We start from the raw sequence: 61,361 nt of genomic DNA on the forward strand, positions 1-61,361 counted from the left end.
ATCGAATCTTTAAAGCTGAAATTCTAAATTTGAATACCAAATTATTTTCTCAATTGAAGAAAATACTAATCAAATTCATATATAATTGTTCAACTACCGATTAACCTTAGTGATATTTTACTTTTTGCTGTCACTAGCTCTTCATACTTTTGTATCTTTTACATTATATAATTAATTTTTCTTACATTGACAGTGTATAGTGTATATATACACTATCAGTTAAGTTTTGAATTAATAATAACTATGTAAGATTTAAATTTGAAATTTAGTTTTTGCACATGTATCGTGAATCCAATAGTGATAATATATACACCGTTAGATTTAATCACATATATATACACACACATATACATACAATATACACTGCGTAAAACTATCCTCCTTGAAATGGAAAGTTGGAAACTGCAGAGTATTAAATTGTGGTCAAAATTCGAGTAGATCCGATCTTTAAAGATTCAATGATCCAGATTGTATTATATCACTTGACGAGATAGCGTGGCACGATCTAAACCGTTGGATTTTTAAAACCAGCTCTAGTGTGAGTCTTAAACTGTAGCTACGGATTTTTTTATACTCAAAGCAACAACATAGTAAAATTGCTGTATGCGAACAATAAAAGGACAAAGAAAACTTGTTTCATGTGTTCCACTTTAGACCGCAGAGGAAATCCCATGGTTCTCGTCTTCCTCAAGTAACAGCAAATCTAGAGAAAGTGAAGAAAGACAAAAAAAAAAAAGTTTCAAGAGAACTATACTTTGTTCTTTATCTCTTCTTTCTTTCTTTCTCAATGTCAAACATTTCAGGAGATGATGAACCTTTCAAGAATTACAGTGCTTCAACACCAACAAATAGTGATGGATCTTCAATTCAACAGCAGCAAGCTCCAAAAGACAAGAAGAAGAGAAACCCACCTGGAAACCCTGGTAAACTTCTTTTACTTTGATAAGTTTCTTGCTTTATTGCATAAAACAAGAGCCATGTTAGACACATTAGCCCTGACTTTCTCTGGTCATAATATCACCCAAATTCATTCTTTTAGCTAACTGAGGAAGAATTTGCAAATTAATAAAACTCGATAGATGAATTTTCCATCTTCAGGGAAAAACTCGTTTTGGATCTCCTACCAGAAAAATTCCCGATTCTCCTTTTGGTGCCTTGAACCAGCTGAGTTACTTGAACCACTTTTCTAAAGTCTGTTTTTTTTTTTTTTTTTTGTCATCGAATAGCATCTTACCTTACCACTTGACTAGTAAAAAAAAAAAAATCTAAAAAATAGAAAATAGAATAAATTTTGTAACCTTCTTTGGTTTTCTTGATAATCGTCAATTAAATAAAAGGAGATATTTTCTTTATTTTTGTTTTAGCTATTTCAGCCGCTTCATGCCATAATTTTCGATGTCTTTTATGTATATCTAGAGACTGGATTCAGCATGACTTTGGAGAATTCTGTGAGAAAGTGAGGGGACTTACTTCCTAAAAACTCAGATGTGCTAAATAAAGTTTCTATATGTATTTCAAAGATTTTAATCTGCAGTAAGTAGCTAGTAACTCTTATGGATTATCTTAGAGAATCTAGAGGCAATTTCTTGTGCTTTTCTGAAGCAGATTAGAAAATAGTGATCCTTGAAAAAGTTGTTTTAAAAAATATTTGTACTCCTCTAATCAACTTTTCTTTTTTAATTTTCTTTCTCCTCCTAATCAACTTTTCTCGGCCTATAATAAAAATAAGCACTTAAAATGACATGACTCTCACAAATCTAAAGCTTTATTCTGCCAATTCTCAACAGACCAATTCATTCTTATAGTAACATATAACATACTCCCTTTTTTTGGCCTTAATATTGTCAGCCTCCTTGTGATGAATGTTCTTTTCTGTGCAATCTCAAATGTGAAGCTAGTGTCTGTAAAGCTGTATACTTGAAATTCAAAAGGAATGAACCCATAAGTAATGAATGAGCAAGCAGAAACTAGTGTAATATTCAACTGATACATGCAGCAAATGATGTAACAAGTTGGAGAATGAGATTTTGATTCCCATCAATAATTTAGTAATTTATTTTACTTTTGGTGAAATTTTCGACATATTTAAATCGCTTGTTGAAGAAAATTTAGGTAGGTTCAATTATTGATTTTGCTACACAATAATTGAGGTGACTACACCATTCCTAGCTACCTTTAAATTGCCTCTTCTGTATTCGCCTTTGTTTTTTATGACTGTTTAGGTGAAATGACTCAGAAGTCTGCTTCCATGCATGTACTAATTAATACCTTTAATGGCTGCCTCCTCCCATCCTTCCTCAACTTGGTTTTCCACTGGCCTCACTTTTCTCTTGAGAAAATGAAAGATCGAGGGAATTGTAACTTGCCCACTTCTGTTTTTTTTCCATTGACAATTGAGTCCTATAAAAGAAAAATTTTCTATCCACTTTTCTCATGGTCTTACTCCAAATTTCGATCTGTGGAAAGTTTGGAATACTAATAATACCATACCTTACTTGTCACCAGCATCAAATATAAGACAAAAGATGGAGGGCCGGCTAACATGTTTTGGTCACAATCGCCGGCCAACACATTAATTTGAGGCCAATAAACAAGCAGTTGATATATTTGTCAAATGATTATCATATTCAAGATACTAACTTAATTCTTCAGGTTTTAAGTTCATGAAGAAAAAAGTTTTAGGTCCTCTTTAGATTGCGATTTTTTTTTGAAATTTTATTTTAAAATATCCTCTTGACATAGTTTTCAATTACCTTTTTACGTCATATATATCACACTATTGTAACTTTTTTTTAATCAAAACTCCCAAAAAACTTTAATCCAAATGGGCTCTTAAATTCACCTTTATTGAAAGATATTGTAAGAAACCAGCGAAAAATGGTCAAAAGTGATCAGAGATTATTCATGGAATGAAATCCCATTTTCCCTTATGCAGATTCATGTATGAATAAATTGAAACTCACCAAGAAAAAAAAAAGAATGAACTTGTACAAAACCATGGCAAGGCTCAGACAAGATCAAACAATCCAAAAATGGATACTGCAGGCACCAAGATTAAAATTTCACATATTACCAGCTTCATTTTCTCCTCTTTGTAGTTTTTTTTTTAATATACAATATATATGCCCCAAGCCGTTTTTATGCTTTTATTAAAAGGACGGAGAAAATAACAAAATAGATTTCTGAGATTGGTGCTCCAATTAACGTGCAGATCCAGATGCTGAAGTGATAGCTTTATCACCTAAAACCCTCATGGCTACAAAAAGATTCATATGTGAAATTTGCCAGAAAGGGTTTCAAAGGGACCAAAACCTTCAATTACATCGACGGGGCCATAATCTTCCCTGGAAGCTGAGGCAAAGAACCAGTACAGAAACAAGGAAACGAGTCTACGTTTGTCCAGAAACTTGCTGTGTTCACCACAATCCATCTCGAGCTTTAGGTGATCTTACAGGAATTAAGAAACATTATTCCCGTAAGCATGGTGAAAAGAAATGGAAATGTGATAAGTGCTCAAAAAAGTATGCAGTGCAATCTGACTGGAAAGCTCATTCAAGAACTTGTGGTACAAGGGAATATAAATGCGAATGTGGTACCATCTTCTCCAGGTTCATAACAATGATACTTACTATATATATACATCTATTACATAGCTTGATGGTCAGCTTTTCAGCTGACTTATGATCATTTATTCTTAGCATAAATATCTATGACATGAGTGCAGCAAACAGTTTTCGCTAGATTAATTATTGGAGCTTCAAGGCTGGGATAGCAAAAATTCTGAGAAAGTTCATATGTAGTCGATATCTGATCATATTACACTAATAACTACTATGAAACAAGTATTTGATTGTATAGAGTTAGAGCAGAAGGTTCCAACTTTTATACTAGCATTGCTTTGTAAAGCTTCTTCAACTTGATCAATGCAATGAAATCTGAGTTATTTTGTGATTAAAACCAAAAACATGTGTAATATAAGCATTATAGAAAGGTGTACAAGAAATAAAATATTTAATTTTAAATGCTCGTTTAATTAGCAATGTATGATTTGCAATTAAGCAACTGTTATAGGAGCCTAATTAATAAAGCTCTAAACCACATATCTCTTCCTTCCAGTTTTATTTTCTGGGTAGGTAACATTCCGGCTTTCTTTTTTTCTTCCTTCCAAATTAATTATTCACTGTCTGTGTTTCTATTGTTAACTGAAATTCAATTTGTTTAATATCTATTCCACTCTCCAGGAGAGATAGTTTCATCACGCATAGAGCTTTCTGTGACGCCCTAGCTGAAGAAAACAGCAAAATTAGCCAGGTGTTAGCAGCCAACAAGGGAGGTACTAATATAGAAAGCCCGGAAGATCTTGAAACCATGTCAACGAGGACATTCGAGAACAAGCTTAGCACATCCATGGCAGCACCTGATTTAAGCCACCTAGATGGGACAATCTCAATGATGAAGACACCACCTAATGAACTTATGCAGATGTCTATGGAACCATCAAACATTGCTGGATTAACCATGTTCTCTTCAACACTTTTAGGCAGCCCAAGAAACCTATCCTTTCCAACTTCACGTCCTCAGCTGAGCACAAATTCACCAACAGTCTTGAATGGTTATAATGACAGCAATAGCAAAGGCCACCAAGAAGCCAGTATAGCCCAGTTTTCAGCAACAGCCTTGATGCAGAAAGCAGCTCAAATTGGTTCAATCATGAGGAGCAATATAAGTTCTCCAATGGTGCAAAAGGGTTTTACTCCAAATATGGCACCGTTGTTCTACAATGGAACATTAAAGTATTTGAGCGATACGAACATATTTCATCAAAGGGGAACAGAAAAGGTTTCAGCATCAGATCAGCTTCATGACCCCCTTAGTAATGCAGATGAGAGCTCCAGAATGCAGAATTTGGGAACCAACAACGGCCTATTATTTAACGAAAACCTGGATTTCTTGCATAATAATGAGGGCGCTTGTGATGCAGATGATGGTGATACAACTATAAATGGAAGGAACCAAGCAGGGATTTATGCAAGAAGTCTCAAGAACTCGAATTTCATGACTCTGGATTTATTGGGGATCGGTGGATTCGGACATACAGCTTTTCATGGAATGCAGCAGCAAGAGATGGATGTTGAAGCAGCCACAACAGTACTAGAGGATGCAAGCTGCATCGGATACGTTTCAGCAACGGATCATTCAACTCACAATTGAGAAATTCACCGGGGATTCTTGATATCAAAATTATGTATTCTGGATAAGCACTTCTTATCTGTCAAGAATCGTTTATCTATATATATATATATATATATATATGGAACCAGGAAATTTATCTTGAGGGGCTGAGCTTTAATTTAAAAAAAAAAACGTATAATTTTAATTTTTTTTTAAGTTTCTGCGGAGGCAAATTTTGCATTTATAATTTATAAAAAAAATGTTTTTGAAAATCATTTAATTTCTTGCACTTTATCTCTATCTCTTCTTTACATAAAGCATGGAAGGGCGATGAACAGTGCATCCCAATTGATTGTGTCGATTATATTGTGATTTCATTGCTCATTTTGTCCTTCATGGTCTTTTGGGAGCTGCCGAGTTGCATGAGGACAATTCTTCCGCTGTTCATTTTCATTTGCTAACATTCTTTTGGACTATCTTGTCCTATTGTCTTGGTTATCTTGTTATTTGCGGTTCATTTTTGGACATGTTCGTCTTTTTATAGCTTTGAAAGTCATAAGATCCCATGTAGGGCTGCAAACGAATCGAGCCGCTCGCGAGCGGCTCGAGTCAAGCTCGAGTCGAGCTCGATGTTAATCGAACTCGAGTCGAGCTCGAGCTCAGATTATTAAACTCGTTAGCTCGCGAGCCGGCTCGCGAGCTTGGGTATATATATATTTTTTTTATTTTTATTTTTATTTAATAATAAAATTACGTATATTATATATATTTTTTTATTTTTTATTTTCATAGTAAAATTACGTATATGTCCTTAATATTTTATTATTTATTAAGAAAAAAATATTATTTTATTTATTTATTTTTTAATAAAATATTTATTGTTTATTTTTTTTTCGAGCTCGAGCTCGGCTCGACTTGATTCGAGTCGAGCTCGAGCTCGAAATTTGCCGGCTCGTCGAGCTCGAGCTTGGTAAAATTTAGTCGAGACTCGGCTCAATTAGCTCAAATCTCGACTCGGCTCGACTCGTTTGCAGCCCTAATCCCATGTTTGTCTCATCATTTTGCTCCCCACAGTTTTGTCAGTGGCCTTAAACCAAGTGTTTTTTTTTGTTCTGATCATTTTGGTTCCCGCAATTCTGCCGGTGGCTTTAAACCCAGTGTTTTCTTTGTGCTTATTTGCCTGCCGTCGGTTTTACTCCATTTTTTAACCATCTCCGCATTTGTTCATGTGGGTATTTCACTGTTTCTTTTAGCAACTAAGCGGCTTCTTATATTATAGTGTGGTTGACTGGATACAAAGCATGCATGGCGCGTCTGTTTTGCATGCACGTCCACCCGTCAATGTTTTTAAAATCGGACCGTTAATTGAACCGGTGAAGTGAAAGGGTCGAGATTCGATCGATCGGACCGGTTCAACCTCGGTTCAATGAATTTTTTAAAAAATAATTTATATAAATATATATATGCACAAAATAAGACATGTAATGGATAATTTAATACTTTATATGATGAAAAGTTTACTATTTTCGAATAACTTGGATTTTTAAAAATAATTTTTCTAAATTATAAGTTAAAAACAAATAAATTTTATCTCAATTTCAATTATATCTACCAAAAAAATTTTAAATCCAATCCAATAATATCACAATATTTGAAATTATACAAAATTCACGTCTATGAGAATTTAGACATTGTGAACTTAAATTTTAATTTACGTTTTGAAATTTAGATATTGCAATTTAAAAAAAAAGTTTGGAGTTCGAAGGAAATCAAGAGAATCGAAAATAGAAATGCAAATTTGATGAGAAACAAAAAATGAGATAAAAGTGAGTGGTTGTGGAATTAAATAAATTGGGTTAAAGAAAAATAATTCTTTTTTAACTTTTTTTAATTTAATGGACAAAAATAAAATTAAAAGATGAAAGAAAACATCAATAAATTAAAAATAAAGAGGTTTGATTAAAAAATGAGTGGCAAAAGAAAAGATGAGAGAGAGAAAGAGTTGAAGATTAAAAAAAAAAGAGTCATCAGAGGATGAGATTTTATAAGGAAAATGAAACAAAAAAAATATGAGTGTTTGTTTTATATAAATAAGTTATAAAAAAAACTAATAAGATGTGATAGTGCAACGGTTACTACATTGGTCTTCTATTACAAAGGTCTTGAGTTCAAATCTTGATAATTGCATTTTGCAAAAAAAAAAAAAAAAAAAACTTGAAAATCGGAAATGACCGGTTCAAATCCGGTTTGACGGTTTTGCGGTCCGACCGATTTTTGACCGGTTTCTTGGTAAAGTCAAACCTAGCATTGAACCGGGCCGATGTCATGGCCGGTTCGCGATCGAACTGACCAGTCCGGTCCGATTTTCAAAACACTGCCACCCGTCTTGAGCTCTTTGTTTAGCTAATACTGCAATTGGGATTTCAGCTATGTCATGTGCATTAAATGTTCATGTGAAGTCTGCTCACCATCTATCTTGTTGTTGGCCATTGATCATTTTTAATGTATTTGTTGAGTTTTTCTATCGTTTCGATTTGTATATCTGACGAGGTTTCCATCCCATTGTCTTCGTGATGCTAACTAGCGGTGTTCTGTGATCTTTCTTCTATTCTTTGCTCCATCTTCCTCCTATGAAAACCATAAATTTCATGTTCTTTGTGGGCATTGTACTTTCAAATATTTAATTTATGATAAATACATCAATATTTGTAAGTAAAAATTAAAAAGTGTTACTGTAATATTCTTGCAAAAAGTAACTGGTAGGTTATCTATTTAATATAAATTAAATATTTTTTAAAAAGAAATGGTCCATAAAGTATTAACTCTTCATGACTTTCTTCTATTGCATGAAAAAAGTATTGGCTCTTTTAGGATATTTTACTATGAATCATTTAATTTTTGTTAAATATATAAATGTTTGTAACTAAAATTGAAAAAGTGTTACACTAATATTTTACGAAAAGGAAACTGGTAGATTTTGTATTTAACATAAATTAAATATGTGAAAGTAAAAAAATATATTGCCCATAATATACTAGCTCTTTATGGATTTTTTGCATTCCATGAACAAAATACTAGCTATTTATGAGCATTTTACTGTGAATCATTTAATTTATGTAAAATACATAAATGTTTGTACCTAAAATTGAAAAAGTGTTACACTAATATTTGTACGAAAGGAAAACTGGTAGATTTTGTATTTAACATAAATTAAATATGTGAAAGTAAAACAAAGAAATTGCCGATAGCATACCGGCTCTTTATCGATTTCCTCCATTACATAAACAAAGTACTAGCTATTTATAGGCATTTTACTTTGAATCACTTAATTTATATTAAATACGTAATTATTTGTAAGTAAAATTCAAGAAATGTTACACTAATATTTTTACAAAAGAGAAACTGGTAGATTTTGTATTTAACATAAATTAAATATAAAGCAACACTTACAGGTGGTTTAATTATGGGCTACATTTACTGACAAACATTTTCTAGGAGAAGGAAACTAAATATTATTTACACTTCTAGACGACAATAGCTACTATATACAAATCTTCACTCCCAATCTCATTGAAAATTTAGAACTTGCTCATGAAAAACCTGTTCATATACTTAGATTGTAACACCCCGAATATTAGGAGATTGTTTGTAAAGAAAATATTAAAGAGTATTTCTTCGGGTTTGATTTAAAACCTTATTTTATTTTAAAAGACTAGAAACCCTAAATGTTTAATCAAAAACCCTAGTTTACTTGTGACTAACCGGTTTTATTAAATGTCTCACATTTTAATAGAAACCCTAATTTTAATTTCTGAAATTGTAAAACCCTCACGTTTTCTTAAAAATGCTCTTTTATTTGGAAATTATTATTTATTAAAGCTCTACTATCTAATTATTCCATAATAAGTGCAAATGAATCTAGAAAGTAGCGTTTTACTCTTTGTTTTCAAGATTTGAGCAAATTAGGGTTTTAGCGATTTTTCCGCCGGATGAATTTTCGGTACTGGCCAAGGATCAATTTGATGATTAAAAGTGACTTTTAAGTGAGAAATAATATGTGAATAGAAGCAATTATATAAGGTTAGTGAATGGGAAGTAAAAACCCTAGTACGGGTGTTTTTAAGAAAAACGGCGCGAACCGGCGGGTCCCGCGCACTACCGATTGAACGCACCACTGGACCACCACTTTCTTACCACATGAGCTCATTGGTATTTGAGCAAAATATCTTCTTAATTTCCAGCTAAGTCTGACCAAAATTAGAGGCTAAAATAACAAGGATAGGAAAGAGAAAAATGAAAGGTGGTGGTGGCGACAAGTGTCGCCACCCTAGAGTTTCTTGGCCAAGTGATTAACTAACCTTATTAAACCAATTTTCTGGACTTTCCCCTTCATTTCTCCTGCTGCTGGTCGACCAAAAGAGAGAGAGAAAGGGAGAGCAAAAGAAAAAAATTCTTTCTTCTTGAATCTTAGCCAAACCAAGTGAGAAAATCCAATTTTAAACCGATTAAAGTGGAGGTTGTGAGTTGGGAAGCTTGAGGAACTAAGAAATTTCTAAGGGGGTGAAGAATCACTCTTCCAAGACTTGCTTTTGAGGTATAAACATCTGATCATGATCCTTGTTGCTTTAATCTTGCTTTAAGATGTTTTTTTTTAGCTTAAGTTTTGGCTTGATTTCATGATTATCCAAGTGGTTGTGATGAATTTTGGGATGAATAAGCAAGCTAGGGTTTCAGAGTTTCTGCCTAAACTTGTTGTGTAGTTGTAAATGTTGTAAATAAGGTTATATAAGGTTGTTTGGTAGTGATTAGAACAAGAAATTTGAGAAAATTCCATTAAATACCAAAAATTCCAGAATCTGGAAAATTTTCCCCAACTTTCTGTCTGGTTTTGTAACCCTATGTTAGAGGCCGAATTGGCCTTAGGTCAAAACATGAAAGTTGTAGAGAATGGTATTTTATAGGTTCCTGTAAAATTTCAGCTAAATCGGAGCAACGTAGCATATGAAAAGACGAAAATACCCTTGCTATTTTAGGTTACCTTCCAGAATGCTGCGTGGACAGTTCAGTCTATTTGATGGTATTTATTCGCTGTAATCCGTTCAGTTTTAGTCTTGGCCCAAAACATGAAAGTTTTAGTTCCCTGTCTTAGCTTTCTAACGCCTCAAAGAACACCTTAATCGGACCTTGGTAACCTGAGATATGACCATTCCAGTGCAGTGTAGTTAAATAGCCGACTAGTTGGGTTTTGGTTCTGTAAATTGAGGATTTGACTAGGTTTCATTGGAAACTGGACTAAGTGATCTTCATGAACATTGTATCCCTGAGTCTTAGCTTCGAAACGGCATAAGTTTCGCCTCAATCCAATAAGCGTAGCCTCGGATGTGTTATTTCCGCAACCATACGTCAAATCTGTCTTTTGCTAGGTTACATTTCCACCCTTATTATCACTTTGATTTTTGTTCTTATGTTGTGTTGAGCCTATGGAATGGCTAATGAACTGAAATTATATTGTGGATGATGTTGGGTTGGATTGTGTAAGGATTGAAGCCAAAATGGCTGGAAAATTTGGTAAACACAAAGGGCATGCTGCCCGAATTTACACTCGAGGACTAGGAAACTATACTTGTAACGTGAGTAAGGGTTAAGTGATTATCACTCGAGCTAGCGAGGACCTTGCTGCTTTGTTATCAAGGGTTATATGTTAGGACTTGGCCGAACTTGTACCCTTGAGAAATGAAATCATGATTGCTCGGAGTATATTTTCCTTGTACTTTCGACTCGCATGGCATTTTCAAGTAAAAATGTTACAAAGTTTTACTGTTTAAAAAGCGAGCAAGTGTTTCACGACTACTCTCCAAGTGAATTTCAATTTCTTGATCTTTATTGACGAAACGTCTAAGTTTCGAATTCTAGACATGTTTCAAAGTTCTCAAACTGAGTTTATCGCAGATTTGGACTCCGAACCCAGAGTATAACCTGAAAGTGACCAGTAAAGGCACTATATCTTGTGGTGAGTGCTTTCAAATACTGAATTGCACTAGATACTTGAACTTGATACGTGACCAATATGAGTACATGTTATATACGTGAATTGACAGGGCAAGAGTGTACTTTATCGCACTTGCTCTTACGTGATATACTTGTTTATTGATTGCAATTGACTTGATATACTTGATGTGCGCACTTCCTGGAATTCCAGAAACTCTGTGGCGAGTTACTCTAGTCGAGCCGGCAAGGGCTTGGTCGATTGGGTAACGAACCCTGGGTCTCTTGTTTTGTCGAGTGGAGTGATACCTCCTCGGCTAATCGGTATACTCGAGTATTACCACCCATGTTTATTGAGGATTTTGGGCCCAGTAGGGGGTGTGAATGGTGGACGGATAGTCGTGTAAGTGGTGCTCTACTGGATTGGTTCCTTTACTTGAAAGTTGACGGAGTGTCAACTACTACGTGATCAAGCTCCTGATGATGAATGGAAGTTGGCTCCTGAGGGCCATCCGTATCCTTATGCTTTGGATTGATTATTGCTTATTGGATTATTGTTGATTTTGAAAAACTTTTACACTCGCTCATTTTGAGATTTCTACTTGACGTGTTATTGCTCACATTTATGAACTCTTCATGCTCCTTACTTTGCTATATCGAAAACTTGTACTTATAAATAATGGTCAATTTGCTATTTGGAACCTCACTGGGCTTTTAGCTCATACCACGTTATTTGTTTTCCTTACAGGGGTACGAGCGAGGCGTGAGATATGTAAAGACTAGCGTAGTCTAGTTGTTTGACTTTTGACTTGTACTCGCGCTATTCCTCGAATGGAACATTTTGTATTTGGATTGTATTCGTTTTGAACTAGTTTAAGTATATCGAGACTTTGTACCCTGATCTCTATCAATGTAAATTATAAGTTTGAATTGTGGATGTTATTTATGGTCCATGGATGTGTGCACGTGATTTGAGTGAGTGAGTCCTGGCGAGAGTTGGGCAGGCGGTTTGCCAAACCCTTTGGTACGCCTCAGGGGGAGGTGGGGTCGTCACATAGATCACATTATGTTAATTGTAAATCACAAATTTCAATAATCTTATTATCTTCATAATATAGTATATATCAATCACAAAAGCCATTAAATATATAATACAAACATTCAATAAAATGTACAAACAAAACCATTAAAATTACAAATCAAAACCAAAACAAACAAGTAACCAATAATTCCATTGATCAATCATTTGATACTGCAACTTCGGATACCAACCCACACAAACTTAGAGCTCAAAAACAAACACCACCAAGTCCATCCAAAAAACAAACCACGACATTGTTTATCATAAGTTAAACAGCGACATTTTCGAAGCAACCAAAATCCTATTTACATATAACCAAGACAAAAAAAATATTATATACATTACAATTACCACTACATTTAACAAAAAAAATAACAAACGAATTCTAACAAAATATTTTACAAACTTTAAGCTGAATACACAATACAAAAAAAAATTAATTTCCAACAAATATACACTACTTAATTAAATGCACACCAAACCAACAAACCCAACCATAAAAATAACCACCCAAACTAATAAAAATTCAGCAGAAAATAACGCAAAAACCAACACTGCTTCTATTAAATTATATAAAATTTATAATGAACGACCACAATAAACAAAAATAATTCATAGACATATACAAAAAAAAGATACAACCAATAACCCCTAATAGGGGCACCCCGCGTCAAACGCGGGGTCTCACCACCTAGTAATACTGAAAGCATGGGAAAAGAAATAGGGTGACTGATTATTCCCTCATATGCTTCGAGTTGGAGTTCTACAGCGTGTTCTTGTTTGATTATTTAATTTGATTTTAAATTTTGATTTTGCGAAAAAAAAAAAAAAAATTTTGGCATTCTTGTTTGATTTTATGTCTAGATTTTTGAAACCGATGGTATAGCTAAGAGTAGTGTTTGTGCAGTCCAATTAATTTTTATTTTTTTTTTTTTTTTGCAAAATTTAGAGCAACTCCTACGTCAGGCCATCTTTCTTTTGGCAGTGAGTCTGCAACTGGTCAATTTTAGGACCAGATTATAAAAAAAGGCCAGGTCCAAATCTTGAAGACCAAAAATACTGTAAAAAGATTACTAGCACTTTAACAAATAGTGTAATTAAGGCTCACATTCGAACTTGCCATAATATTCTCTAATTTAGAAAGCAAAAACAGCAAGGAGATTGGTTAACTTTCCCACATTCCACGATTAAAGAACCCTTTTGATTATTAAAGTCCATTTAGGAAAAAACCAAAAAGGCAAAAAAAAAAAAAACTCCGGAGAAATTTCCGTAATTTGGTAGAAGCATAGGACTCAGATATAGGATTTGGGATAGACAGGATTGGAGGTTGGTATAATTGTCCAATTGTTATACTTTCTATATTATATGATATACACTTGTATAATTTTATTACACTCGTAGGGTTTATTCGTGTATATCATGTCAATGCATAAAATAAGTGTGCCGGCACATTATACATACAGTATACTAATAGCACCTAATTAGATCTAAACCAATCGTTTGGATTGGCCATTTTTTCAAAAAAACATCTCATTTATAAAATATGTCAAATATTTTTAAAATTATTTATAATTAAAAATTTTTCATATACACTGCTACAGTAAAATTTTTTAAAAACACTCCAAAAAATGACTAATCTAATCCGTGCCAAGAATGAGAACCACTAGATGTCACATCTTTACCGAAGAACGAGAACCACTAGAAAAGGATAACATTATCACCTACTGACCTACAGAAAATATGCAAATCTTTACGCTCATCCAGGCATAAAAAAAAAAAAAACCACACTATCCTGGCAATTGAAGCAACGCTTAATCACAAAACGATGACCAATAATCAACATTGATGGCCATTCAGATGCAACACTATAGTTGCCTGAATGCATGCAAAATCAAGACCAAATTTCCCTATCCAATTTGCATGACTCAATCTTCTAATAATGACCAGAAAGAGAGTCTTCAGCAGCAAGCGGCAGTCCCTCCTCCAGCTGATTCTGCAAACCAATTTGCACCTTTAGCATCAACTTTCAGGAGGCGACTTCTCACAGGTGTTGCCTCGGCTTCTGTGGTTGCTGTTGGCGCTAATTTTGCCGGCATTACTAGCTTTCTTCTTGGGTTGTCGCCTGAAAATGCTAGGAGCTTGAAGCTAGATGTTCTTTATCCGATTGAAGGGTATAGCAGATGCATTGAAGCTAACCAGGCCTTTGCAGATCAAGGATTTGGTTAGTAAGTGAATTCCCCTCTGTCTAATTAACGAAGCTAATTCTTGAAATGTTTGAAAATACAGTATTCAACATCCCAAGTGCATAAAAGCTTTGAAGAGAAATCACTAACTACATAGATAATCAAGTCTTGATTTTACAGCTACATAGAAATTGGTTTTATGACAGACAATATTAATTTATATGTATGGAAACAATTCTCAAGTTTTGGGTAAACTAGAAAACTAGAAGGCTAACAATTACTTTTTTATTAGACTTTCAAGTTTTGCTATGATACTGTGGAAAATGCAGAGTTCATATATCCTGCAAATTGGGTTGGAGATCAAACTCTGTTGTCTAGAGCAGCTGGGAAGGCAGAAAGATCACTGGATCCACCAGGGCTTAAAAATGGCCGGAAATATGTAAATGAGCCAATTGTTGCATTTGGTCCACCGGGTTCGACCGGAGAGCTCAATGTCAGTGTAATTGTCTCAACAGTCCCCAGTAATTTCTCGTAAGTCCACTAAACCTTGTTTATATCTTTCGAGAATTATTGGCTCTGGTTGAAGAAGCTAATTTTCTTCTTTTTACCTTTTCGAAAAAAAAAAAAATCTTTTCCAACAAAGAGGTGTTAGGTTTGGGGTTTATCCCACCAACCGTGTCGAGAGGAATAAGACTTAAAAAGCGGGGAGGCGGCTAGGAGAATTTGAAGCTAATTATATACACTAGATTGAATTTCACATTTTCTGTTCAGCTGCCTCGGTTGATTGTTCTTTAAAAGGGGTAAATTTCAATGATATTATCCATAAGTTTACCCTTAGAACAAATGCTTTGCTGGTGATAATTGAAACTGCAACTTATCTTTTTTCTTTATTTAGGGGAGTGCTATTATAATTTTTTTTAAATTAAAAAGAGAGAGAGAATTCGTAAAATGAAAATCTTTTACTAAGTGACAATGCGACTTAGCGACGGATATATTAGTGTATAGTAAATTACACAAATATATTTCTTGAATTACACACTCTTTAGCATTAGAAGTTTAATGCCATGTTTAGATTGCTATTTTCTAAAGAAAAATGTTTATAATTTTCATGAACAAATTTTTCAATCATCTTTTTGTCTCATCTTTAATACGGAAACGATATATAGCTGGCGGCTCTCAAGAATAATCACTCAGCAATCTGCATAATTGTTTTCTTCTAGGAATTTGATACATGTCTGTGGAAATTATGAGTGTGCTAGTGGCAATGGTACTTTGCTGCATAATCAATCTTCTACATTAACATACCATTCCTTGGCCCCTTCACAGTATTGAGCCATTTGGGAGTCCAAAAGAAGTTGGAGAAGAATTGATCAAGACGATCACTGGAAAACGTCCAGATGTAAAGGGAACCTTAATCCAATCATATTCAAGAGAGGATTCCTCCAAGAATGTTAGATATTACTCGTTGGAATTCCAAGTTGAAAGCCCAACGTTTCAAAGACACAATGTTGCAGTATTTTGTACCAAGGGAGGAAGGCTGTTTACTCTGAATGCTCAGGCCCCAGAGTCACTCTGGCCACAAATTAAATCGGACTTGTATACAATTGCTGATTCTTTTAGTCTAACCTCATAAATAAATCCCAGTTGAGAATTTTTCTGTCATCAACATGGTTGGCCCAAAAAAAAACATGGTTGGTTCAAAATTTCATATTCTTCTTTGCTCCAATTACAACAAAAAGCTTTTGGGCAAATTATACTTTACCCCATGTGGTTTAGTGTTTATTTACATAACCCTTTATAATTTTAAAAACTATGCATAACCCCCTCATTGTTTGAATTAAAGTATCAAAGTGACGGAATTTGTAATCCATAACGGGGTCAACTAAAATGTCAAAAATATCGCTATATAAAGTTGAAAATTATTTATTAACCATAGAGGGCTATGTATATATATTGAAAATCATAAGGGAGTTATATGATAAAGTACTAAATCATAAGGGGATTGTATGATAAAATATAAAATCATACGGGGTTAGAGTGTTATGTGTTTATATAATTTGGTCATTTCAGCTATTTTAGTTTTTAAACAAGGGTAATTTCGACATTTTCATAGGTTCTATTATGGATGATCATTTTCGTTACTTTGACACTTTAATCCAAATTATAAAAGGTTACATATATTTTTTAAAACTATAGGGGACTATGTGAAAATTAACTATACTATAGAAGTATAGGGGGTAAAGTGTAATTTGCCCAATGCTTTTTCCTTTGGAGGAAGAAAAAAAAAGAAGATAAGAGTGGAATGAAAAGATTTAGTCAACATTAGGAAATATTGTGCTAGAAGTAATTTTTTTTAGGGGGAAAGGGTTTTAAGCCATTCTTACTCTCGACCCATATCAACTTTTCAGGTGATTTTTTTCTCAAGAACTTATGTGTTTTATTGGTTAAACTCCACCATTTTTTTCTTTGGGGTAAGAAAAAAAAAGCATCACACTTTTCTCTGATGTAAAAAACACAGTTTTGAAAATGAGGAAAGGTAATTTAGGAGAAAATCATGATTTAAGATTGGGAAAAATTTTTAAAATATGTGAGTAGTGTGGCGTATTCTTCTAAGCTGATTTATTAGAGTCTAAATTAAGTACTTGCCCGCTAATATTGTATTTGAATCAGGAAAATGAGGGATGATTGTAGCAAAAGTAGTTGTCTTTTAAAGCCAAAGTAAATATCTTTTAATTATTTCCCCATATTTATGTTTGGTTAACCAAAATTTTTAAGGGATGGTTAACAAAATAGTTAAGGGTTGAATTTTCCTAAAAGAATTATGTAATTGTGTCCCATGCAATTGTTATGTAATCACTCTCACCTTGTGGTGTTACTTTTACCCTAGATCAAGAATTGAATGAGGCATCTTCTGTAAATGAAGGCATTCATTTTTGCCTTCACAATGGAACTAGAAGACATGCGATGCACTTATTTATCATACTCATTCTATTGAATTTCAATTTTTTGTAACCTAAGCCTTGTTTGATAACTCAATTCATTACTTAAACTTACAGTAAATTTTATATACACGGTCAGTGTATACACTATCACAGTTGGATGGATGACATATGCGCAAATTTTAAATTTCAAAATTTGTACATATGTCATATATTTAATGGTGATAGAGTATACACTGACGGTATATAAATTTGATGTGTTCAAATCTTAATATGTTCAGTTGCGTTGAAACATAAAAAATAGAACATCTAAATTAATTAAGTGGCACTAAATTTTCTAGGCAAAACTTATCCCAAAAATAAATGATAAACTATTCAACTTATTACTAATATAATATACACTCAAATGTATCAAATTTAGTATTTTACTATTCAATAATTTAATGGATTCAGATTTATTTTTATCAAACGCACCCTTAGATTCAAATTGGTGTCCAATCAGAACAGCAAAAGTTTATTCAGGTTAAACTAGTGTGGTAGCCAATGCACGCACGAATTAGGTGGAATGAGCCTTGTTTTGTTTGCTTAAAATTTGCAAAATCTAATTATGCAAAATGATTATAAAAATAATCAGAATCAGCAAAATTTATTCTTTATTTGATTATTAATTTTAATTTTTTTATCTATTTAAAAAACAATAATTTGAATACAAAAAAAAAAAAAAACAAGTAAGAACGTCATATAAATTAATTATCCAAAATTAGAATTTATGATCAGCTAAAATAAGCAGGTCGAAAACAAACCTATTATATAGCAATATAACATCCAGGACTTTCAGAAGATAAGTCTATCTCGTGAATCATTAAAATAACCATATGTGACTAAATACATAAAAAGGTGAATATGGCTATGTTGTGATTTTCATATAAGATTAATCTTTCATACATTATTAGGATTAGTCATTTTTAAGCTCTTAGATAAAAATAATATAGTCTTTTACACACAAACACAAATGTCGATTTATTACACATAAATTTATTCAAATTCTAAATTATATATTTTTTATAGAATTAATCCTTTAAATTCTAAAATATTTCACATAGAATTAATCCTTCTTATTTTATTAGATAAGATTAGCTTTTTCCTAACATTATTTGTGTAAATGTATAATCCACATCCTCCATCCAAATTCTAAACTATTCTATTTTATGTTTTCCTATGACATTCATCAAATTTGTGTAAAAATATTAATCCATACTATCTTTTTTTTTTTCTAAACACTAGCGTAAATGTAAATATACACATCTTCTGTCCAAATCTTAAATATTATATTTTTCACATGACATGCATCGAACCATGTAAAAATATTAATCCATACTAGATTAATTAATGGGTTAATTATATTTACCTCCCCTAAGGTTTGACCATATTACCAATCAATTCCTGTAATTTGTCCAAATAACGGTCTCACCCTTTGAATGATCAAACATTTAACAAAAACCCCCTTAATGCCGAAAATACCCTTTTTGAGGCCATATTGCATTAAAAAAAGAACATATTTTTATTTATTAACCTTCAAGTAATCCAAAAAAATCATCAAAAAGTTTTTGCTTATTATTTTATAAAAATCATATCTTTGCTTCCATAAATAGTTTTGAATCAATAATTATTGTAAATCTTAAAAATGAATATTAAAAATTAGATAAATTGAAAGAAAAATAAAAAAAAGCAATTATTTTAAATCCTCAAGTATGATTCGAATTTGTGGTTCAAGGCATGTTGCGGAGAGCACAAGGCATGTTTTCCTCAATTTGAACCATACTTCAGGAATTAAAATAATTTCTTCTTTTTTTATTTTTCTTTCAATTTATCTAATTTTTAATATTGATTTTTAAGATTTAAAATAATTATTGATTCAAAACTATTTATGGAAGCAAAGATATGGTTTTTAAAATAATAAGCAAAAACTTTTTTCTATTTTTTTGGATTGCTTCATGATTAATAAAATAAAAATATGTTCTTTTTTTAATGCAACATGGCCTCAATAAGGGCATTTTCGGCATTAAGGGGGTTTTTGTTAAGTGTTTGATCATTCAAAGGGTGAGACCGTTATTTGGACAAATTACAGGGATTGATTGGTAATATGGTCAAACCTCAGGGGAGGTAAATGTAATTAACCCTTAATTAATTACATACTGGATTAATCCAGTATGGATTAACAATTAATTACAGAGCATATAGAAAATCGCTCTCTTCACTTTCACCAGGACCGGATTAACAACAAATTACAGAGCATATATAAGTCCCCGGCACCGATTCAAAATTCACCAAATTCTAATACTATAAATAAATAACAAGGAGTGATAGTAAGTCCAGTCCTCTTCCTTCGCCTCCAGAACATTTCCGGAATCGATCTCAGATTTTCTGAATTTCGATTCCATCTGAATCCCAAATTGCAAGAGAACCAGAGAAAAAGGAAGCAAGGGGCTGGAAATAGCAATGGCGAGGTCTCTTTCTAGCCTCGCATATCCGGAAAGATTTTACGCCGCGGCAGCCTACGCTGGCTTTGATGGATCTCCCGCTTCTTCTGTGAGCTCAAAGTTCTCTAACGACGTCGCTCTCCTTCTCTACGCCCTCTATCAACAGGTCCCCCCAAAAAATTCTCTCTTCCCCAATTTTGATTAAATTTGGTCGATCTGGATGTGTGTTATCTGAATTATCTGCATTTCAGGTGTATTTGATTGAATTGGTACTGATTTGTGATGTATTTGGGGAATGCTTTGTCCGAGGGTTTTGATGTTGTTTTTTATCTTGTTAGATCTGGTGATATTTTTTCTGTCTTTTTCGGTTTAAGGATTGAGTTGAGAGTTTGATGATTATCTTATCGAATGTAAGGTCTAACAGGAAATATGGGTTTTCGTTTAAGAAAGAAATGAAATTTACCTACTCTCACTGCTGGATTTAACTTATGCATTTTTCTGTTTGATTGATGAGCGGATGCTAGCTGGTATGTTCCAAATGCCTTGTAGCAAGCACCAAAGATAACTGTTGGGACTAGCACAGGAGTCTAAGCTTTATTCACTTTAGAAGGTTGATGGGAAAATGCCTTTGATCCCTAGTGAATTTTATTTGGCTTTAGAATTTAATCTTTAGATCAGGGCCATAGATTTGAGATCAATCTAGTAGGTTTCAATCAATCGAGACCATTATTTGAGATCAATTGGACATGAACCCCAATAAAATAAAACAGTCAATTATATGGCAATTACAAAGTTTAGTAATTTATATTCCCGCTGTTGTATTTTGCATTCCATCCTAAATCATCAGCCAATAAAGAATTTGTGATTATAACTGCTTTAAGGAAAAAAGAAAAAGAAAAAGAAAAAAATGTTGGCTTACAAAGGTGTTCTGTCACCTCGAGTGAATGTTGCCTTGTATGTTAGATGCTGCATTAATAAGTTTCAGCCTGTTGGTTGGAAAGTAATCATCTTTTTCTGTTTTCTCTTGTCCTTGTGGTGGTGTCTCTTTGTTTATAGGCGACAGTAGGACCCTGCAATATTCCCAAGCCCAAAGCATGGAGTGCTGTTGAGCTAAGCAAATGGAGGAGGTTTGTCTTCTTGAGCTTTATGATTTGCTTATTAACAGACTGGTATAATACCGTTAGTCTCCACATTTTCATGAAGAATTCTTGGTTATCTTGGTGTGGAGTATAGCTTGAACTAGCTTTAATAGATTACCACATCAGTTGAACTTCAATGATGTAAAGAAAATGATTGAAGGAACAAAGAAGACGGCAAAGAGTTCATCATAGAAATTGGAGAATGTAAGAATTAATGCCATCTTAGATGTACTCATGCTACAATGGAAATGCATGCTTATGTCCAACGCATACCAGCCATAAAAACTGTTTTTGTTTGGAGACTCTTGGATATATGTCTCTACACTTTGGGACTAATCCACAATCTTATGGATTATTGTTGGATGTCAAGGTTACAGGGATCCATTGTAATGAGATTTGAATATTTGAATATCTCTAATGATGCTAGGGCTATTTTTCAAAGTGTGTTTATATCAAATGATTGAAAATCTACATAGAGGGGCATTTAGAGGGAAATGTTAAACTTTTGTTATGTTGTGTGTTCAAGAAATGTGACCTACCTTTTAGTTGAATAAAGCTATTTTTAGATGATTAAGCACAGGCAATTAGAGATGATGAAGTATATTTTATTGCATATTGGCTTAGTGACTGAGGGAAAAGAAATTGAGATTAGAAATGCATTTGGCTAAGTTATATGTTAAATTTTGCGGAAAAAATTTTAAGCCATGGAAATCTGTAGCTTCCCGTCATTGCCTGTCACTTCCTTGTTTTCTTTCCGTGTTTCTGTGGAGTTTTGTCATGGTGGAGTGCATGGAATGCCATGCTTTGTTAGGGGGCAATTATTTATTTTACTTTTTTTTCCTGGTTCTAGATAAGATATCACATGGTTTGAAACAGGTGTGACGGTACATGGGACACAGTTTGAACTCGGAATGTTAATATGCATTTGATATTAGTTAATAGATTAATCAAATCAAGCATGAACAAGCTTGGTTTTGTTTAACTTATCAAGCTCTGTTAATTAGCATAAAAGTATGGTAATGGTATGCAAAACAATCAAATTTGCTTGAGCTTGAGTTTATCAAAGTTTATTTAAGCTCAGATCAATGGTAAAAAACCAAATTGAAGACAATTATCAATCTTGTTGAGCACTAAATTAAACTTGAATACATACTTCTTGGGTTGGGTTAACTTGTTTACACCTACGGAGATAGCTTTTTGTGCCCATTCTTGCTCCCCTCGCTTTGTTTTCATGCACAGAAACCAATATATCCATTTTAGGAAACGCTCACTGTTTCACCTTTTTGATGGCTCCTGGCATTCCTGCAGATAAACTGTTACATTTCCTTTATTAACGGGGATAACCAGGGTATACTGACTTCCTAAGGTTTTGAGTCACCTAAAAGATTTTTTATTTTGTTGCAGCTGGAATGAGCTAGGAAACATGGTATCTACTGAGGCAATGCGACTCTTTGTCAAAATATTGGAGGTTTGAAATACTATCAGTTGTTTTTGAGATCATGCCTCCCGCAATAATCGTGTGCATTTACACAATTGCTTTTGGTTGGCAGGAAGAACATCCAGGATGGTATTCAAGAGCCTCGAACTTCATAATGGAGCCTGCTGTGGATGTTGAAATGAATGTGAGTCTGCTTACAGTGGTTAGTTGTGTATTTATGTATTACCGGTCAATAGTAGTGAGGCGAAGATCTCTACTTCATAGGTATGGGAGGCCCATGAACATAAACTTGTTTATTTCTGACACAAGGTGCATATAATAATTGTATATGCTAAGTTTTCATAAGCCAATAATTCACAATAATGAACTTTGGTAAGAAAAAAGTGCAAAAGAAAAACGATAGAAGTCAATACAATTTGCCCTCATGTTAGGATATTCCAACAAGCATGCACAAAGCTCAGTACTTAGTTACCTAGAATATGATTGGCCCTCAAGTTGGGATATGCCTATAAATAATATGAAGATTATGATCCTAGCTTGAATACTCCATGAAGGTTATGGAGCCTAAAAATAGAATACGATGTAATGTTGATTGTTTTATTGTTTATGCCCTTGATTTTCCTATCCTCTTTTTTGACAAAGCATTCGTCCTTTGGCTCAGCAAAATGCAAAAGTTGACTTAGTCACTGAGAATGGAAACAATATTCCAGAGGTGAAGACAATTCCAGCTGAAAATGGAAACCTATCAGAAACTCAGGATTTGGAAGTTGTATCTGAAGGCTTTGGTGCGGTTGGTGTCTATGATCAATGGGTTGCACCTCCAATATCTGGTACACGCCCAAGAGCGCGATACGAGGTCATATTTTTTCTACTGGTTTCTGTTACTTTTTAAGTTCATTCATGTTATCTATTCTCAATAAACTTTTGCTTCATTTACAGCATGGAGCTGCTGTTATTGATGACAAAATCTATATATTTGGTGGAAACCATAATGGTCGTTACCTTAGTGATCTCCAGGTTTGTAAAATATGTCTAATGCATGCTTCTTCTTGTCATCTCTAGTCTTCTGAATCTGCAAATTGAAAATTTGCAAAATCTTATCCTAGTTTGTTGGAGGATCAATATATAGTAGCTCAAGGTTTATTGATTTCTTGAACAAAATTAAATTTCATGGTTTAGGAGCTCTTTTAAGTTTAGTTTTCCTATGTTTTATTTATTTTCACATTTAATTTTCCTGCTAGATGATTTAGTGGTCTGGATTTGGTTTTTCTATTTTTATCTTTTTTTTTTCCTCCTTTTGAATAGCTTCAGAAATGGTCTTCCAAGTCAAAATGAGCTCTAAAGTACCCTTCCATCCCGTTATCAAATATTTTAGGTGTTGGATTTAAAGAGCTGGACGTGGACGAAGGTTGAAGTTAAAGCAGGGATTGAGGCTTCTCCTGCAACTGCGACTCCCTGCGCAGGCCATTCCTTGGTTAGTATTTGTGGTGTTTTCTTGTCTTGTGTGAGAGGCACAGCAAAGGTTGCCTACTTGGCCAGTTATAGCATTTGATGACTTATCCTAGATATGTTTCTGACCTCTTGCCCCCGGGTTTTGCTGGTTTGTAGATAGCGTGGGAAGGAAATAAGCTTCTTTCAGTAGGAGGACACACCAAGGATCCTTTGGAAACTATGCAAGGTTTGGATCATTTAACTAGAACAATGGCTATGAGCTCATGCTTTTTGGAATGAGAATTATTGAAAGATATCTTAATAAAATCCTTATCTTTTAGATAAAAAATCTTCTATTAGAAATTTGTTACCAGTGACAAAGCTCTTCCATATGAACGGTACCTGATATGCATTTAGTATTTGAGATGGAACTGATCTTGGGAGGAGCTTATTCATTCTATCTGTGTATCTTAACCTTTACCTTTTATGTCGTGCTTTTTGTTCTTTGTTATCCTGGTGGAGGTGCGCTTAGGCCTCACTATAGGACATTCAGAAATCTTGATTGAAGCAATGTTTCTGGTTATTAATTTTTTTTATGAACTTCAACCAAGCTTGATTAATTTTTTCCTGAACTTCAAGAAAACTATTTGTTATCCTCAGCATTTTCCTAATGGCTTCTGTTCCTAGGAAGCTGATTCTAGTCACCTACTTGCTGCTGGTACAGGATTGTTCTTGATGGCTTGTTCATTTACTAGAAAAGAGTAGATGTAATTTGATTTGTGCAAAAAGAGATATTTTGATTCAGAGGGTTTCTTCACGAAGTTAATCAGAGTCCTTCCTCCTGTCTGTCACTGAGAAAAGAAATGTTTGGCCTTCTCTGACATCTCCTGCATTGTTACGACCCTTTGTGAATAAGGATTTGCTTTTCTTGTAGGCTCTTCTCTGTAGTTTTGCAATTTTATTGTACTTTTTTGTTTTTTGGGTCTTTGGCATTGAATGTCTTTTCAGCTTTTCCTTCCTGCTTATGGTAATTGAGGAACTTAATAAAACTACACTTTCTTTGTTTGGATCAGACTGGATTCACCTCTTCTGTTTTTTGGCTCTCTTAACATCTTAATAATTGGTATTTACAGTGAAGGTGTTTGATCTGCAAAATGGTAGCTGGTCAACCTTGAAGACTTATGGAAAGCCACCAGTATATACTCGTTTTTTCTTAATTATCTATTGGTGTTTCCCCCTTTGGAATGAAAAGAAACTTTGTCATTTGCGGGTGATCTGACAGGTTTCTCGTGGTGGACAATCAGTAACCCTTGTGGGGACAAGCTTGGTGATATTTGGTGGACAAGATGCAAAGCGATCTCTTTTGAATGACCTGCACATTTTGGACTTGGAGACAATGACCTGGGATGAAGTAGATACCTTGTAAGATTTTGCTGCAATTTGAATAACTTGTTTCACAATAGCATTATCTTTTGGTTGCCTGGATATGAATGAGGGATGTTTTCAGGCATACGTCCAGTTAATGTAAGAGCTATAAATGTGCTCACGTTGGATTGGTTCTTGATAAATTTTCTTTTTCTGTCCTGTAGCCCATGAAATTAAAAAAAGATATTATGTTTATTTTTTAGCAAAACTGATGGGGTTTTCGCATCCCTTGTATGATAGTGCTCCTAATTTCCAACAGTCCTGATAAACCAGTGTCTACTGTATTTGGTACTGATGACAATTTGTCTTCCAATTCATGGCTCTTTCCAAGTATGTGGCATTAGAATACAAGAGCTAATGCCTGTTTTTGCAGGGGAGTGCCACCTTCTCCAAGATCTGATCACACTGCTGCAGTGCATGCGGAGCGCTACCTTCTTATCTTTGGAGGAGGTTCACATGCTACCTGTTTCAATGATTTGCATGTTCTGGATTTGCAAACTGTGAGAAAATGTACATCTTTTGATATCCGGGTTATGCATAATTTCTACCATTATTCATATTTATGTTTTTATCTGATAGATGGAATGGTCAAGACCTACACAACAAGGCGAAATTCCGAGTGCCCGAGCTGGACATGCAGGTGTGACAGTTGGAGAGAACTGGTTTATTGTTGGTGGTGGTGACAATAAGAGTGGTATGGTTTTACTATTAAGATCACATTAAATGCTTTATGTGTTAAGGTTTCTATTTTGAATATGAGTATAAAAAGCACAAAAGAGGTAACCATTCTTCATTGGCACAAATAACCTTGGAATTAATCTGGTCATTGTCAGCACGTTTTTCTGCATCTATATTGCAGTCTTTTTCTTTCTTGATTTTTTTCCCTATATAGATGTTTTGCAGTTAGCATGTTTTGTACATCTTGTTGGTATTTAGGAATATGTGCAAATTTTGAGAGGGCCTTTGATGATTCTAGTACTTTATTAAATTTATTCTCTTAGTTAAATATCTTTGAGGGGAAAACCCATTTTGTTGCATTTGGTCAATAATGCCTTGCAAAAGGAACAGCATGCTTGGATATTACAAATAACTACTTTGAACTGGAAGCTCCTTGACTGTTTTTTCTCGTGTTCTCCCAAAATGGTTGGTGTCAGGCAAGGAGGTGTAAAAGATCCGTTTTCTCCTATACTTGGCTTAGCCCTTCCTCTCCTTGAAGCTAAGTTACAAATGAAAGACTGTCATTTTGATGACATGCATTATTCTGCCACGTACTAATGCAAAATCTTGTTGTTAAAAAGCTTGGTAAATTTTGTACTCCCTCCATCCCCTTGTTAATGTCATCAATTTTTTTGTTGTCTCAGAGTTAGACAATGCTTTTTTTGTTTCTAACTTCCAAATTGTGCTTGTATGAGGTTTTCAAGTGGGCTAAATAATTCACCTGGGGAATGACAAAAGTAGTTCCCATACACAAAGATGCATTCCATTCTCAAAAGTTTGGCACATACAGGACAACACCCAACTCTGGGAGCTACATTTTCTGTGTTTTTCCAACGTCTCCAAATCAGTTCAAACTGCCATTTCATCAAAACTTGGTGCACAAACAACAATGATCATTTCTGAGAATCAAAATGACATTGTGCTAATATAGATGGGTTGGGCCAGTGTATGTAAAAAGTTAGAATATCAAAAACCAACTCTAAGTCCAGGACAGAGGGAGTCTGATTTAGAGATACATGGGAACCTTTTATTTGGCGTTGTTTCTTATAAATGCAATATTTTTTTTGGTGAAATTGCTCTACCCCATTCATTCTATGCCTCTTGTATTCATGTAAGCCACTTGCTTTGCAGGGGTCTCTCAAACTGTTGTCCTCAACATGTCTACCTTAGTTTGGTCAGAGGTAACAAGTGTTCAAGGACGTGTTTCAATTGCTAGTGAGGTATGTATATCATCCCACAGGGCAAAGTTTGGTTATATAACTTATCTGACTATGCATGTTTTGGTTTTCTTTTAATTGGCCTACAAGGGATTTTGTTCCAGCAATGCAAGCATTACAGTACTTACTTTTTAAATATGGCAGGAAAGTATTGTTGGAATGTTCATCCTTTCTAATATACCTTCCAACCGCTGTTGTCTGGCTCTCTATATATTTTGTCTACAACTTGTGTGTCAAAATTTTGTCACCTGGGAGAGAGGGGAAAGGTGGAGTCCCGGGTGGGAGTATGATGCATTTTGTTCCAAGTGTCTCTCAAATTGAACACTTGGCAGGGTTAGTCACATGAATGGATTTGCTTATATGGTAACCATCTAAGCGGTCTTGTTGGTCCATATAAACAGTTCAATCGGCTAATGCTGTATAAACTGGTAAAGATAGATATCAACATTGAGCAAAATTCACAGAATCTGAGAAGCATTACATTGGACTGAGAAGACAAGAGCCGTCTTGTTGGTCCATATAAACAGTTCAATCGGCTAATGCTGTATAAACTAGTAAAGATGGATATCAACATTGAGCAAAATTCACAGAATCTGAGAAGCATTACATCAGACTGAGAAGATAAGAGAATCTGAACTGTTGGATCATAATTTATGAACTAGAATTAGAAGCTCAAGATCATTACTACCATAAAGAAGCTCAAAGTTCAAATAATACTGCAGCATGGACAGAAAGATACGCAGAATACTGGCGAAATTTTAGTAGGAAAGATGAATCTCATCATTTTTCTTTTGTCAAGCTTCAAAGAAATTGTGTGGAATGAGCGAATAGCACCATATATTTTAAGTCAATTACTTGCCGACATGTTATTTGCTTTTGATTTAGTGTGAGGCCAATTGTAAAATAATAGAAATGTACAAGTATTTTCCAAGTACCTGATGTTCTGAGAAATTGGTTTTTCTATATCTTCTCAGTCGTACAGATATATTATTCATCAAATTTTCCCTGATGGTGTGATGTTCTGGATTCAAATAAATGTTTGAGTTTCTCTGGATTGCAACTTTGTTCTTGAAGTTGTTATTCTACTAAGGGGAGCACGATTAAGCATTTTTTTTCCGTTAGGATGGAATTGGCAATCTTCTGATGGATTATAAGGGGCATGTTACTGCAGTTTGATAGATATTATATGGTCATTAACATCATTATTCCTCTAGTTCAAGTTGCATGTCGTAATTTTAAATCTGTCTCAAATTAACCTTTATTTTCATTTAATCCAAAACTTACAATTTGGGAAGAAAGTTTAATTTGCATACGCTTTGCAACGAAAGTAGTTATATTTGCTTTAAGTTCACAAAGTCTTGTCGTTTTGACTTATGATTGGTCTTATGCTTGATGTGGGTATAACATGATATTAGACCCTCACATTTTTAGGTTCTTTTTTTTTCAAAGGTGGTTTGGTTATATATTCAAGAACATATGTTTGATGTTATGGTTGGTTATTTGAGTGTTACAAGTAAATCATTTGCAATGATGGATAACCACCAGTAAATGTAGAATGCCATCATTACCCTCTCTATGGTTGCACATTCTACTTCAGGCTACCTTTAGGGATTGCTGAATCTGATCTTTTATGTCCAGCAAGTTAATGCTGTTTATTTTTTAGTCAGGTCTTTATACTCATTTAACGAATTATAATTTGGGAAAAAAATTATCGCGGTTGATTTTAAGCTGACAATGCTAGTTTTCTTTTGAAAGTTTCTCATTTTTACCTTGGAAAATATGTTTATTAATCCCCACTGACTAGGACTGAAGCTTTGCTTTTGTACCTGGTCCTGGTTTATTGCTGCTAACGTCTAATAGTGTTGCCAAAATGCTTGATTGGGTTAGATGGATGTCTATGCTTTACTTGAAGAGACTTAAAACTAATGTAATAGACTCATTAACCTAAGCTCTGTAGACGAAAAATTAAATAAGCACTCGAGTAGTGCTCTCACACAGCTATGTCTTGCTCTTTTTTATTATCATGCATCCTTCCACTGTATGGTTTAGTTTCAGCTTGGTTTGAAGCTCAAAACTAGATGTCTGTTGCGTGTCATATGCTCTAGTTAGTTCTGCATGTAAAAGAACAGGAAATCAGCTCTCTTGATTTTTGGAAGTGCCACACAACTATGAACATATTAACTAGAGAGCATATTCTCATGTTTCAGGGCTTGAGTTTGGTTTTGAGTTCCTATAATGGTGAAGACATCCTGGTCTCCTTTGGAGGATACAATGGGCGATACAGCAATGAGGTAGAGTATATTCTTTTATTCCGTTTCCTACCTTTTCTTCTGTTATTTTCCTTTGTTCATCCCTAACTGCTGGTTTGGTGCTGCTTTTAGGTCAATGTTCTTAAACCCAGCCACAAATCAACTTTGCAATCAAAGATGATGGAGACTCCAGTACCTGATAGCGTGTCTGCTGTGCATAATGCTACAAACCCCACTAGAGATATGGAGTCTGAGTTTGAAACAGGTCAAGATGGGAAAATAAGGGAGATCATAATGGATTCAGAGCCCACGGTATTATGCTGGAACACTCTTGACAAACATCTTTGTCTGTGCTTTGCTGTTATTGTGTGATGATGGTTTCATGAAAGTTATCAAAGAAAGCACATAGAAGCAGTTTGAAATTTAAGTTATCATTTTCTGAGGAAAATTGAAACCTACTGAATATAATTATAGATAGATTAGTTTGACTCCTTGAAGCTTTGATTACAAATTGTTAGGGGATTAACTCAGAATGGTAGCTGGGAATTGATAATTCCTCTGATTATGGGCAATTAGGAAATCTCAAATCTGTTAAACAAGCAGCTGCACAAGATTTATGGATCGCAAGGTTATTAGTTTTTTGAATTATGTGCTAGAATCTAAAATACTTATAAGATTTTGAATTTGTTTTAATGATTCGTGGATTATAGACTAATCATGTAAAAGGAATAAGAATGTGGAATTCAAGTATTTCAATGACTTTTCGAAGTGGCAATTTTAATGGTTCACAATTTTCTCTCAGAACCTTTTATTTTGGATAGGAACTGTTTAATAGTAACTTGTTAACAAAGTGTTAACAGACTTGTATTTTTTACTTCAACACCCCCCCCCCCCTCTTCCAAATAAAATATAGAAAAGAAAAGAATTAAAAGGAAACACTATTAAAAGAAGGGCATGGATGCTTGGCTAGAGTCCACTTTAGCTGCTATCATGCCGGATGGATTATTCTATACCTGATCTAGTGGCAAGTTTATTTTTCTAGAGAGCAACTGCCCCTGGAATGGTTCCCACCTGGGTAGACGTTTTGGCTCCTTACTTCAAAAGCTAAGTTTGAAACTTGAAGGAGATGCTTACAAAATGGATGTCATGGATAAAAGGGGGGGGGGGGGAGGATGCAGTAGCAGGTGTACTGCTATGACATTTAGGATAAACAATCGATCAATTTCCCTATATAGATAATTACAGTGGTGGTTCTTTCAGAATTTAAGACACATAATGTGTTAAATTTTTTATGCACAAGTAATGAGTCTTAAAAGTGACTAAAATTGGTCTGGCCATCTTGACCCGGATACAGAAGGTGCCAAGTTTGAGTACCAACCTCCTAGTTGTATTGAAACAAATTCATTCAAATAAGGTGTAAAAAAGTGGATTCTGATGCCCAACAAAAAAAAAATATAATTTTGTTCATGTGATGCACTGTCTTTTCTGTCATTGTTTAGTAATTTTGCAGCTATACAATATGTTCTTGTGCCTCTGCCCAAGTAGTTCAAATGGTGTAATTAGCTGTTAATTATACGTCTTGCTTCTAAACTCCAATTCTGATATTTGTAAGCTATCATGCAGATTAAAAAAGTTGAAGAAACCAGTGAGCGCCTTATATCAGCTCTTAAAGCAGAGAAGGATGAACTAGAATCTTCTCTCAGCAAGGAGAAACTTCTAACACTCCAGCTGAAGCAGGAGTTGACGGATGCAGAGACTCGCAATACAGACCTTTACAAGGTAATTTCTTTTGCTTTTTGCCTGGCCTGACATGTCTCATGGAATTTTACAGGGTACTTCCTGGTGGAAGGAAAAATTTGTTGGAATAGGTCGATAAATATCAGTGTTATGTAGTCATCTCACGGACAAACTTGATGTTACACGGGATAATTTGCTTCTTAAAGGACAGAGTTCCATTCAAATTGAGATTAATCTTGGCAACTCAACATACAAATTTAGCATATAAGCTCTTCTTTCTTCTCAGTTGACGAAAAGATCTGTCTTACCTGTTATAGAATGAGGTTCAGGTAGGACTGAGTGCTTTATGCCTGTTTAAGGTTCTTTATTGATGTTTCAAAAACCTAAAAATTTAAATCCAGAGCTTTGTCAGTAATATGGGAAGGAACCATGTGAGAATTTAGACCAAATTCTGGTACCCCAGAGCATAACTGAAACTGAGGGGTGTATGTGTGTGCGTGTGTATCTGCATGTATGTGTAGATATATATATATATATATATATATATATATATATCTGTGTGCATGAATATATACCTATGCAAACTCACACACACATATATGTATTTATATTTGTGTACATACATACATATTTATTTATATCTATTGGTCTTCCTGTTATCATGGGATAGTGGAATGGAGTAAGAGCACTGCCTGAGTATGGACCTCTTGTTGGTTCAGCATTTTGAGATATTTAAGTGCAGTCAAAAGTTGCACAGTTTATATTTTGTAGCGTCTGCTTTCAGATACTCCGAGCTCTCTAGTTGCATGAGCAATAATGCAAATGACTACTCAAGAGTCAGGGCTGAGCATCTTCTGTTTCAGATGTTTGTTGAAGCATGATGTATTTTTGAGTCTCTCATATGTATTTCATGTCATGTTTTTTGTGATCTTGTAAGCCTGCTATAGTAGCTGTTTAACTGCTGATGTGCCTTTGACCTTCAGGAAATAAATTTTGCAGCTTAGCCAGTTTTGCATATCCAGTATATTACTGCCATTGTGAAGAAAGAATAATTGAATTTGTCTAATTAACAATCTACAGGAGCTCCAGTCTGTACGAGGCCAGCTTGCTGCTGAACAATCTAGATGCTTCAAGCTCGAGGTATTATTGGGTTGTGTTTGATAACTCAATTCTTTTTCTTACCAGTGTTTCCTTTGGTTTTTCTGTGAATCTTTTTGTCGAGTCAAGATCACTACTCGAGGTGTGAGCCTATGAGGATTGATTTTGTGAGTTTTGCATTTTGATTCTTGAGTTTTACACATTCAGACTACTCTCTTCAGGTGTTGAAATGCTGATAAACTCAAGCTACCCTTTAATTACATGTGAAAATTATGTGGAGGGCCATATTTCAGTTGTTTACTTACGGCTTCCATATAATGCCAAAGTTCTGGCTCTTCATACTTTTGTATTTTTAATTTGATGGGATGCTATAGATGATGTTAGTGGATTGATATGATTGAAGTTTAATTTCTTGAAGCGAAAATGTAGCATGTTTGTTTCTTTCAATCGTTGAATGAACAGGAAGAGGACTTGCTAACTGCCATTGTTTGAGTGACAGGTTGATGTTGCAGAGCTGCGGCAGAAGCTACAAAACTTGGAGTTACTGCAAAAAGAACTTGAAATCCTCCAGCGGCAAAAGGCTGCTTCCGAGCAAGCTGCTTTAAGTGCAAAACAGAAGCAGAGCTCAGGAGGGGTATGGGGATGGCTTGCAGGAGCTCCTTCCAACCAAAGCGCTGATAATGCATAGAAGATTAGTACTTCAATAGTTGTGATTGCTCGGTCCCAAAATAGTCAAGTTTCCATACAATTATCATTGCCATTAACCCTTTTGATTTCATAGATCAATAAGCAATATAATTACTTCCTTAGCCGGCGTTAACTTAGGGAGGTCTTCATCATCATTATATACAAAGGTAGAATCCCAGTCTCTGTAATTATTTTTGGTTGCCAGTTCCATATATGGTTTACTCATTCATTAGTTACTTTTATGCGGAGATGAAGAATTTTGTGAGAGGTGTATTCATCTATTCTTTTTTAGTAATTGAAATTTGAAGAACGATTGGGAGATTGCTTGCTTGTAGTAATATGTTTGTTATACCACTCTATAGGACTGTGAAATACCTGTTTGGATTGTAAGTTAATTGGGATTATTTGGGATATTTTTACTGTAGCACTTTTTGTGATGTGATGTATGTGAGATAAAAAGATATTGGGAAGATAAAAAGGTGTATTGGAAATTGTAAAGATGATGTAAGCAAATAAAATTGGGGAAATATGAAGCAATCCAAACAAACCAACTGTTTGGATAGTGTATTATTTGAAATATTATTTGGAATAAATACTGTAGCACTTTTTGTGATGTAATGTATGTGAGATAAAAAGGTGATTGGGAATATAAAAAGGTGGGTTGGAAAATGTGTTTATGATGCAAGTGAAATATTGGGTTTGTTTGGATTGTAAGTTATTTGGGATATTTTTTAGGTAACTTTTTAAGATTGCGTAAATATGAAATAGGCGTTTGGATAGTAAGTAAATCGTGTAAATTAGCGTTTGGACAGGTGCACATTATAGAATTTAAGCAAGTGACTTTGACTTTGAAAATTTTGACTTTGACTTTGAAAATTTTGACATAATACTGCGTTTACGCAAAACCAATACTCTCACTTAATACACAAACGGTACAGATTAATTTAGAAGTTGGAAATCGAGGGCAGTTTAAGTAAACTACTCTACAGATGGGAAAATAAATTTTAGGGACAATTACAATCCTTTGTAATGCGATGAACACCTAACGGCGGTGTCGCTCCCGTGCTGCGTACATTTGAGTCGCTATGTAATCTCGTTTAGTTTTCCATTCCGCTAGCTCTGCAGGAGATACGTTTAATGCGAACGGCTGAGGTGCTAGCCCGCCTATGGCCTGCTCTTCATTTAAGGGCACGTCTTCTGATTCAAACCGTTGAAAATGGGCATCTTCTGGTTGGTGCATCCTTAAAAAGTTGTGCAACGCACAACAAGCAATGACTATACTGATTTGAGTGCTCATATAGAAATTATCTACCGGACCCTTTAACCATTTGAATCTTTTCTTAAGCACACCGAATATGCGCTCAATGACATTGCGAAGTTGCGAATGTCGAGTATTGAACAAGGTTTTTGCCGGAGATTCGGACCCCACGTTCTTATACGGGGGCATGAAACCAGGAGCATTCCTGTATGCCGCATCAACTAAGTAGTACTGGCCTAATTGACAAAATTATTCTAATTAATAAACGTGATAAAAAATAGGAGTTGTGGACATAAAGCATAGCACATGCTTGACTTGAAATATTGGACCCATCACTTACCAGGTTGCGGCAGTGGAAAATCGGACGGATATGCTAATGCTGACTCCAACACTCGCGCATCGTGTGCACTTCCCTCCCATCCAGCATACACATAGATGAAGCGCATGTCATGATCACAAACTGCCAGAACATTCTGTGATTGCCACCCGTGCCGATTTGTATATGTCATTTGCTCGCCTGTCGGAGGACAAGCTGAGATGTGAGTGCCATCCATCGCTCCCACAGCATCCTAATATGTGTAAAAAATATATAATCAACTTTCTACAATCGTCTTAGTACATCAAGCCAAAAATCACTCGATTCTTTCAACATTACCTTGAACCATGGATAAAAATTAGTTGAATTTGCAATGCGTGGATGAACTGCAGTCTGGTCACCCGGTCGTATTATTTCAGCTGCAAATAAACACAGGCCTCGGAGTACCTTTTTTATATTTCGATTAATCGTCTCGATGGATCGATCAAAAATTGTCCCCAAGACACGGTGCGTATGCTTGTGGCTGACCAACATTAAGGTCATAGCAAGCGCCTCCTGTATGGGCACGCGCTGTTGGTAATTGTGCGGAACGTACTGTCTCTCGACAAGGATATTGGACAGCAGCAAGAAATTATCAACCGTGATACGCATGTTGTCTATTGAGCGTCTATGATGACCGTAGAGTACGCGTTCCACCCACTGCCTATCTGTGAATGAACCATCATGTTGCGGAAGTGGTTGATTATTATCCACGTGTGCAAGTGACGGATGCATTAACATTAACGAGGCACTCATAAGAAGTAAGGCCTCATCTTCCTCATCTTGCCTCATGCGGTCCGCATTGCGTCCTCTAGCACCACGGCGGTTGTTCCAGGCCATGATAATTGAGTATATATCTGTATATATGTTTACAATAATGAGTTTGTTTGAATAATAGATTATTTACACAAATTTATTTACTTATATCATAAATATATTTCTCCCTATTATTTTTTATTTCATATACGTCACATAAAAAAAATTTTATGTTATTTATTTAATTTTTCAAAGAAACTAAAGCTAGAACAACACATTACAATCTGTATCTGCATGCTTAAAAGTAAAAATTATGTACCTTTATAAGGCTTTCTGAATCTTTCTGGAGACAGATCTATAAATGTAATTAATATGTATAAATATATAATTAATATTATGTATATTAATATAAATATATAAATGCATTACGTAAGAGTATATAAAACAACAATTCATGCGAAACTAATTCCAGGCCGTACTATCTCAACCGGGGGATTGCCAACTTGAGAAAACTGGATTAAGTTGGTTTTATACCTTAGGATTGCCATGACTTTCCTCGCATGTGTATCTTTTTAATATGCACTACTACGTGCTTACGGACAAAAAACTTTTAGTTTAGTGCTAACTAAACTAAACAACTGTTTTAGGACTAACTAATATACTTGTGCCTCAAAATTTTGGACTAAAAATTGCACAAAACTACAACCTAGGAGTCCATAATCAAACACACTACAGATCCTGACATACCAATCATGCAACGTAACAGCCAAAGATAACAACTTTAGGCTAAAGATCATAACCAAAAATATTCCTCCCATCTCCTTCCAACAAAATCCATAGTTCCGAGTAGAAGCATGGAAAGGATATAACTTTAACATACGGAGAGAGAGTAATATACCTGAACAGCCAAAAAGATTAGATTGGAACGATCTTTAGCAAGCAACTTTGCCTCTCCACAATGAAAGATGGAAGCTGACGAAGGCCGTGGGTTTCTTCTTCCTCAGTCACTTTCTTTTGCTCAGTTCCGTATCTCTCCACCTTCCGTATCTGCTGCTCTCTAATTCTTGCTCAGTTATGTTGACACAACTCAAGTGATTGCAAGAAGATTTATATTTTCATTCCTATTTCTGACTAGGAACATCTTCGGAAAGTCATTTCTGACAATTAAAACTTGCTGACAAATACCACCCGTGACCATGAAAAAGAATCTTTTTGCTATTTAATAAACCTTTGGATGGACCAGTCATCTTTCAAATCAACTACTACCACCCGTGATGTTTGAGTAACATCACGTCCATGTCCATGAGCTTTAATAGAAAACAAAAAAGTAGCATGACATTAGACAAGATGGGGGGAATTTGGTTCTTTCTCTGCAAGTAAGTCTGGATGTCAGTAGTATGCTTTTACTTTGGCAAACTTATTCGAATTAGTAGAACTTAGAAGTCAGATAAAAAGAAAAAACTGCCTCTTGCATAAAGAGATGCAATCTTTCTTTTTTTTTAAAAAAAAAAGAAAGAAACAAAATAGGAATAATATGTTACTTAGGTAGCCATTCTTAACATATCGATTTTGAATTGTAGTATCATCGATTTTGAAGTGTAGAAACAAAATAGCTATTAATTAATTTTTTGCCCCCCTTGATTTTTAGAGGCTTTTGCAATTATTAAAAATGTCAAGCAAGCAATACAAGTAAAGATTGGAGCAATTTTCTGTATGTACGTAATTTTTTGAGAAGTGAAGGGAGACTCTCAACTAACTTTTTATAAAGAGATGGATAATATTTTCTTTTTTTTTTTGTCTGAAGAGAGATCAAAAAATAGAAGTACTATTTAAAAAAAAAATTGGCCTAAGTACTCCAAACATACCCTTTATGACCTGCAAAAAAATTGGACAGGTGAGTTCCACGCTAAGGCACTTGAACTGTAAGAACTAAAAAAATATCACCTGATAGACATATAAATGACTTACTTTTTTGGCAACATCAATGTGAAGATGGCTGGAAGCAACTTAATCAAGGAGAACTGTCTATGACACATAAATATGCGAAAAACTGTCTAAGACGCTTAATATGCTTCAGGACAAGTTAATGACATTAGCATCAAGGACAAGCAAGTGTTATGCACAATCACGAAGAAACAAATTACACATAAATATTGGGAACCAAATATCTCTAATAAAAAATGGACAAGTAATCCACAAACAACCACGTTATACAAGTACAATCATCCACAATGGACTGATCTTTAATAGTACAAACATTCCACATAAGTGGCATGCCACAGAAAGTGTTCTTAGGCCAAGCCTTTCGCCTTCATCAACTTCAGGATGTAGCCGTAGCGATCGGCTGCAGAAGCTCTAAGAAAAATAATCCTTTCACCCTCGTTGTCATATTTGGCATAGTGACAGTTAGCTTCAAGTCTCCACGTGTCCGGAATTTCCATTGAGGTGATCACATCCTGGCACTGCATTATGCCGTGGATGGAGTCGTACTCCGACCTACTCCGTCTGTCCTCAAGAATGAAGTCGGTGTAATTCCCGATCTTGCTTAGAGCATCCTCAAGACCAGTAGATGACCGTGTCGATTTTGAACCTCTACTCCCTTCAGGTTCACCACTGGTTCCTAGGCTTGAGGCTGACCGTTTTTGTCCAACTGCACCAGGAACTGGGGGCACATAGTAGACGTCGTCGTCATCCTCAACTGCTGTTACGTTCACCGGAGTAGGCACCCTCGAGCTAGAGGCTTTACCTTTTCCCTTCCGACTTTTAGTAGCAGAGTTGGACCGTTCTCGGCGAGGCGGTTCCGGTTGAACTACCTCGCTTGCAGACTGGGCACGGCTGCCTGTAGCATGTCTTCCAAGCAGTAGAGGTGTCAACCGATCATACCAGTAGCATGAATTCTCTTTTTTGAAGTCAACGTACGAGGCATTGGTCTGGTCAAATGCAAATATGAAGTCAGCCCACAGGAGTTGATACTGTACAAGGAAAATATCTTAATATTCGAGTTATTTTAACAAGGAAAATGCTAATTCAATTAACTTTGTCGATAGCTAAATCCAGGATCCAAAACTTTGTCGATAGCTATTTTTTTGTATATTAAACAAAGAGTTGTGAATGACAAATCACCAGCAGCTAAGCCGAGCAATTTTCACATCTTGCAGTCAAATAATCCAATCAAAGCTAATCCAGTTAATCTCAATGCCCAGAAAAGAATGGTCAACTAAGCGAAGGATAATCCAACTTCAAGTAAATCATATCATGGAAACAAGAACCCAGATTTATAAATTTACTCACTAATGCTGCCTTGATTTGCTACTATCACATCTTACTTCCAATATAACCCATACAGAGAGGATAAAAGAATCCAAAGCCACACTGATTACTTTGTGAAGAAACAAAAACACAACCAAGCCTCCAAAACACACTCGTAAAAAAGCTGATTCAGCAAGAAAGACTAACAACGAGGATGAAAAAGGATGTAACCCGAGTTGTCATCCGAATTCATTGAAGCTGTATTTTTTTTAAAGAGCAAAATTCATGCGCTTACTGAAAACTCTAAATATTCAAGTTATTTTAACAAGGAAAATGCTTATATTATTCAGGAACCTCCCCTTATAACCCTTTATAACCCAAATCTAGTTCTATTCAGAATTGAATATTTCAGTTGTGCACCAAATTACAGGTTCTTTTCATCATTCAATCTAATAAGGATGTAATGACTGAGCTACAATTCGTAACCCATCAAAAGACTTCGAGGATTAAAAATAAGATGGAATAACAAGTGGAGTCAGCATATAAAACTTGATGAAGTCACCGGAAACTCAAGGATGAAAAGACATCAAGGATTAGACACAAGTGAGAATAACAAGTGCAGTTTAAACAAGATTGAGTGCTCAGATTTTAGTTCAATAGGGAATGCAGAAGTCACCTTTCAAATCTGAAGTACAGAGAAATTCAATTAACAGAAGTCAGGCAAGCGACAAGTCCATACCTGCTCCAAGTTGGCCCAATGTTCATCGTCAGCAGTGAAACAGTAGCTGTCCTCACTCCACCCAACCCCGGTCTCTGTTTTTGATGAAATCCCACGCAGATTGCAGAACAGGTCCCATTTCTTCTTGATGTGATAGAATCTGGTCTGCAATTGCTGGCCAGTCACAGTCAGTATGTGATTGCTCGTCAAATGGGCTGCCAACATGTCGTAGTTGGTCTCTAGCGACTTCCTGTTGTCCCAAATGTTATTTTCCCGCCAACTGACGTAGGTTGTGAGGAAAGCTTCATCCATTGCATCAGTCCAGTGAATCCTAGAAGCCATTTGCTAAGTTTGATGGGAAAAAACAGTTAGCAGTGGACTGATATAACATAAATTGAATTAAAGTGGTTTGGAAACAGATCTGGACCATCAATAGTGAAAGCAAAAACAGGTACAGAAGGAACTCAACGAAGGCACTTGCCTCAAGGTACACCTCAAGGCACTTGATGTAGTTGTTGGATGCAGTTGACGAACAAGTAGAGCAATGGGACGTACAGCTAACAGGTGAGCTTCAAAATTCGAACCAAAAGTATTATTAACCAATTAATATGCTGCGCACATTACTTTCTAATACAGCGTAGAAGGACATACAATCACAAGAAGGCTTCTTCCTCTTCTCAGCGGTCATAACCGAAGAGAGAACTGCCTCACAACAACCGAAATGGCAGCAGCTGGACAGTAAAATTATTAACTCATTGAAAAAAATATGCATCCAAACAGACCATGGGAGTTTGCATCCAAACAAATTCCCAGCATGTTAGCTTTCAAATTCCAATGTGAAACAAAAAATCCCATGCGTCTGTTAATTCTGGAGATTAGCAGTCCACTATAATACATGTTTTTAACTCCTAACAATAAGACATATTCCAAAGCAAAATTAACTTCTAACATCGACTTATCCTCCTAATAAATTAAGGACAGATTTTATTTTCCCCATTAATTTTTTTGTTTCCATGATAAGAAAAAAGCCCAAAGACGATAAATCTCCCTGCTTGCAATTTATCCAGTTAATCCAGTTTTAATGCTCATAACCTTCCAATTTGGAAGGCCAGAGCAGCTTTATTCCACCATTCATACAGATTCGGGTTCAATTAATCCTAAGTAGATTTTAATCTAGCATAAACAAAATCTACTCTTCGCACACAGCCAAGCCCAAATCAGGTGTCCAAGGGAGATAATCAGCTGATGAAGCCGTGGACAACTAGAAAGAGAGATCAACGCAGGTTTATGGAATGTAAATTGCAGCTAATGGTAAATCGAGGGAATTGTACCTGCCGCTGTAGATAGGGAGAAAGTGGAATGGCCTTGGAGCACCCAATTCCGCTTGGGTGTTGGAAGTGTCGACCGCGGCAGGGTGAAATGCGTCCGATAGATTCAAAACGCAGTCAATCTGGTTGTTTGCCGGACGTCGCCGCAGGCTGGGTTTGATTGCTGCTGTCTTTCCCCTCTGTTGGTAGATGAAAATGGTAAAGAGAGGCCCGAACAGAGGAGCTCGTGAAGCCCTTGTGCTGTGTTCAGGAGTAAATGCCTTTACTGTGGCTTTACTCCTCAACCAACGGTTATTTTTATTGCAGCCCTTTCAAAAAATCAGTTGCCACGTGAGCGAATGAATTGTTTGCATGACTTTAGTGCAAAAGGCTGCACCTAAGGAATCCAATGTCGGAACTCTACACAGTAAAAAATCCCACTTTTTATTTTACACGGTACAAACGCCAATTTCTTAAATTTTCAAATAACCTACCAATTATGCTTTCCAAACAAACCCATTATTTAGGATAAAAGCACTATCCAAACAAATGTGCAGTATGTAGAAATTAATCGATCTAAGGTTAAATGCATATTTGTACAAGCTCATAGACGTGTAAATGCACCTATACTACGGAAACTGATTTTGAACTGGAGTAATGGAGATGTAACAACAAAGAAGAGAAGAAATTTTTTAACAAAGAAAAATATGTATATATGTAGTTGAAGAGCCCATAACACAAAAGCAATTGAGTCGAATGACTGCGGTTTTTGGACAAATACGATTATGTCATCACTAATGCTTCGGTTTTGTGAAACGTTTTCTGGTTTTTAGGTAGTCAAATAATACTACTAACATATTACTACGTGGTTGAAATCTCATTAACTGATACTGATAGTTTTTACTGACTCAACATTCTTATCCAATATGAACTCGTTTTATGTACAATTTTTTGATTTTCTTTTCTCCTATCTTCATCTTAAATTTAAGTACATGAATCTTCAATTTATGACAAACTTTGTTGATTAAACATAACCGCACCATAACTAAAGTGTTTATGATATAATCAAATAAATTTTTGCAAATAATAAGCTATTCAAACGCTTTTTTGTTGTCCATGAAACTTCAATTTTATTCTGAAGAGTCACCTACGGCAGACACAAATTTAAATGTACCATATGGATGCATTTTGGTTTTTCCTTCAAATGTAAATAATTTTTTTACATTAACCTTTATCCTAGGATGACATTTAATAATTGTACATGTAGGATAATTAATTAAAGGATCTAACAATGCTCATTAAGATCCAGTTTCAAGTATTGATATTTTGGAAAAATAAAGTTAAATAGAAAAAAATATAATAGTAAAGGTAGGGTAATAATTGTTAGTGTACATTCACACTGGAAATGACAATAAGTATAGGTGCGACAAGAGAAAAGACAAGGATGAAGAATGGGGTGAGAGACAGAGAAGGACACCCCACCGCATCTCCCATCCTCCCTTTTCTTATAATGTTAATATTATATATATGAAAAATGTGAGATAAATGATATAGTGTAATCATATACATGTAAATATGAAATTGATAATATGATATTTCTTTTATGATAAAATAATGTAATCTTTTTTGTTATTTTTTGTGGTTAATTGATAATCATTTATGTTAGTTTACTTTTATTTTATTATGGCATATAATTTATTAAAAAAAGATAATTGATTTAGATTTTATGTAACATCAAATATAGAGAAATGGATTCATAAAAATAAAAAATTATTTGTAAACTTTATCTCACATCAAATTTTTTGCTAAAAATTCAAAAAAATAATTAGTAAATTCATTATTAGTGATATATATATATATATATATAATCAAATATAAAAATAAAAATAGTAGTGGTGGGATAGGAACACCCAGATGGGTAATTGGATGGGATAGAAATAAGGATGGGTGACTATGATAGGAAATGGGACGGGGAATGAAAAACGTTTTTGAGTGGTACGGCCAAAGAGTCAGTCCCTTTATCATTCCCAATTCACATGGTAGGTTAGATATTATTTAGGCATACAAGTGAGTGCACGCTGAATGTGCATTAGAAAAACCCAATTAAAAATAACAATAATATTGTGAAGATTTCAAAAGGAAGCAAAAAGAAAGCTCACCCTGTGACGACCCCACTTCTCCCAAGGGTATCGGCGGGCCGCCTGCCTAACTCGCGCCAGGACTCAAAACTTAAAACAATAAAAGTCAGAAAAATTCAAAAGAGTTCTACATACAATCCCAAAAGAGTTATAATTACATTCTCCAAAAGTACCTGCTCACACTATTACATCTTTATAATTACCACCAAAACTAAAACAAAACCAAACATACTATAAGTCCAACTATTACAATCAAACCTAACTATGCTAGCGTGTGTGCCAAAAGTTCTCGCGTCGGCCCCTGCTAAGGAAAACAAAAGGAATAGGGTAAGCTATATGCTTAGTAAGTAAATAGGGGCAAAAGCGTAAATTTCACGTAACAACAGTGACATAGTAAGAGTAAAGCAAAAGCAGAAAAGTAACATCACATAATAAGGATACAGGTGGCTCCAAAGCCAATTCATATGCCATGCGTGATCTCCTGCCGACACTCCATCGACCACACTTAATGGTTCGTAGAACTTCACTTGTACACCCACCGACACCTTATCACCCTCACTGGCCAGTCACCTCACAAACTTGCCCGGGCGAACGAAATCACAAACTTGAGCTTGAGTCACAAGCTCGGGTCACAAACTTGGTCCACATACTCGGTGAACCGGATTCACAAACTTGGTGACCTCCAACCAGGTTGGACTGATTTCGACCAAACCCTAACCGGCTCGAATAGTTCATTTAGGTCAAGAGCTCGCCCCAAACTCACAAACTTCACAAAATTATTCAAAAGTCACCCCGAGCCACAAGCTCAAGGGGTTTAGTTCCAAAATGATTTATATACATATGTCATGTACAAATATGTGCGTAAATTCGGGTTTAGAGCGAGTGCGATAAAGTACACTCTCGCCTAAGTACCCTCTTCATACATGTCGAAACACATAAGCAACTAACACATAAGAGCGGGATCAATACTTACTCAAAATACCAAAGTAGTACTAAAGCAAAATCGCTTCGCGCGTGTTCGCTAATAGTGGGCCCCACCGGCTCTGCCTAACTCACCACTGTCTGAAATAGAAAATTGTATCATAATATATCACAAACGGCCACTAACGGACTTAAAACAAGCAAAACGACAAAATTGGCACGCGCAAGTGCGGAAACGGCAAAAAGGGGCACACGCGCACGCGCGGAACGGCAAACGGGACGGCCAAATCTGCCATCTCAAACCGTTTTGGTCAAAAGTTAGGCTAGGAGTGTCGGATCAAGGTGGGTGAGACACCGTTTCGAAGCTAAAAGGAAGAGCTACAACTTTAATTTAGGTATCTCAACCCAGATCTCAATAGGTATAGGTAAAAAATGCACGAAACAGTGCCAGATGTTTCATTGCGGTTTACCAAACAGGCCCTGTTTGCAAGGCCGTAACTCACGGCTCAGAAATCGAAATCAAGAAATTCCAGAGACGTTAGAAAGCTGAGACATAAGGCTAAAACTTTGATGTTTTGGCCAAGATCTGAATCCACTCAGAATAGAACGAAAATCGAGTGCCAAAATACCCGTCAGAACTGTCCAGATACAAGGCAGTTCTGACGATCGATATTGTTTGGGTCATAACGGAAGCTACGGAACTCGGATTTCGACGTACTTTATACCGTTTCGAAGCCAAAACCGAGATCTACATTTCTTATGAAGGAGTTACCACCCAGATCATACGGTATCAAAACCGAAAAAGTCACGGGCAGAAGCTAAACTAAAAACGTACAGAATCTGATGTTCAAAACAGGCTTAAGTTTTCATCTATAATTCATGATACCCTAATCCGTTTGACCTGAAATTTTACAGGCATATTCAGAACTTAAGGGTCTACAATGTTGAAGAAGGCTACTCAGTCCAATTTCGAGTGTAACTACGTCAAAAATGTCACATACTACACCAGAATCGCAAAACAGGTTCACAAACCGTATTCTAGTACAAACATCATAAAACAGCCTACATAAGTCCAAATCCAGAAATTCTAAAGCCATATGAAAGCTTAGAAACAGGGCTACATTTCATTAGAAGACCAGAACAACCAATTCTGAAGCATTCCAAACCAAAATAACCAATTACAATCGCAGTTCTCAGGTTCGGGTAGAAACAGGACAGCAAGGGTAAATTCGTCTTTTCTCATTCTACGCTACTCCGATTGGCCTGAAATTTTGTAGGTACCTCTAAAATGTCATTCCCTACAACTTTTATGTTTTAAGCCAAGACCAATTTGGCCTCTAACTAGGAGATACAAAACCGGACAGAATTGAAGAACAATGAAACCCTAATTCCCAATTTCTCTTCCAAAACAGAAATTTCTTGCAATTAACTACCATTCACACCAACTAGCTTCATTCTCAATCATTTCCAATCATCATACATAGCCACATAATATTAATCATATGCAACCAGCAAAAATCCGAAATAAATAGAATACTTCATCAATCTTAACTAAAATCAAGAAATAGTCCACCAAATCACACTTATAACAACCACAAGTCATTAATTAAGCATCTCTAGATAGAAGAGAGGGGTTCCATAGTCACTCACCTTAGAACCAAAGAAAAGAGACCACTTAGCACCTTAAGCTTCCAAACAACTTCACAACCAAGCTTAACTCCACCAAACTAAGAGGTTTTATGGAGTAATTGGGAGATTAATCGGTTTAATTGAGAGATTGGGCAAGATTGGAGCAAGGAATTGAGAGAGGTTTTTCTTGTTTCTTCAAGGAAGAGAGCCGGCCAAGCTTGCTATGTTTTGAGGGATTTTTGGTCAATTTTTTTGATTTATTGAAGTCAAATAATAAAACAAGAAAGAATGGTCAAAGTTCCTACCAACCCTATGGTGACACTTGTCACCTCATTAAATGCATCTCTATCACTTTGTCTCTCTCCACTCTCATCCATATAGCAACCTTCAATTATCTCATAATACCCGATAAATTAAACCCAGTATCCAGAACTTAACCTAATTGGCCGAATTTTACCGAACTTTCCGCACTAGTGGGTCCCACGTCCGATATGCGTCCTTAATTTCTTAAAAACTAACGGATACTAGAAAAATCATCTAAAAACTATATTTACTCCCTAAAATTATTTGGGGAATTTTCTAATAAAGAAAATGTAGAAAAGGCGGGCGAGAAATAATCTTCCACTTAAACTTTCTAATTATTTGTAACACTAGAGGTTTGCTAACCATTTCAAACTTGCTAAACCTTTGTAAACTAAAACGAATCCTAAACTTACATATGCCAAAACACACACTAGGATACCGCATATAAACTATAGCTCGAGTCTACGAATAATACATAAACTAGGGTTTTATCAAAAACAAAGTTAGGGTTTTCAATCTTTGCCGAGATTAGGGTTTCTCCTTAGCCCTAAAACCTTAATTTAACCGTACCAAATAATGAATAACCCTACTCTCAACGTACGAACGGTCTGGGTCCTCACACACCCCTTTCCTGTTCATCTACTATTAGTTAAGTGACGTGTTATGTTAACCAACTAAACTCAAGGCAATTATTGAGTTCATCTAAATTCACCAATTTTAAAAGGTAAATTAATTTTTTCATCTTATAATAGTTAACTTTTTCATCTCATAATAATTAACTTGAATAACTCTAAAGAGAATTTTTTGTTTTTTATGATATGCATATATAAGCAAAGATTGCTTTCTTTTTTGTCTAGTTTTTTTTTTAAAAAAAAAAGTAAATAGAGTAGAAAGAAACAAAAATATGGGAAAGGAATCAATATAATGAGCCCTCAAGATACAAGGAAAAGTAGTAGTGGCATAAAAAATCAACTTATGAACCAAATTCCTCAAGAAAATAATGAAGTATAGAACAATTTATTGTCCCTCCTTAATAACGATTCATCAAAATATTCAGGCTAATCTAAAAATCTTTCACTTTTTATGAAGATAGTCAAATTTAAGGATTAAAGTTTCTCTTGAACTAAAAAAAAAGGGTCCAATATTACCATTGAATGTAAGTTGTTCAAGAGTGGCAAGATTTAGAAAAATCATTTCTCCTCCTCGGTTCATCCAACAGTCCGACCCTGGTTCAAACTCGGTTCATCTACTCAATTAACCAACCAAACTCGAGCCAACCACCACTGACTTTCACCCCTCAACCCAACCGAACCCTGGAATTGACAATTTCACCCCTAAACCGTACGGCCCCACACATGGACCTTGCAGCTCATCCATTCGATAAGCACTCGTAGGCTCGGACTAAAATGAGAAAAAAATTTATTTATTTTTATCCTTTATTTCTTCCCTCAATCCAATTCTCACTCCCGATTTTGTGCTCTCTCTTCAGAGCTACACTCGCTTTCTCTCTCTAGGGTTTTGATTTCCCTGTTCGCCCCAAATTTGCTCATAATTTTCAGCCAAGAAAGTAATCCGAGACGCTAAAGCGCATTTGCATCGATTCAATTCTCCCAATGTGAAAATCGTTTCGGCTTTTTGGATGTTTGTTTATTTATGTATCTAGTTTGCTAGCTCATTTTTTTGCTTCGGTTTTGGGTTGTGGCGGTGTTCATCAGATGATATCAGTGATGATGAGCAGCAGCAGCAATAATCCGTTCGAATCTGATCGGAAAAACGACCCGGGAGAAGAAGCCAAGCCTAGGGTTTTGGTTCCTGGCGATGAAAAGGTAAATTTTGGTTTGAATTTGAATTCAATTGTTTCTGGTGAAGATAGCATGTCCAGGGCATCCATGCATGTGGACGAAAATGCTAGGGTTGGGGTTGGGGGTGGGGGTGTTAGTTTAGTGGTTGATTATAAGGTTTCTGAGGAGGGTAGGGTTTCTGGGGGTGTCGATGAGGTTAGTGAATTTAGGGTTTGTGAATTGAGGAATGTGGACGAGGACTTGAAAAATGTGAGTGGCAGTGGATTTAGTGAGGTAGGGAGTGAAATGAAGAAAATGCAGCAATTTGACTCGGGGGGTGGGGTAGATGTAAAAGTTGAGTTGGTTAGGAAGGAAATTGATGATAAAAGAGATGGTGGAAATGGAAATTTTGAGGCTAAGGATCAGCGTTGGAGTGGTAGTGGAGCAGATTACGATTCAATGCTTTCTATGTTTGATCAATATGCAGCGAATGGGAAAAGTGAGGCAGTGGGTTATGGTTATGAAATTGGGGACATGGTTTGGGGGAAAGTGAAGTCGCATCCATGGTGGCCAGGACATATATTTAATGAGGCTTTTGCTTCTGCTTCGGTCCGGAGGACTAAAAGGGAAGGTCATGTGTTGGTGGCCTTCTTTGGAGATAGTAGTTATGGATGGTTTGACCCAGCTGAGCTGATACCCTTTGAGCCAAACTTGGCTGATAAGTCTAGGCAGACGAATTCTAGGACATTTATGAAGTCAGTGGAGGAGGCTGTTGATGAGGTGAATAGGAGGCAGGGGTTGGGTTTGGCTTGTAAGTGTAGGAACCAGTTTAATTTTCGGAAGACAAATGTTGAGGGATATTTTGCTGTAGATGTGTGTGATTATGATTCAGGATTCTATTCCGCAAGCCAGATCAAGAAGGCAAGAGACAGTTTTCAGCCTGGCGGGATGCTTAATTTTGTAAAGCAGTTGGCTTTGACACCTATGGGTGATGATTTTGGTAGTATCAATTTTATTAAGAACAGGGCCACTGTTTCAGCTTATAGGAAGGCAGCATTCGAGGAGTTTGATGAGACCTATGCCCAGGCTTTTGGTGCTCAGCCTGTACGCCCTGCTCCACCAAAAGCACCACCAGAGCCATCAAGAGGTATTAGTTGTTTTAATAATCCCTGATTGCAACTCCTATCTTCTTAATGCACTGCTTGCTAATTATTGCCAATAGGCTCATAACACTATTTTGTGAGCCCACGAATGTGATTAGTTGCAGTAGGTTTCTAATATTTTTCATTCATAGTGATTATTTGTGATTATTACAGGTTTCTACTGTAATATCCAATTTTCATTTTGGCTGCTTTTATGTATTTTTAGATGCAGAAAAGAGTTATAGTAGTTCATATTTCTCACAACAGAAACAGTGGATCTTATTGAGATTAAAATGGTACTTTTTAAATTACTTCTTCATTCAGAAAATGAAAGTAATACTGACTCAACTGGGGTACGTTTGTATCAAATTTACCCAGAATATTGACAAATAATGCATACATTCAAAATTCAAGTTCTGTGCATAGGCACTAGGAGGATTACTTGAATGTTGTCCTCTTCCCCTTCTTCTGTTGTCTTGTCTGGAGGAACAGAGAATAAGCGATGCCTATAAACAAGAAAGGACAAGCATGCATCATGTACCTATCAGTAAAGGAGTCAACAATAGAGGACAATATTTATCACCTTCAGCAATGCTATTATGTGCCAGAAAAGATAGTGGAAGTATACTGAAGATGGTGGTTTTCCAGGATATATTCAAACTTATTATCTTTTCATTAAATGGGAGCATGCTGAACTAATTGGTTCATAAATGATTGACAGTGTTGGTTGCTTGGTTTTGTTACAGCCTTATGTACAAGAAAGATAGTTTAGCTTTTCAGGCCACTTTCTTTTCCTTACTGTTACTGTTCCGTATTTCCTATTTGCTTTCTGTGATTAAATTTTTCTATTTGCACAAGTTCTCTTATTTCATTTCTAAGTAATTGATTTTTGGTGGTTATCAGGATTTTGACCAACAATTTAAGTGCAAGTACAATTTCATCTGGGGAAGCTACTTGCTTTTTCCGCTTCGAACTCTTAATATTCTTAGTCTTCCCTTTCCCTCCTATACTCTAGTTTTGGGTTTCACATTCATTTTTCTCAGCAGATGATATCCTAACTGAATTTCTTTTTTCTTTTTTTAATTTGCAAGTACTTGCTTTTTAAATTCAGAGGGGTAGCCTTATTGCTCAAGAGTTGCAGCTTTATAATGATTTACATCATTCGATCAAGAAGTCATTAGTTCCAAAAACCAGACTGTAATTTCAGTTCCGGCACCATTTTATCATACATAACATTGGGCTTTATCTCCCCATCCTCCATGTGGAGATAACTAAGTGAGCTTTAGTTTGACTGATGCATTAGCTTTTGAAATATTTGTAGTTACTAATCAATATCAAACATAAAAGTCATATCATTACAGAGATATTACCTTGTTAATTGTACCTGAGACATGTGTATAACATAGTCATTACTCAATCCAGATTTTTTTTTGTAGGAAATATTTATACCTGCTGAGTTGCCATAGAAATATTTAGGAATGTTCAGTTGTTAAGCTCTTTATGAGTCAAGACATTCGACAAGTATACTTGCTGAGAAGGAGCATTGCAATGTAATACATGTGTTGATGTAGACATGCATCCCTGAAGAAAATTGGAAGTGATTAAATCGGTAACGTTTAAAGTCATAGTTAGGGAACCTAAAAGGTATTACGAATATGTCCTTCTGATGAAGATAAAGTTGAAATGATTAGCATTTACTAAAACTTAATTGTCATTTGCTTTAGATAACAGGAAGCTATTTACAATTGCTGTGGAAGAATTTTTCTTCCAACTTTTAAAGGTTTAACCCTGCTGCTAGGCTAATTTCTGCTTAGCTTTTCTGCAAGATAATTCATGCAAAGAACTGTTTTGGTTGGATGGAAAGTAATTGAACTATTGCAGACGGTAATAAATATTAGAAGACAAACGCATAGGAAGAATTAGAAACTTCTACAGGCCGTTGAGATTTTTTCATGAATGACCTCCCAAGGTGTAGTAGAGCATTTCGTATCCAAAAAATAGCTCAAACATGGGAACTGTCTTACACTATCCTTGGTTTTTCTACTAGCCAATTCAGAGAAATTTCTTGAGGTTTTCTGAACAACCAGAGAGAAGAATAGGAAGAATAAGGAACTCTAGAAGTTTACAGCCTTCTTGTGGATGATCCAATTGCTTGAATGGAAGGTTGCTTGTGAACGGGAAAAAATACTTGAAAGTTGATTTTGGCAACCAGTATACCCTTAGCCTTTCTGCAAGCCAATTCTTGGAAGTAACTGATTCGATAGTAAGAGTCCATGTGAACAGGAAAAGAGACAGAAGGATAGGAGATATGAAAAAAACTTGGGAAGTCCTTGTGTATTATTTTCTGTAATCCTTGTGGTAATGTTGCTTAAACTTGAGAGGTCCTTGTGCATTTTCTGAGACCCTTGTGGTAAGGTTGCTTTTGATGGGGAAAGTAGCTAAACCATCACCATTAATTTGCTAAGCTAAGAAGACTAATAGCTGCTCATCCTTTTTACGAACCAATTCTCGGAACTGACTGTTCAGGCACTATGAACAGTACCATGAACAATAACGAAGAGAAGAATGCTAGGGTAAAAAATGGTAAGAGTCCACATACCCTAGGGTAAAAAATGGTAAGAGTCCACATACCCTTGAGTGACTTGTCAGTCTCTAGGTAAGGTCCACTATGAATAGTGAAGCAGCTCGAGTGGCATTATGTCATGCCGGAAACCATATAATTCTCGTTAGTTACAATTAAATAGTTACAACATTTTGAGACTCAAGGTTTTATGAGGGAAACTTATTTAAGGACAATAACCCATTATAAACCATAGCAGATGTCTAATCTGCCATTCTAATTTACAAGACAATTAAAAGACCATTACCTGCCCCTAAAACGTACATAAGTCCAGGAAAAGTAGATAATTCAGGAAATTTTCAAATCCTTGTGGTTATCATTAAAAACAAAACAAAAGAAGACTGGAGTTAATTCTGAATGGTCTGACTCAAATTAAAATTGTTGTAAAACATCTTGAAACCTTTCATTGCAACTAATAAAGACTTCAAGGTTTAATCCTTAATTGACTGCATCAGGATTTCTTAGAAATGTTTTCAGCATCTCTCTCCCATTCCTGTTTTGATGGTTCTTAGTAAGATCACCTTTGGCGCTTCAAAGACCCTCCTGACGCCCAAAACAATTAAACAAGAACTCTTCTGCCATTGAATTGGAATGAGAGTTGAGCATGGCGAAATGATAGCCTTAAAACATTAAAAAGGAGATAAGAGTTATATAGAGGAGATTATTCTTTGTGGACATTGTGAAATCATATTGGGGTGGATTAGAAGTGGCTAATGATGCAATGTAGCTTTAGAATTTTAGCTCTTCTCAAATTGTAAGCTTCACGTTCCTCTAGTAATAGCTCAATCTTTAATGTGGACCCTGTGGAATACTTCACACCTTATCACAGTCAAAGCCTTTTGATAGTGCATTAGGCCTTGTTGAACTACAAGGGATGGATCAAATTTGAAGTCTTGTATTTTACTTTGAAGAACATTTCAGCAGAAAAAGGATGCAGTAGTCTAATTTATTCCTTGCAAAGGATTTCAAATGACTGAAGGAATGGTACTTTGACAAATCTGTACTTTTCGTGCATAATCGCATGTGATTTCAACATTTGTATTTGTATAGTTTTATTCAGGTGTTGCATTTTGACTTTGTTAGTTTTGTCTTTTAGTTCTTGCGTGCATCAATATCAATGTAGTGGAGAGAAGCTTGTATTTGTAGATTTGAATTTGATTGTAGTGCCTAAAGATTTTATTTTTTTGTGTTACAAATTTTCTGCAAATACTTTTTCGATAGAAATGTCTGTGATTGAGAGACTTCAACACGTGTCTCAGTAGGTACTCTTCTTTTTGAATGTTGTATTTCTGCGTTTTTTGTTTTTCTCTCAACTTTTATTTTTTTTTTTGTATTTTTTAAATTTTGCTAGTGTTGCATCTTGCCAAGTGTGTGTCTTTACTAGTCCTCTATAAGATCATGCTTGTGTTAGCTTTGACTTCATTTTTTGTAAGTCACTAATGTTTCCCTTCAGTTAACTGCACTTATCTACTGCTAATTTTTTGACCAAAAAAAAAAAGAAATCTATACTTATTGTTACCTGCAAGTCCTTTTATTGGTTAGCATATGGCTCGTTTGTTATTTTGAGCTTATGGCTATGTTTTTCTGCAGTTCCTTTGAGTGGTCGACTCGTGATTGCTGAAGCTCTTGGAAAGGGGAAAACTTCTTTGAAATCCAACAAGTCAAAGGACCAACTAGAGAAAGACAAATATCTTTTCAAACGAAGAGAAGAACCAAATGAGTTTAAAACCCACATAATCAGCCATGGGCAAGGAGGCTCCTCTAGCCTGCCTTCTCAGGGTGTTGGGTCTGTTCATCTGTTAGAAGGCATGCATTCTTCTGTAGTAGATCACGCAGGTCAAACTTCTGTATCTAGAGTGACTGGGGGTTTTGAGCAATCTGCAAGTCAACCAGCTGGTGTTGAACAATTCCGTGGGCAGGAACATACTCACAATAGCGTTGGTGGAAATTTCCTTTCTGACATTAATGATATAAAACCTGTAGCTCAGGGTTCTAAGCTGCAGACTGATAGTGGGACAAAGAAAGGAAAGCATCATAAGCGTCCAGTAGGGGAGGTGAACTCTGAGAAATCTGGTCCAGTGGAAAAGATTAAGAAGAGAAAGAAAGAAGGAAGCAGGGAGAATAGCTCACATAATGTGGTGATACCCGGTATTAATGTTAAAGAAGCAGCATTTGCCGGAAAAGTTATTGGCAAACCTGCAGAAAAATTTTCCGGTCGTGGAGACGATTCTCAAGTTAAGCATCTGGGAAATGATGATGCAGTAAAAGGTTCTCTGTTGCCCGACATGGGAACTAAACCCTCGATGGTGAATAATGACACTCAGCTTGAACTTCCCCGGTTGCTTGATGATTTGCGAGCTCTTGCTCTTAATCCCTTCTATGGTGCAGAGAGGAGTTGTCATGCAATTGTACGACAGGTAATTTTGAGATTTCGGTCCCTTGTCTACCAGAAAAGCTTGTCCTCACTGGTTCCAGGTGAGAATGAATCAAAAGATGCTCATGGTATAACGCCCTCTCCTGTCTCCTCTGACAATCTTCCTGATAATCTGAGAGAGAGGTCATCTGTGAAACCTCCTAAGCCTCCAACCAGACTGGACGATCCCACAAAAGGTGGGCGCAAACGTGCCCCATCAGATCGTCAAGAAGAATTGACTTTGAAGAAAAAGAAAAAGATCAATGATCTGAAATTACTGACTACAGAGAAGAAAGCTGCTCATAAGGCTCCAGAGGCTCAACGAGGGGATCCAAAGGATACAAGTACAAAGACTGTGGCTCAAGCACCAGAAAAGAAGGCTGCTCAGAAACCTCCAGAAGTTCAAGTAGGAGATGGAAGAGAAATCCCCAGAAAGACAATGCCTCTGGCACCAAGCAAAGTTTCCAGATTGGATCCTGCCAAGACAAGGGGGCTGCCAGCGAGGGCTGCTGATCCAACAATGCTGGTTATGAAGTTCCCAGCAGGCGCAACATTACCATCTTCTGCGGAGCTGAGGGCTAAGTTTGCACGATTTGGGCCACTTGATCATTCAGGTACCAGAATCTTTTGGAAGTCATCTACAATTCGTTTGGTCTATCACCACAAAATTGATGCCCAGGCAGCCTTAAGATTTGCTACCAGTGGTGCCACTCTTTTTGGGAACTCGAATGTAAGGTGCCACCTTCGTGATGTTGAGGCTCCTGAAACAGACTCTACCAAGGTCCAAGAAGATCCTAACCCCGGAATCTCACAATCCCGGGATTCCCCAGTGTTGCAGCAAAGGCTGGCGGCAGCTGGTGTTTCTCAGCCAGTCCAACTTAAATCCTGTCTTAAAAAACCATCTGGGGATGATGGGGCATCAACAGGAGGTGGTAATGGCACTGTTAGGGGGCGTGTGAAATTTATGTTGGGTGATGAGGGAAGTGTTAGGACAAGTTCTGATGATGCTGCAACTTCTCATGGTTTGAATTATAATAGTGAGAAAATACATACGGTTATTCCTCCACCTCCACCTCCACCATCAATTCTTCCTGTTGCACCAAATAAATTTCACCATACTGAATTAGTACCAAGAAATGTGCAGAGTTTCAGTATGCCTGCTGTCCAACCTATGCCAACGCATATTGATATATCACAACAAATGATAAGTCTACTCGCAAAGTGCAAGGATGTCGTGAACAACGTGACGGGTACCCTGGGCTACGTGCCCTATCACCCTCTTTAAAGAATTCATATGGGTAATGGGGCGGCATCACTGAACCTGCATGTCGACTCGCATACGAAGGCAACTTGACAACCTGTGATTCAGAGCCCCTTCCTATCAGAAGTTTGGCGAGGATTTTTTATGTTGCCGCAGAGGATTAGAATGGTGAATCTTGTACTGCAAATGGTAATGGTGATGGTGCTCTAGTATTTATTTTGCTTCTCTTTTTTATTATTATTATTTTTTTAAATTTAGTTGACCAAAGTTTTCCAAAAGTAACTGCTGAACTGTTCTGGGGATGTAGCCCTCACCGTGTTATCTTTGTAGGCATATATACCGTTTGGCATTAAACTTCAGAAATACCACTAGTTAGACAAAGTTGAATTGGGGATTCTGTCCATCTCTCCCACTCTCGGAAACATATACAATACACAACCCCACCCCCAGAAAGAAAGAAATTAAAAAAAAAAAAAAAAACCCCCCAAGAAAAAAAATAAAGGAAATGACCTCCAGTCCCACACATCCCAGGTAGGCAATATTATTGTTATTACTAATAATCAGATGAAGAAAAGCTGGAGTGAGCATGAATTCGCTTTTATGATGTAAGGGGTGAATGTGATTGCGCCGCCATGGTAATGAAAGTCTGTCCTGTCCGGTCAACAAACACTTCGTGGGAGTTGTATTGCTAGTGGATTCACTGCTTGCTTTCTCTGTCTCCTAGTGTTTGAGCCGAGCTGCTTGCACTGCTCTCTCTCTCTCTACCAAGTATGTCCCAATTCGTGTAAAACGAACCTTTTACCAATATATGTTATGCATATTCTCTCTCTCTCTCTCTCTCTCTCTCTCTCTTGTGGGAAATGCCTACTTGACTGATGAGTTGTTGCCGTTTCTTTTCACTAATTTAAAAGAGTTGGGAATGATTTGTGGTGGATTCTGGTTTTGGTCCTTGCGGAAACGTTTAGAACCTAACCAAAGAATCGGATACTCTTATTGAGTTTTAACCCCCCCAGCCCACAAGTTGAATATCAGTAGTATTGCGGGCAAAAAAAGAAATAAGTACACTTACTAAAAGTTAAAAGAACAGTAAAGAACCGTATGTGAATGAATGGAAGTAAATGGATGATTGATGCAGCCGAAAATGGGCTCGCACTTTTGTGAATTCCTTATCTTTCAAGGCGGAGAATCCCTCTTGGAACATGGAAAGATGGAAGAAAGTTGAAGAATTGTATTTGAAATTATCCCTATTATTAATTGGTTAAACTGCTTTTTTTTTTTTTTTTTTTTAATTTCACTCTGGAATTTCTCCAGAACCATCGCTTTTCCGCGTAGCGTAGAGTCATCCACATCCATCCACACGCAGCAAACAACAACAAGAAAAGCGGCTAAAAGGGTTGAACAGAACAGCATAGATGCTTCTATGCCTATTTTGTTATGTATATGTACTTATCTTCATCTGCAAGAATCTAATGATTCAGGAAACATAAATGACGGACCACACTAAATGTGCTCTCCTTTTTGAAAAAGGAAAAAAACTTCCCTCTAATTGAATTTTGATGATGTGATTTGGGTCGGTTTGGTATTGGGATAGGAATCTTCTCTGTCATTTCCTTTTTCCAAGTCGTAAGCTTGGCTTTTGCAGCCTCCTATATATTGTCGCACGCATTCCTTCATTCTTCACCATCCAAATTTCTTGAATATTATTAGTTCCCGTAGTATCCAATTCTTTTCTCTTATCTTTCAATCTCATATTGATCCTTCAAGAAAAGAGAAGGGAAAGCTTCGAGTTTTGATCAAGAATGGAGTGTTATCCGTTGGACCTTACCATCATATCTGCAGAGGGATTAAAGAATGTCAACGTGTTCTCGAGAATGGATGTTTATGCCAAGGTTAAGATTTTGGGATACCCCAAGAACAAGCAGAAGACGCACGTTGACAAGAATGGTGGCACCGCTCCCAAATGGAACCATCACATGAAATTCATCATTGATGAGCCTTCCCTTAACAATCCAGGCGTATCCCTCCTCATTAAGCTCAAGTCTGACCGCACTTTCGGCTCTGACAAGGAGATTGGAGAGGTTAACCTCCCGATCTCTGAACTTTTCAATGGTGGTGTTGATGCTGACACGAAGGATTCAGGCGAAAGGGTCGTGGAATATCAGGTCAGGACCTCCTCGGGAAAGCCCAAGGGAACCATCAAGTTCTCGTACAAGTTTGGGGAAAAGTTCAAGCAAGAGGCGGAAGCCAAGAAGAAGAATGTGGGTGAGCCTGTAACCGCTTATCCTGCCCCGCAACATGCTGCAGGGGCTAGCATGGCATACCCGCCCCATTATGATCAGGGGTATGCTATGCCCCCTCCTGGTTACCAGCAGCCCTATGGAGGATATGCTCCTCCTCCTCCAGGATATGGTGGATACCCTCCTCCTTCAGGGTATCCACCTGCTGGTGCGCCGGGATATGGATATCCACCCCCGCCCGGGTACGGATATCCTCCTCAGCCATACCAGCAAGTCCAGCCCCCTAAGAAAGAAAAGAACAAGATGGGAGGTCTTGGCCTGGGGTTAGGGGCTGGATTGCTTGGAGGGCTGCTGGTTGGAGATATGATGTCTGATGTCGGAGAAATGGCTGCCTATGATGCAGGCTATGACGATGCAATGGGTTTCTAGATGATGATGATGACGATGGGATTATCAGTGTTCTAACCATGTTTTAATGGTTAGTTAACTTGGGTTTTTTACAGAGCTCTCTAAGGATCTGAATGGAGCTTGATGTTTTATATTAGCATAGCCATTCGTCTTTTTCGATTTTTTGGTGTTTTGAGAGGGAGAGAGAGAGAGAGACTGGAATGGGGAATGATAAACAGAAACATTATGTTGATGTATATATGTTTTGTCATTGACCTTGACAGTAAGTCAATTCGATTGACTACTTTTCTTTTTTTTTTTTCTAATATGGATCTTTTTATTTTATTTTATTTTATTTGTTTGGTCCCCTTTGTTTACATAATTTTGGTTTCTTGATCTCTCTTTTCTGCTAAATTCTGCGGCAATGTGAACTTTGAAGGACCTCCTATCTCCTAAAGCAGCAGGGCATGAGACTGTGTACCAGAACACAAGAAGGAACTCAGACCACCTTGATGTGTTCTATTGAAAAGGTCTGATCAATTCAATAATGCAATGATGTGTTCTACGTGCAAGAAAGGCAAAACAATTTCTTGATTTCCCCCTTATAGTGGCTTAAAGGTGTCACATAATCCAATGCAAATGCCCAATTCTATAGCCCTTAGCAACATCCGAATGTCACAAGAAAATGTACAAATTTATACTTTCCATTCCAAGTTGATTGTTCATTATTTACATGTTATTGGTGTAACAAGGGGTTGCAGCTAAATTTCAGAAATTTACTTCTATACTGTTTAAATCAGTTTATTCTTACCCTAGATTTTTTTTTTTTTTTTTTTTTTAGTCTTGTGTTTATTTTCACTCAGTCTGTTTGAGCATGCATTGTTTTCATGTGCATTCAATGTCGTATTAATTTTCAAAGAATAGAAGAGAAAATTAGTTGAAGTTGGTTAAAACTCTACTTCTAGCTAAGAAAGAATTCGTTTCAGATAATCCTTTTACTATTAGAATTCAGCTCCATGTCTAATTCTAATCTATTTGTACTCCTTTTCTTTATCAACTTCAACATGGTCAATTAATCCTCACTGTATAATGCTTCTTTTGCACCCTAGTTTCCTCTCGATTTCTAGGAGTCTTCTCTCCTCAATTCATCCAAGAAAACATGGGCTACATACCCTTAGAAATCATAGTAAAATCAGCAGAAGTTTCCAAGAATGTCAATCTTTTCTCCAGAATGCATCTTTACGCAACTGTATCCCTTCTAGGAGACGACGATCCTTCCACCTCAAAGCAGAAGAAAACAAAGGTTGATGAACACAGCGGGTCGCATCCCTTTTGGTGGTTTCCAATGAAGTTTCAAGTTGATGAATCAAAGTTGCAGAAAGACAATCTCATGCTTTTGTTCCAACTGAAGTGTAGTCGAAATTTTCGTGGTGACAAAACTGTTGGTGTTCTTACCCTTTCGGTAAAAGAATTATATGACTCTAGTAAAACCCAAAAGTTCCCTACCAATGTTGCTCATACCATCAATTCTAGGAATTCTGGAAGACTTCATGGTGTGTTGTATTTCTCGTACATGTTTTGCTGTGACAATGGCAATGAAACTACTTATATCGATCAGAGACAGAAGAGTGATCAGAGTTATGATCACCAGAAGATGGATCAAAATTCAAGAAACGATACTATTTTGTCATCTGCCCCGGTGCAATGGACTGATCCTACACCTTCAGCACCATATATTGCCATGGAAGATGATGAATATTTTTTTGCAACAAGCCCTATTGATTCATTGCCAAATTCACTAGTGAATGGCCGTAGTTCTGGATCCAGTATTACGCCTTCAGCACCATATTTGCCCAGTTGAGAATGGATGTTCTTCAATTTTCTAAGGAAGACAAACTCTACAAAAAATTATTGTTATGTTTAAGATATTCTTGACGAAGAAGCCCTTTTCCATTCCCTTTAAGTTGATCTAATTGGGAGAATGAGTATAATAGGTTGAGAAGTTTATGCCACTTGAAAGTTTGTTGTGTACCTTAAACAGTACAATTTGTTAGGGTAAGTTCAACAAACCAATTCTTTTTACTTATCTTCTTAGAATTTCTGGTCTTCTTGTATGATGCCAAGTATTGCAATAGCAACCATGAGTTTCTTTCTTTCTTTCTTTCTTTTTCAATTGTAATTTTTGTGGAAATTTTTTTTTTAATAACTTCTTCCATTAGCACTAATGCACAAGTCAATTTTTCTCAACTATCAATTGCCTTGTCTTCGTATACGATCTACAAAGGACAACACCAATTGACAAAGGAATTCTATGAAAGGAGTTTTTTTTTTTTTTGAATCAAGTTTGTGTATTTTTATGTTCCATATGTTTTTTTAACCAGTATTGTTTGAGCAAATATGAATGAAACCTCAATGTGCAAGGATTTCTAGTTATTTGCTAGTACTAAGAACGAAACAAATTAGGTTTGAGTCTCCTAGTAGACATTTTATAGTTAGTACAAAAAGAAAGATTAGAGGAGCAGCTTGCTTATATATCATGTTGTCTTGAAGAATCTGTTGTCATCTGCAGAAAATATAGATCACACAAAGTAATTTGCTCATCAGTAATATTCTTTTTTTTTTTTTCAATCTTTCCGTCTCTCTCCAGATTCTTTCCACCTCCAACCGTTAGGCATAAGTTCGAATTCTAAACTTGATAGTCGAAAAGACTCTTAACAACTCTTTCCAGCTCTCTCCTCCTCATCATCTTCCATCACAACCTACATTGCGTTCGCTTAATCTTTATATTCTTTTTGCTTTCCAAAAAATGTCTATATTCATTAGAAAAAGCAACAAGATAAAAAGGGGAAAAAACACAAAAAAAACAAGGGGAAAGAGAAAAATGTAAGATATCGTAAAATTGCACCCTTAAGCGCAAGCCCAAAGGAATAGTAACCTACTGTAAAATAACATCAACAATCACTTCAGTGCCAGAGAAATTGTCCAAGGACAAAAGAGGACAAAGAGGAGTTCGGTCCAACAAGAAATTCCACAATTATATAAGTCCAAATTTCTCCGTTTAAAAAAAAAAAAACCACTTGATAGTTCATACTATCAGTCACAGACAATAATCATTACAATCAGGAGGTATAGAGAATATGCAGAATATTACTATAACTTTAATAACAGAAACACCCTTAGAAATGACGGAGAATATGTAGAATATTTCAACTTAAATAACAAAAACACCCCTCAATAGGCTGATTTTAGATAATTATTATTTAACTTTTTACAAGAAATACATGCTTAAGGAAGGGACAACAAAAAAAAAAAAAATCTAACACAATTTCCTATCAAACTTTCTTGGGCTACCAAAAGCTACAAAATTCTTAAGATTTTCCAAATGAATTTTCTTTATAGGCATGGTCAAAGCACAAGTGACCCAATTTATGACAAAAAAAAATGTTGTTACCTTGCTCTAAAATAGGTAAAAAAAAATATTGAGTTTTTTCTTTCTTTTGTGAAAAGGATAGAAAATAGTTTTAAGGGCAAATGTGCTTGACTACTTGCTCAAACAGTACCAAGGAGATTTATCACTTCATTTTGAAGTTTGAACTATCAGAAACCCTTGTGAAAAAAAAAAACTAGCTAACCAAGTCATTAAATAGACCATCATATTCTTCAAAAACTCCACTTATCAATTAACACTAGAATTTTGCCCGTATCTTAGCACAATTTTGTTTATTTATTGTGAATTTATACAAATATGAATAATTTAAATACAAAAATTAACAACAATCCTATATGTCCATTCATAGTAACTTTAAAAAATTAACGTATTCTAAATGTTCAATTATTTACTAATTTTTAAAAATTTGTTTACATACTTTCACTATAATATGATAGTATATATTAAATAATGTATCCCA

At 35.9% G+C, this 61,361-nt stretch overlaps 7 protein-coding genes and 1 long non-coding RNA gene across 9 annotated transcripts; 6 read left to right on the forward strand and 2 right to left on the reverse strand.

Annotated features, from left to right (window-relative positions):
- Window positions 1–625: 625 nt before the first annotated feature.
- Window positions 626–5,241, forward strand: LOC113727636 (zinc finger protein JACKDAW-like). Its single transcript, XM_027251908.2, has 3 exons — window positions 626–923; window positions 3,212–3,608; window positions 4,242–5,241. Exons 1-3 carry the CDS (start codon window positions 788–790, stop codon window positions 5,209–5,211), a joined length of 1,503 nt encoding a protein of 500 aa, XP_027107709.1. The 5' UTR covers window positions 626–787; the 3' UTR covers window positions 5,212–5,241.
- A 4,348-nt stretch (window positions 5,242–9,589) lies between these two features.
- Window positions 9,590–12,099, forward strand: LOC140036044 (uncharacterized). The gene is made up of 2 exons (XR_011839939.1): window positions 9,590–9,766; window positions 11,906–12,099. It is a non-coding gene; the product is annotated as an uncharacterized lncRNA (long non-coding RNA).
- A 1,893-nt stretch (window positions 12,100–13,992) lies between these two features.
- LOC113727639 (psbP domain-containing protein 7, chloroplastic) lies at window positions 13,993–16,087 on the forward strand. The gene is made up of 3 exons (XM_027251909.2): window positions 13,993–14,459; window positions 14,751–14,952; window positions 15,748–16,087. Exons 1-3 carry the CDS (start codon window positions 14,084–14,086, stop codon window positions 16,052–16,054), a joined length of 885 nt encoding a protein of 294 aa, XP_027107710.1. The 5' UTR covers window positions 13,993–14,083; the 3' UTR covers window positions 16,055–16,087.
- Window positions 16,088–19,686: 3,599 nt separating this feature from the next.
- Window positions 19,687–33,299, forward strand: LOC113727640 (acyl-CoA-binding domain-containing protein 4-like). Its single transcript, XM_027251910.2, has 18 exons — window positions 19,687–20,006; window positions 20,897–20,967; window positions 22,384–22,447; window positions 22,530–22,601; window positions 23,079–23,273; window positions 23,357–23,434; window positions 23,793–23,891; window positions 24,026–24,095; window positions 24,982–25,043; window positions 25,131–25,270; window positions 25,647–25,773; window positions 25,853–25,967; window positions 27,122–27,210; window positions 29,415–29,498; window positions 29,589–29,768; window positions 31,080–31,235; window positions 32,274–32,333; window positions 32,791–33,299. The coding sequence occupies exons 1-18, from the start codon at window positions 19,860–19,862 to the stop codon at window positions 32,977–32,979; spliced, it is 1,998 nt and encodes a 665-aa protein (XP_027107711.1). The 5' UTR covers window positions 19,687–19,859; the 3' UTR covers window positions 32,980–33,299.
- Window positions 33,300–34,020: 721 nt separating this feature from the next.
- LOC113724603 (uncharacterized) lies at window positions 34,021–35,431 on the reverse strand. The gene is made up of 3 exons (XM_027247490.2): window positions 34,892–35,431; window positions 34,577–34,805; window positions 34,021–34,472 (listed from the first exon to the last, which is right to left on the reverse strand). Exons 1-3 carry the CDS (start codon window positions 35,429–35,431, stop codon window positions 34,021–34,023), a joined length of 1,221 nt encoding a protein of 406 aa, XP_027103291.2.
- A 2,031-nt stretch (window positions 35,432–37,462) lies between these two features.
- LOC140035412 (uncharacterized) lies at window positions 37,463–41,069 on the reverse strand. 2 transcript variants are annotated; one of them, XM_072076297.1, is made up of 5 exons: window positions 40,646–41,069; window positions 39,966–40,045; window positions 39,796–39,883; window positions 39,336–39,659; window positions 37,463–38,277 (listed from the first exon to the last, which is right to left on the reverse strand). In XM_072076297.1, exons 4-5 carry the CDS (start codon window positions 39,654–39,656, stop codon window positions 37,639–37,641), a joined length of 960 nt encoding a protein of 319 aa, XP_071932398.1. In that variant the 5' UTR covers window positions 39,657–39,659; window positions 39,796–39,883; window positions 39,966–40,045; window positions 40,646–41,069; the 3' UTR covers window positions 37,463–37,638. The 2 variants fall into 2 exon arrangements, with proteins under 2 accessions (XP_071932398.1, XP_071932397.1); XM_072076296.1 differs by lacking the exon at window positions 39,966–40,045.
- A 6,113-nt stretch (window positions 41,070–47,182) lies between these two features.
- On the forward strand, window positions 47,183–55,226 carry LOC113727641 (PWWP domain-containing protein 1). The gene is made up of 2 exons (XM_027251911.2): window positions 47,183–48,540; window positions 52,746–55,226. The coding sequence occupies exons 1-2, from the start codon at window positions 47,328–47,330 to the stop codon at window positions 54,851–54,853; spliced, it is 3,321 nt and encodes a 1,106-aa protein (XP_027107712.1). The 5' UTR covers window positions 47,183–47,327; the 3' UTR covers window positions 54,854–55,226.
- A 1,261-nt stretch (window positions 55,227–56,487) lies between these two features.
- On the forward strand, window positions 56,488–57,808 carry LOC113727642 (protein SRC2 homolog). Its single transcript, XM_027251913.2, has one exon. The coding sequence runs from the start codon at window positions 56,629–56,631 to the stop codon at window positions 57,493–57,495; it is 867 nt and encodes a 288-aa protein (XP_027107714.1). The 5' UTR covers window positions 56,488–56,628; the 3' UTR covers window positions 57,496–57,808.
- Window positions 57,809–61,361: the final 3,553 nt, after the last annotated feature.

The sequence above is a fragment of the Coffea arabica genome, chromosome 2c (assembly GCF_036785885.1).
Source record: "Coffea arabica cultivar ET-39 chromosome 2c, Coffea Arabica ET-39 HiFi, whole genome shotgun sequence".
Taxonomy (NCBI): domain Eukaryota; kingdom Viridiplantae; phylum Streptophyta; class Magnoliopsida; order Gentianales; family Rubiaceae; genus Coffea; species Coffea arabica.

Bases quoted from the DNA above. Each gene is read 5' to 3' on its own strand.
- LOC113727642 (XM_027251913.2), top strand. From the start codon at position 56,629: ATGGAGTGTTATCCGTTGGACCTTACCATCATATCTGCAGAGGGATTA.
- LOC113724603 (XM_027247490.2), bottom strand. From the start codon at position 35,431: ATGGCCTGGAACAACCGCCGTGGTGCTAGAGGACGCAATGCGGACCGC. The intron at 34,806-34,891 runs GTAATGTTGAAA...TACACATATTAG, and splicing joins ATTTTTATCCATGGTTCAAG to GATGCTGTGGGAGCGATGGA. The intron at 34,473-34,576 runs GTAAGTGATGGG...TTTGTCAATTAG, and splicing joins TTTTCCACTGCCGCAACCTG to GCCAGTACTACTTAGTTGAT.
- LOC113727641 (XM_027251911.2), top strand. From the start codon at position 47,328: ATGATATCAGTGATGATGAGCAGCAGCAGCAATAATCCGTTCGAATCT. The intron at 48,541-52,745 runs GTATTAGTTGTT...GTTTTTCTGCAG, and splicing joins ACCACCAGAGCCATCAAGAG to TTCCTTTGAGTGGTCGACTC.
- LOC140035412 (XM_072076296.1), bottom strand. From the start codon at position 39,656: ATGGCTTCTAGGATTCACTGGACTGATGCAATGGATGAAGCTTTCCTC. The intron at 38,278-39,335 runs GTATGGACTTGT...GCATTTGACCAG, and splicing joins ATTGGGCCAACTTGGAGCAG to ACCAATGCCTCGTACGTTGA.
- LOC113727640 (XM_027251910.2), top strand. From the start codon at position 19,860: ATGGCGAGGTCTCTTTCTAGCCTCGCATATCCGGAAAGATTTTACGCC. The intron at 22,448-22,529 runs GTTTGAAATACT...TTTGGTTGGCAG, and splicing joins TCTTTGTCAAAATATTGGAG to GAAGAACATCCAGGATGGTA. The intron at 31,236-32,273 runs GTAATTTCTTTT...AACAATCTACAG, and splicing joins GCAATACAGACCTTTACAAG to GAGCTCCAGTCTGTACGAGG.
- LOC113727636 (XM_027251908.2), top strand. From the start codon at position 788: ATGTCAAACATTTCAGGAGATGATGAACCTTTCAAGAATTACAGTGCT. The intron at 924-3,211 runs GTAAACTTCTTT...ATTAACGTGCAG, and splicing joins AAACCCACCTGGAAACCCTG to ATCCAGATGCTGAAGTGATA. The intron at 3,609-4,241 runs GTTCATAACAAT...TCCACTCTCCAG, and splicing joins TGTGGTACCATCTTCTCCAG to GAGAGATAGTTTCATCACGC.
- LOC113727639 (XM_027251909.2), top strand. From the start codon at position 14,084: ATGGCCATTCAGATGCAACACTATAGTTGCCTGAATGCATGCAAAATC. The intron at 14,460-14,750 runs GTTAGTAAGTGA...TGGAAAATGCAG, and splicing joins CTTTGCAGATCAAGGATTTG to AGTTCATATATCCTGCAAAT. The intron at 14,953-15,747 runs GTAAGTCCACTA...GCCCCTTCACAG, and splicing joins ACAGTCCCCAGTAATTTCTC to TATTGAGCCATTTGGGAGTC.